The 54361-nt window shown below is 44.2% G+C and overlaps 2 protein-coding genes across 5 annotated transcripts; one reads left to right on the forward strand and one right to left on the reverse strand.

The window, feature by feature from the left end:
- The first annotated feature begins 10748 nt into the window (after window positions 1–10748).
- Window positions 10749–22370, forward strand: ATXN1L (ataxin 1 like). Of its 2 annotated transcripts, none has more exons than XM_081217747.1 (3): window positions 10749–10945; window positions 13038–13105; window positions 14311–22370. In XM_081217747.1, exon 3 carries the CDS (start codon window positions 14431–14433, stop codon window positions 16495–16497), a length of 2067 nt encoding a protein of 688 aa, XP_081073873.1. In that variant the 5' UTR covers window positions 10749–10945; window positions 13038–13105; window positions 14311–14430; the 3' UTR covers window positions 16498–22370. The 2 variants fall into 2 exon arrangements, with proteins under 2 accessions (XP_081073873.1, XP_081073872.1); XM_081217746.1 differs by having other exon boundaries at window positions 14314–22370.
- Window positions 22371–24128: 1758 nt separating this feature from the next.
- On the reverse strand, window positions 24129–41647 carry ZNF821 (zinc finger protein 821). 3 transcript variants are annotated; one of them, XM_081215216.1, is made up of 7 exons: window positions 40899–40961; window positions 38212–38326; window positions 31051–31176; window positions 27971–28116; window positions 27174–27278; window positions 25851–26017; window positions 24129–25078 (listed from the first exon to the last, which is right to left on the reverse strand). In XM_081215216.1, exons 2-7 carry the CDS (start codon window positions 38249–38251, stop codon window positions 24424–24426), a joined length of 1239 nt encoding a protein of 412 aa, XP_081071342.1. In that variant the 5' UTR covers window positions 38252–38326; window positions 40899–40961; the 3' UTR covers window positions 24129–24423. The 3 variants fall into 3 exon arrangements, with proteins under 3 accessions (XP_081071342.1, XP_081071343.1, XP_081071344.1); XM_081215217.1 differs by lacking the exon at window positions 40899–40961 and adding an exon at window positions 39549–39570; XM_081215218.1 differs by lacking the exon at window positions 25851–26017 and adding an exon at window positions 41632–41647 and having other exon boundaries at window positions 24993–25078.
- Between the last annotated feature and the right edge of the window lie 12714 nt (window positions 41648–54361).

Genomic DNA, 54361 nt, shown 5'->3' on the forward strand with positions numbered 1-54361 from the left:
ACCCTCAGATAAAGCTGAGATCTTAAGAACTAAAAACATTTTATACGCTTCTAGGTATAACACTAGGTAACTTCATCTTTGTTTTCCACTCTATTGCTAACAACTTAAAAGAGTCATCTGACCACAGAAGTCCAGCTCTGCTAGAAAAAGTATGTGGGTGGAGAAAAGGTGCAGATGTCACCTGTTTACAATCCTGCCAGAGCTACTGTGGAAGCCACATACCTAAGTTAAAAAAAAATCTTCTGGTGCACAGTAAGAATCTCTGCTTTAAGTCAATTCTCTCTTCTTGAAAGTACTGACCATAAAGGTTGCTTTGGATTTATATGGGCCATTATAGTTCTTAGCCATTTCTATTAGGTACTGTTCCACTGGAACCTGGGGTAGAGTGTTCGCATTCAATTTACACATTAGCTGCAAAATAAAGAGCATAAGAAACAAAAAGAGTTTAAGTGGTCTTTCACTTTTGAATCATAGTACTTCATTTTTCTAGTCTCTGTTATGTAAGATGTATAATTTTTGTTTTTATTTATTATTTATTATTTATTTGGGTGTGTCGGTCTTTTGTTGTGGCACCCGGGCTTCTCTCTAGTTGTGGCGCAGCCTCCAGAGCACGCGGGCTCAATAGTTGTGGTGTGCAGGCTTAGTTGCCCCGTGGCATGTGGGATCTTAGTTCCCTGACCAGGGATCAAACCCGTGTCCCCTGCGTTGGAAGGCGGATTCTTAACCACCAGGGAAGTCCCAAGATGTATAATTTTTAAAAGATGTATAATTTAGCAACAACAAGGAGGGACCCTGCTTGTATCATAAGACAGCCTATCCTAGGGCAAAGGAACCAAGTAGAATAAGAGGAAGAATATAAACACAAGAAAAGGGGTTTCCCTGGTGGCGCAGTGGTTGGGAGTCCGCCTGCCAATGCAGGGGACACGAGTTCATGCTCCGGTCTGGGAGGATCCCACAGGCCATGGAGCGGCTGGGCCCGTGAGCCATGGCCGCTGAGCCTGCGCATCCAGAACCTGTGTTCCTCAACAGGAGAGGCCACAACAGTGAGAGGTCCGCGTACCACACACAAAAAAAACCACACACACACGAGAAAAAATATTTTGAGGTCAGGATTCTGATTTCGTGATGAACATTTTGAATTATGTCAGAGGTAATAGTCCACATATTCAACAAGGCACTATCCAATCAGAATGGCCACCCTGAATGATGAGAGTGTCCACCAGCCTGAAACAAGTACTGTGGTCACATCCCCGTGTCCCAGCTGAATGTCTGTCTGAATTATGTATGTGATCATGATTAAGATGTTCAAAAGTTGAAACTTCTAAGTTGGATTAACTTCCTTCATATTACTAGGCCCGTTACATTTAGGAACATGTATGCTTCCTTAATAAAGAAATCAGCTCCGTTTTCTTGACTCTAGCTTTTTGATAAAGATCTGAGTTTTCTAGTCCAAAAGCTTTATTCAAAGTTGTGCTGCCTCTAATGCAAAACTTATTTCTAAACATCTTTCAGTCTGCACAAAATTATATGTTCTGAGTTTGCTCATATTTGCTTTTCCCAGATTTCTTGGTTTAAAAAATAATGTGTGTCTCTGGAAATGGTACAACCCAAGAGCTGGCAGTTCCAAGCGCATTGCTGACCACGATTCTCAGGTGTACTGTTCACACAGCCAATTAGATACCCGCAGAAAACCACCCCCAAGAGAGAAATAAAGGCAAAATTCATCAAGTTATGGCAAATTTGCTTTAGATGAAGAACCACCAAAATAGCAAAACTAATTTCATGTTACCTCATTGGAATTATGTTCTTTTCGCTTCAAAACAACAATAACAATAAAACAAGTGCTTTGCTTTTAAGTATCTGATAAATGTGAAACTGAAAACCTCTATTTCTTTTTTTTTTTTTTTTTTTTTTTGCGGTACGCGGGCCTCTCACTGCTGTGGCCTCTCCCGTTGCGGAGCACAGGCTCCGGACGCGCAGGCTCAGCAGCCATGGCTCACGGGCCCAGCCGCTCCGCGGCATGTGGGATCTTCCCGGACTGGGGCACGAACCGGTGTCCCCTGCATCGGCAGGCGGACTCTCAACCACTGCGCCACCAGGGAAGCCCAAAACCTCTATTTCTAAACACCTGATAAATTATAACACCCCAACCCTCACAAAAGAAACCCAGTCTCAAAATATTTTGGTTTTTTATAAATTTATTTATTTACCTATTTTTGGCTGCGTTGGGTCTTCGCTGCTGGGCGCGGGCTTCCTCTAGTTGTGGCGAGCGGGGGCTACTCTTCGTTGCGGTGAGTGGGCTTCTTATTGCGGTGGCTTCTCTTGTTGCAGAGCACAAGCTCTAGGCGCGTGGGCTTCAGTAGTTGTGGCACGCGGGCTCAGTAGTTGTGGTGCACGAGCTTAGTTGCTCCGTGCATGTGGGATCTTTCCAGACCAGGGCTTGAACCTGTGTCCCCTGCATTGGCAGGTGGATTCTTAACCAGTGCACCACCAGGGAAGCCCCCCAGTTTCAAGTTTTGTTTTATTTTGTTTTATTTGTTGCCATTGCCGTTTTTTAAAGTATTTTTCACTTAAAGACCAACAGAAGAAAATATTTCTTTGGTTAACCCTTAGGAGAAAAAAGGATCCTCCAATTAATCCTAAAACACCAAGCAAGTAACACTAGTGATACCCTCACCTACGTCGTGACACAGGGAGTTAAAAACAATTAAACAACTATTTTCAACTCAGGCACCTCTGACTGGAGGTGAGAAGCTACCCAGATTAGTGTAGATACAGATTCAGACAGACCAGGATCCAGTTCCCTAAAGGAAACATAAAAATCTCAGGGCTTTATGTTTCCCTCTTTCCCCACGGACAATACTCAAAATATAATGTTAAATAAAAAAATTTTTAAAACTTAAATTAGAATACAAACCTATATGTATATATACACACACATAGATACATACAGACATATAGACTGAAAGGAATATATTAAAATTCTTATCTCCAGATTTGGTGATTATGGACTCTTTTTTGTATTTCCCAACTTTTCTACATATTTATACTACATCTTTACAGCTCAGGGGGAAAAATACAACTATTTGGTTTTAAAAATGGCTCTGTGGACTGACATATCCTTTTTTTTTTTTTTTTCTTTTTTGTGATATGCGGGCCTCTCACTGTTGTGGCCTCTCCCGTTGCGGAGCACAGGCTCCGGACGTGCAGGCTCAGCGGCCATGGCTCACGGGCCCAGCCACTCTGCGGCATGTGGGATCTTCCCAGACCGGGGCACGAACCCGTGTCCCCTGCATCGGCAGGCAGACTCTCAGCCACTGCGCCACCGGGAAAGCCCTAGACTGACCTATTCTTGTCAAGCAGGACTAGTTCTCTATTAAGTAGAGACAGTGTTCTTTGACACAGTCCCAACAAGTTAGAGCCCACCCCCTCCCTCACTAGGTGGCAGGGATGTCTTGTCATTCCTTTGAGCCTGAAAATGATGCAAGTTCAATAGGTCTCACTTTGTGGCCTGGATCAAGCTAAACTGAGCCAGCAGCAGGTCACGGTACAGATCCAGGATCTCCATGGCCTCCACGAGGTAGTCTTCTCCAATAACGTGTTCCACTCAGATCCCAGCTCGTTCATCTTTCACAGCAGCCAGTTGGTCAGCCACTTCCTTCCTTGTTTTCTGGGCCTGCTCAGCTGCAGCACAAAGCATGCATATAGAAAAATGAATGGGCAAAGAGGAGTTTGTTGAATAAATTGGGCAGGTTACACGATAGTGTGAAATAATGTTTTTATTTTAAAAAGACAGGGAATTCCCTGGTGACCTAGTGGTTAGGATTCCGGGCTTTCACTGCCGTGGCCCAGGTTGAATCCCTGGTCGGGGAACTGAGATCCCACAAGTCGCACAATGCAGCCAAAAAAAAATTTTTTTAATAAATAAATAATTTTAAAAAATATACCATATGTGCATAAAGTTATCAGTGTTTTGAACTAGGTTTGTCATTATCTTTTTTTTTTTTTTTTGGCATGCAGTATCTTCTGCAACCAGGGATCAAACCCGTGCCCCCTGCATTGGGAGCGCAGAGTCTTAACCACTGGACTGCCAGGGAAGTTCTAGATTCGTCTTTATCAAAGCGTCAGCCCTAGATCAGCAACATCGGCATCACCTGGGAACTTGTCAGAAACAAAGAGTCTTGGGCCCACCCCAGAAATAAATACTAAATCAGAAACTGAAAGTGGAGCCCAGCGATCTATGTTTGAAGAAGCCCTCTGGATTCTGACACCTGTTACAGGTTGTGAACCACTGCTCTGGAGGGGGGGTGGGGTGGGGGGGATGGTCCTTCAACAGGTGATCTTTATTTTATCCTTTCAGGTTACTTTTTTTTTTTTTTTTTCCGGTATGCGGGCCTCTCACTGTTGTGGCCTCTCCCGTTGCGGAGCACAGGCTCTGGACACGCAGGCTCAGCGGCCATGGCTCACGGGCCTAGCTGCTCCGTGGCATGTGGGATCTTCCCGGAATGGGGCACGAACCCGTGTCCCCTGCATCGGCAGGCAGACTCTCAAGCACTGCGCCACCAGGGAAGCCCCAGGTTACTTTTATGTTCTAAAATGTTCCATACTGAACATTTATTATTTTTGTAATAAAAAGAGTAAGTATTTTCAAAATGAGAGTGCATGTCATGGTTTGCATTTAAAAAAATGTTTTCTTATATACAGTTCCATTTGATCTGAGTAACACCTATGTGAGGTTTGCATGTTATCTGCATTTTACACCTGAGAAAAATTGGGATTCTGAGAGATTAAATGGCTTGCCCATGTTCACATGACTAGGAGTAACTGGTCAAATTGGAACTCAAAACTAAACCTTCAGGCTGCAAATTCCTATGCTTTTCCACCACATTATGCCATAGAATGAACAAGTCGAGTCATGTTGGAGATGTAACAAATGTAACCTGTCCCAGATTAATCCACTGCGATAAGGGAAGTCTTACTACCTTGAGCTATCAACTGATGACTGAGCCTGGGGAAATAGGCTTTTCATGAGTCGGGGAAACCTGAGTCTGCAAATCATACACTCTGCCTGTCTGCCATACCCTAAAAGTGATGCTCACCTTCTAATCATGATTAGAAAGAGCTACTCTTTCCTTGCAAAAAATCTTGACGTGAGACTGTATTTGAATCTGAAATAAATGCAAAGCTCAGTACTTGGAAGGTTGCTTAGCTAAGTTCAAAGGACAAAAATGGCCTTTTCCCTGGACATCACAGAGAAGAGAAATCACAGTAAAACTGGACTGTTTCAGATAAATGCTGAACTGTTGTTACACAAGTGCTAATACTGGCAAACATTTATTGGGTGCCCAGGTTATAGTCTGTATTACAAATAGAACCCTGGAGTGATAGAAGGTCAAGATTATTATCTCCCTTTAAAAAAGAATATATTTAGGTAAGAGAGCACTCATTAAGTTTATTTATCTCAAATCACTCAGGCATTCCATGTTTAAATTTCTCTATTTCTAAGAAGAGGATAAAATGTATCTGAATAATAATATGTATCACTGATGGTCAAAATCGAATAAAAGAACACATGGGCATGCAGTTTAAAATTCACAAGTTCTATGTACACCATCAATGTCATCCTCTTTGTTCATGGTAACCATAATGGGTACCACTGGTTTTCCCTAAATTTCATTTGTTTTGGGTACTTTCCTTAGGCTCCTGTTATCTAAGTAATGCACAAACACCCTCTGCAAGGTTTGGCTAAAGAATGCCCAAAAATCAGTTTGGAAGTTTGGGTAACATCTGCCTCTCTACTACTATAATCTAATAGGCTATAGTAATTCAATAATAAATAGTGCTATTTACGGAGCACTAGGAAAACTGTGTTTACATTCAATACTTATTTCACCTGAACCCTCCTCATAATCAGAGATCATGTTTCTCAGTTTATTGAGGGGTCCATCACACATGTGATCCATTGGAATAAGGAAAGAGAAAAAGGCAACATAAAATAAGTTGGACTTACAGAAAGAAGACAACAGGCATCAGCTACTACTCCTGCTCATGGGTATAACACTATTTGAGCTGTCATGTGATCGAAGAAATAGCATGTTTTGTGTGTGTTTGAAAAAAGCTAAGGAAGCTCTTTCAGAAAAATTTGCCCAGGAGCTCAAACTTAATAGCTACTGCACATCTAAAAAGGCTTGGCTAGATAAAGTTCTATGCTTTGGTGGAGAGAAGTCCAGTAATTTGGACATAATACTACATTTTAAACCTTTGGAAACTTTTTCTTTCTTTCTTTCTTTTTTTTTTTTTGTCCACACCAGGCAGCACTTGGGATCTTAGTTCCCTGAACAGGGATAGAACCCGTGCTCCCTGCAGTGGAAGCATGGAGTCCTAACCATTGGACCACCAGGGAATTCCCTAGAAACCTCTTTTTAAATTAAACTTTTTATTTTGAGATAATTGTAGATTCACATGCAGTTTGTAAGAAGTAATACAGAACAACCCAGGGTACCCTTTACCCAGTTTTCCCTGGTGGTAATATCTTGCAAAACCAAGATATTGGTATTGACACAGAACTGTCAAGATACAGAATGTCAAGATACAGAACTGTGTTTGGAAACTTTTAAATGATTTGATCACTATAATAATCATTCCCACAATTCAGAAACACTCCTTTAAATTCCAGAGTTGCTAAGTAAGGTCTTAGGAGATATGTCATGGGGCTGGGAGGTGGTGGCACAGAGGACTGCACAGGAATCTGAGAGGCAGCTTGCTGTGCTGCCTGGAGAATTTACTCACTTATCTTTTTTTTCCAGGAATTTTAAGCGATTGACAGCCAGTTGCAAGTTGACGCAAAGGGGATCAGCTTTGAAGGAAGAGCTGAAATGATTTCACCACAAGGCACAGCAGCTCGCAAATCACCTTCCTGAGAAGTTCCCCAGCCAAAGAGAGAGTTATCAGAGGCTCTAATTTTTCCACATCCACGTTATTTATTCAACAAATCCCGTGTAAGGAATTCCTGGCTGCTTAGTACTGGCCTTAATGCACTTGTTTCTCTGTGGACCAGTTTCCCAGATACAACTCTTGTGATTCAAATAAGGGTTAGATCTCCTTCAGTTTATTCCAATTGTCAGTATTTTTACTGCCACTTTTGTGAGTTCTGCAGGAAGTTTCTGACAAAAATGAAAGTCTTTGGCAAGTGTCTGAGGAAGTAGACAACAGAGGGAGATTCCCCTCCCCAACGAACATAATAGTCACTTACGGAGAAATTACAAAACCTCCTTCTAAATAAAATATTTATGAATTTGAAAGGGAAATCCCCATTGGAATCTGGAGAGGTTGCATAACGTTAAAAGCATGTGCAAATGAGAACACAGAGAAGTAGATAAAACAGAAGCTTGAAAATTGCACATTCCTACATTTGGCCAGCTAGAAAACTTTTGAAAAACATTTTAATACCAGGAACCAACACGTTTCTAGGGAAAGCTAAATCTGCTAAGGATTTCTATAATTTCAATGTATGCTTGAGATTAGTTGTTGTTTCTGCCATTGGATCTAAAGATAAAAGTTCCAGGGGCTTCCCTGGTGGTGCAGTGGTTAAGAATCCGCCTGCCAGTGCAGGGGACACGGGTTTGAGCCCTGGTCCGGGAAGATCCCACATGCCGCGGAGCAACTAAGCCCGTACGCCACAACTCCTGAAGCCCTGGCGCCTAGAGCCCGTGCTCTGCAACAAGAGAAGCCACCGCAATGAGAAGCCCGCGCACCGCAACGAAGAGTAGCCCCCGTTCACTGCAATTAGAGAAAGCCCGCGCGCAGCAGCAAAGACCCAACACAGACAAAAATAAATAATAATAAAAAACTTAAAAAATATTAATATAAAGATAAAAGTTCCTTTCCTAAAATGACACCTTGGCATGCTAAAGCATACAAGCAGGAAGACATGACAGTATGAAAAAAGCCACCTACTCCTCTTATGACACACATGGTTTCCCAAGTTAACAGCACTTCTCTCTGGTTTGATCCCTTAATGTCAAAAGAAGTTGGGAGAGTTGTCTGAGCTTACCCTGCCTGTACTACATGTCTAGAAAAATCACCAACTAGGAACTAAGCAAACACAGAGCTGGTTTGAAACTCCTGCTTGCTTTTAGGCAGAGTAACTAGCATGGCAGGGTTTTGTCCTTGTTATTTTCTGTCCAGCAGAGTAGCTCAAGCTCTCTCATCATACAAATTCAACCTACACACATCAAAGAAATTTAATAGGAATCCAGGGAAATGGAAGAGGTGGACAAAGCAGACTAAAGTTTAATTTTTCAGTCCCCAAATGTCCCAAATACCTTTAAAAAAATCTCTTTTCACTTCATCAGTTCTTAAAATTCTGTGGAAATTTAAGAAAAAAAAGTTGTGAAAGAAAATGAAGGATTTTCAGATGAGACTGAAAACAGCCGATAGTCAAAATAGATGAGAATAGAAATGAGGAAATGAGAGCAAAAGAATTAGCAAGGGAAGTCTCCCATTTGGGGATATCTTTGTGAAATTTCATTCAACGACTATTTATTGAGCCAATTACAGTTCTTAAAACCCTAGGTTGACTTAATATAAAAAACTTTGATAGGGAATTGTCCAGATTCCAGAGAATAATACAGATTTTTAGAGAGGTGAGGTAACTTTGGGTTATTTAAGTATCTTAAATTTAAAACTGTATTAGTTTACTTATCACAAACATTCCTGTCAAACTGTCACTATGGGGCTTCCTACCATCAATATGTACAACCAAAGAAATGCGGATGGCTTGGAGTAAAGAGTTCTAGAAGAGGATACAGAAGATATGACCCTCCCTTTTGGGACTGCAGCGCCAAACCAGGAAATCACCAGTGCTTCACCAATCAGAACATCCTTTTTAAAAAAAAATTAGACACACCTTTGCACCAAGTGATTATGTTAATGTCTGGTAGCCAAAAAACTTTTTGTTTCCATCTACCAGCGTCTGCTCTTTCAACTTTGCCTGAAAACCAGCTCTCTGAGGGTGTATCTTGATCTGGGAGAAACTGGTTATCCTTGAATACACCTGGATGGTCTCTATCTTGGCAGTTTTAATGCCGGTTTAGTGAGCTAGGCAATGAACTAGAAACCATTCTGCCAGTTAGTACTAAAATGGGGCCACTGAGCGACCACAGGACTTCCTTCTTGGCCGAACTGAGAAGACAACTGTTATGAATAATATTAATATTCACAAAGCAAAGTTCTCTGTTGATTTAGATGGCTACAAATCAGTAGTGTCACTATATTTTACCCACTGGTGCAAGGTGTGTGTGTCTGTGTGTGTAGTGTTCAATAATTTTGATAATTCTCTGTTCCCACCCAAGAGAGAAAATATCAAAGTTGAGGTCTAAGGGTTCTCTAGAAAGAATCTTAGAGATCATATACTTTATTTGTATTTTAACTTACTCATTTTAGTATTTCTAAGGTAATATTCTCATTAAAAAATCCAAACAGTAACATAAGTCCCTTTTGTTCCTCTTGGCCACCACCCAATTCCACTTTCCTCTCCCGAGATAACAAATGTTAGCTAGCTGTTACACATCCTTCCACTCCTTTTCTGTACAAATACATAAATATATGCAACTGTAATATTACCTGTCTTTTAACAACAAATACGTGATCTCACACTGTATATATCTGCTTATTTTTTCACTTAAAATGTTTTGAGAGCTCCCCTATCTACATTTCACCCCCACCTCTTCATTCAGTTCAAGTTCCTCATTTCACAGAAGTGGAAACCCAAGTATAAAGTAGTAAAACAATTTTCCAAAGGCTGGATAGCTAGAGCCCAGCCAGTAGTACTTTCAAAATCAAACAAAAATCAATGATTATTTATTGAACAAAGTTTGCAGAAACTGAAAAGGGAAAAATCTGCTCAGAATCCAATCTCTCCAATAGTTAAAGTTACTTTTTTCTCAGTTCAGTTTTTGTCTGTATGCAGAACTACTTTTTTACATAGTTGTAATCAAAGCATAAATTCAATTGTTCTTTTTTTTTTTCACTTATTTTTTTTTTTTTCTTCTTCTATTTTGGCCGAGCTGTGGGGCTTGCAGGGATGTGGAATTTTAGTTCCCTGATCAGGGATTGAACCTGGCACCAGCAGTGAAAGCGCCGGGTCCTAACCACTGGACCACCAGGGAATTCCCTTTTTTCATTTAAGTTAATCAGATGTTCATATTACTATAAAGTCAACTAGTTTATTGGCAATGAATGGTGACCTCATAGTTCATCAAGCCCTCTTCCCTCTAAACTAAGCTGCTTCCCCACTGTACTAATCCCCATCCTCTCATTCCTCAAAGACTTTCAAGACACTAGCTTCACTTTCCCCTAGATCCTGGTTCCGGCCCATTCTCATCCCCCTCAGAGCCATTTCTCAACTCTTAAAGAGCTCCATCTCCATCCTGGGTCTCTAGGGGGATCTCATTACCCTCCTGGGCCGGGGTCGCCTCGGAGCTCTCCGAGGTTCCCAAAAGAAGTCTTCACAAAGTCAGGTCCCGAAGTCCAGGAAATGATGGCCACGCCTCAGGGATGCGTTTGGGAAGCCCCAGAATTTACTGGAGTAGACAGATATCAGGGTCTTTGTGGGGTCAGGGCGAGGGGGCCGGGCCCAGTCCTATTTACGTGACCCGGCCCCAGGGAGAGGAGTTCGTTTTCCCACCAGAGGGGGGCGCTGGGGGCGAGGGTCGGACAGCCTGCACAGTCCCCTCCCGGGTACTCCTGGGCGTCGCTCTCCGGCCCGGGGTCGTGACGCAATCTCCCCGCGCCGGGGGCGGTACGCGCTTGACGCCATCTTCGGGCGCCCGTCTGGGGGGGCGTTGGGTGTGGGGCGGCTCCGGGGCCGGGGATGGCGGCGGCCGCCGTTGCGGCGGCTCCGGGACCAGCGGGAGGAGCCCGGGGAGCGCCGTGAGATGGGCCGGTGAGTGTCGCCGGTAGTGGAGGACGCCGAGTCGGCCTCACTGGGGCCAAGCAGGCCTGGACTCAGAGCTCTGGAGGAAGTGGCCCCCCAGAGCCCGTTGCCCCGCGGACCGAGGGAGCGAAAGAGGCCGCGCCTAGACCCCCGATCGCTTCTCACCGGCCCGGCCCAGAGAGAGGCCTCAGGTTCCTGCTCCCCCGCGACTGTGTCCTGGCGGGCCGGGGTGTCCGAGTCCTCGGGGCGGGAAGGGGCCCCCAAACAAGGAAGCAGCGCCTGCGGGGCCTCGCCCTTACCCCTCTGCTTGAAAGGTCGACCCCCCACTCTCTAAATGCAGAGTTTCCAATTTCGGGCCCTACCCCTTTTGGGGCAAGAATTGCGGGATCAAGGGAAGCCACAACCCCTGTCTCTTCTAAGCTCCTGTCTTTCTGGCGGGCGCACCTCTCGCCCTCAGCGAATTCGAGTCTGAGGCTGGGTTCACCCTCTTGATTCCGGGCTGTGCTGCCAGCGCTGGCAGCTCTCCGGAATGGTCCTCCTTTCCCGTTAGCTCGGTTGGGGTCACAAGCTGCGTCTTCCCCTGGAGAAATCCTCATTGAGCCTCTTCAGAGGCCGAAGTTTCAGATTCCGAAATGTGTTTTGCGTTGTGGGAACTTAGTGCACAGGCTTGGCTCTTTGTTATTCCTGCAGACCTTTTGCCTCTTTCAGTCCTTTTATTAGCCTGTGTTTGGCTAACCCCTCTGTGACCTAGAGGCAGGTTTTCTTTAATGCTTTAGTTGTGAGAAGCAAGTATCATTCTGAAATTGAAGTTGTGACCCTATTTTCTGTTGGGAATGAGAGAAATCTAACTGCTTTTCAGTCAGTGGAACTGCTGGCAAAGAAGGGATGCAAGACTTGTGCCCACTGTGTAAACTTGTGTTTTTGGAGCCAAGAATTTGTCTTTCCACCTTGTTTTCCTATCTTGTCACTTTTTTCTTTTTGTACATCTGCACCTTGCTGATCTTAAGAGGGAAGTGTCGGGGCTTCCCTGGTGGTGCAGTGGTTGAGAGTCCACCTGCCGATGCAGGGGACACGGGTTCGTGCCCCGGTCCGGGAAGATCCCACATGCCGCGGAGCGGCTGGGCCCGTGAGCCATGGCCGCTGAGCCTGCGCCTCCAGAGCCTGTGCTCCGCAACGGGAGAGGCCACAACAGTGAGAGGCCCGCGTACCGCAAAAAAATAAAAATAAAAATAAAACAAGAGGGAAGTGTCTTCAGTTTGGTTTGAGGCGTGCAGTGTTCTTTAGGACTTGGACAGCACAATGGGTAGTAGTTTCTCTGAGTACTGGTCAGTAATACTTTCTCTGTTTTTAGAGATTAAGGCTCCGTTCTTCAGTGCTTAACGTTTCTGGCATGTGTAGATTCAGATATTGACAGTTTAGCATGAGTTTTGTTTCCCACTGGTAGGCTACATGAGGACGAAGGGAATGTTTTCAGTTTCTGTTACACCCGATTCAGCACGTGGTACAAAGTTGTCACTTAGAAAATTTTACACACACACACAAACACACACACACACAGGAGCCTGTTTTATTACCCTGGAAATCTGCTAATAAGGCTTCCCTTTGAGTGACTCCCCCTTGACCTCTTTTTCTGCCCCAGAAACATAAATAATTGTTCTTTTTCCTCTAGTGCCTCTTATCTCATTTAAATAACCTCCACATATGTGTTTTCATCAGCCCTGAATAAAAGTGAAATATGTGAGGCTGATTTTTCCTGCTTCCCTTTGTTCACATGGGGACAATGTTGAGTCTTCCACTTTTATTTGTACATTTACCTGAAATTGGGATTGGAAGTAAATTTAACCTTTGGGGAACAGGTACAGGTAGAGAACGAAGAATATGATGTTAAGGAAAACAATGAAGCTTGACACATGGAAATTTTTTTCCAGAGATGTCATCCTACAAATTAGAATTGAATGTGCTGTTACCTTGGGAGAAGAGTAGGAGGCAGGGGCTCCTGGACTTTAATGTCTTTGTGGTTTTGGAATTACCTTTCTTGATGATCCTGGGGAGGATCAGAGGCTAGGTTCCTGCTTACTCTATTCCTATTTCTGTCTCCTAGGCTCCCAAGCCAGTGGGGAGGACACTGCTTCTTATTACAGCTGCTCAGAAGCACCACTGGGAGCTCAGGTAATACAGGCGCTTTGGATACCTTGTTGTGGAAAAACATCTGGAATTCAGCAGTGGAAAAACAGAGTGTAATATCATAGAAATCTCATTTCAGATCCAAAGAACTGAAGCCTGATAGGAAGAAATAGGTGACAAATTTCGTATGTGTTGAAATGTTAGACCAAAAAGATACTTTATGAAAATGGACAAAAGCATGTGTGAAAGGTGATAGAGAAAGGGGAGAGAGAACTTTCTTATGAATCATATAGACCTGAGATAGCAATAAACAGGCATGTTTGGAGGAATAGAACCAGAATTTTAAGAAGTGGTGCCTAGAGCAGACCTACAATGGAAAAGGAGCCATTGGCAAAAGAAAAAAGAAAGGGAATGCATGAAGAAGGTAAATTGAAGGTGGTCAATGGGAAGAAAAGAAGTCTTGCCAAACTAGGGAACACAAAGTCTATGTGAGGTCAGAAGAGTTTTGTTGCCCTTTGGAGAGGAGAAATAAATAAACTGTAGAAAACACCAGTACAATCACCCTCCGCATAGGGCCCAAGTTTGAACGTAGTATTTCATGGGGTGAAGAAGATACTTTCATAACATGTTTAGGGAACAACGTTTTAAAAAAAAAAACAAGACGTGCAGACCTCAGGACCTATTGACTGACCCCTGGGTCCTTGGGGTAGTGGCGATATGAGGCAAAGGAGGATGAGAGTTTAGGCAGGCCCGGGGTGAGGGGATGGGGCTAGGTGAGATAATAACCCAAATTAGGCCGGGGAAAGGAGGCAAGGATGAGGTCATATGTTCAGGAAAGAAGATAGCACAGTAGTGTTTGGCAAAAGGAGAAAGTTAGGAAAAGGAGCCAGCAGCAAAGACCATGTGTTCAAATCCCCCTTGAGGGAAAAGGCTTAGAATAGTCAAGGTCCCCATCAGAGGAACAGCTAATCATGAAGCTGTTGGTTTCCCTGGGGTTGTGGAGCCCACAGGTTATGTATGCACTGTTGGATGCTTGTCCTTGTAGCTCTTTGTGGTTTCCGTGATTGTTTCTTTCGTGTCCTACGCTGGATGAGCGAGAAGGGTAGCATCTTCGTCTGCTCCTTTCTCATTCCTCTTTTTTTCCAGCAGTCCCCTTTGTCACATCTTCCTCCGTGGACACAGTTCCTGCTCTTTCCTTTGACTTGGTTTACCCCTAGGTTACTTTTCTTTGCCTCTGATTTGTTCCCTAGCAGATGTGGGCGCCCCAGCCAGCAGCAGAGAGGGGTGCAGGGGAGCCACAAAGAAGCCCCTTCTGATGCCCCAAGGAGCAAGCCGACCCCTTCCAGGCTCCAGGAACACCACAAAGCAATATGAAACCTGTTCATGAGAGGAGTCAGGAATGCCTTCCACCAAAGAAACGAGACCTCCCCGTGACCAGCGAGGATATGGGGAGAACTACCAGCTGCTCAACTAACCACACACCCTCCAGTGATGCCTCTGAATGGTCCCGAGGGGTGGTGGTGGCCGGGCAGAGCCAGGCAGGAGCTAGAGTCAGCCTGGGGGGTGATGGAGCTGAGGCCATCACCGGTCTGACGGTGGACCAGTATGGCATGCTGTATAAGGTGGCTGTGCCACCTGCCACCTTCTCCCCAACTGGCCTCCCGTCTGTGGTGAACATGAGCCCCTTGCCCCCCACATTTAATGTAGCGTCTTCACTGATTCAACATCCAGGAATCCACTATCCCCCAATCCACTATGCTCAGCTCCCGTCCACCTCTCTGCAGTTTATCGGGTCTCCTTATAGCCTTCCCTATGCTGTGCCACCTAATTTCCTACCGAGTCCCCTCCTTTCTCCTTCTGCCAACCTTGCCACCTCTCACCTTCCACACTTTGTGCCATATGCCTCACTCCTGGCAGAAGGAGCCACTCCTCCCCCCCAGGCTTCATCCCCGGCCCGTTCATTCAACAAAGCCCCCTCTGCCACCTCCCCACCTGGGCAGTTGCCACATCACTCGAGTACTCAGCCACTGGACCTCGCTCCAGGCCGGATGCCCATTTATTATCAGATGTCCAGGCTACCTGCTGGGTACACCATGCATGAAACCCCTCCAGCAGGTGCCAGCCCAGTTCTTACCCCTCAGGAGGGCCAGTCTGCTCTGGAAGCAGCCGCTGCCAATGGACAGAGACAACGAGAGCGAAATTTAGTGAGACGGGAAAGCGAAGCCCTCGACTCCCCCAACAGCAAGGGTGAGGGCCAGGGACTGGTGCCAGTGGTAGAATGTGTGGTGGATGGACAGTTGTTTTCAGGTTCTCAGACTGCGCGGGTAGAGGTGGCAGTGCCAGCACACCGAGGGACCCCAGACACCGACCTCGAGGTCCAGCGGGTGGTTGGTGCTTTAGCTTCTCAGGACTATCGTGTGGCGGCAGCTCAGAGGAAGGGTGAGCCCAGCCCCCTCAACCTGTCCCATCATAACCCCGACCATCAGGGTGAGGGGCGAGGGTCAGCCAGGAACGCAGCAGAGATGGCCGAGAAAAATCAGGCCCGAGGGTTCTACCCTCAATCCCATCAGGAGCCCCTGAAACATAGACCTTTACCCAAAGCAATGGTTGTAGCCAATGGCAACCTGGTACCCACTGGAACTGACCCAGGCCTGCTGCCCATGGGCTCGGAGATCCTGGTGGCGTCAAGTTTGGACATGCAGGCCAGAGCCGCCTTCCCAGACAAGGAGTCAACGCCACCCCCCTTTACCTCTTCCCACTTGCCCTCCCATTTCATGAAAGGCGCCATCATCCAGCTGGCTACAGGGGAGCTGAAGCGGGTGGAGGACCTCCAGACCCAGGATTTTGTGCGCAGTGCCGAAGTGAGCGGGGGGCTGAAGATTGACTCTAGCACAGTCGTGGACATTCAGGAGAGCCAGTGGCCTGGATTTGTCATGCTGCATTTCGTGGTGGGTGAGCAGCAGAGCAAAGTGAGCATCGAGGTGCCCCCCGAGCACCCCTTCTTTGTATATGGCCAGGGTTGGTCCTCCTGCAGCCCTGGGCGGACTGCACAGCTCTTCTCTCTGCCCTGCCATCGGCTACAGGTGGGAGATGTCTGCATCTCTATCAGTTTACAGAGCTTGAACAGTCACTCAGTTTCTCAGTCCAGCTGTGCTCCCCCAGGCCAGCTGGCTCCTCCCCGAGAAAGGCCTGAGAGGACAGTCTTGGGACCCCGAGAGCAATGTGACAGTGATGGGAAAAGCCAGCCGTTAGGCGAGGGCTCCCGAATGGTAGAGCCCTTGCAGCCAGAGCCTGGTGCTCAGGCCTGCTGGCCAGCCCCGAGCTTCCAAAGATACGGCATGCAAGGGGAGGAGGCACGGGCTGCGCTGCTCCGTCCCTCTTTCATTCCACAGGAGGTAAAGCTGTCCATTGAAGGGCGTTCCAACGCAGGAAAATGAACCTCTCCCAGACCCGGACTGGGATGCTACCCCAGAGCTGGGCCTCACCGTGAGCAAGCAGAGGATTTGCACATGCCGAGCAGGGGATGGCTCTCTTGGCAGTGAGGTTAGTGGGGAAGAGAAGGCGTGAAGGCAGCCTCCCAAGGCAGGGTCTGTTGCCCATTACCCCATGGCATCTTTTCAGAACAGCCCCAGAGGGTGCTGTGATGGGGAGCAGCGGGCCCGGGCCAAGGAAGGAAGGGGGTGCACGCAGGATAAGAAACATTCCAAATATCAGGGCCTCCCTGTTCTTTCCTCCTCATCCCTAGCTCCTGCAAGGAGAGAGTCAGGCTTTGGGAGCAGGTGCAGAGGGAGGGAGCAAAGAAAGAGCCAAAAATGATGATCCACAGCTTATAGTAGCAGTTCAGCTATCTGAAGTTTTTTTTTTTTTTTTTTTTTTTTCCTTCCTTTTTTGTGATGGGAGGGCAGGAGGCCCCATGCTTGGAAATAAGAGGGTTCCCACCCAGAACTCTTCTTTTGAGAGCTGTGCACTTTAAAGGGTAGTTTTGTTACAGATGTCTAAGGCTGGGTGTGCAGGGGACTCTGCTTCATCCTCTGCTTCAGCCCTTTCCCATCTCTCCCCATCATTCCTCCCACAAGGCTTCTAGCATTAGGAGAGAGAAGCCGCTCCAGGGTTCAGAGTGAAGTACTGCCTTGGCGGGGACCCAGTCACGGGACTTTGGGAGAAAGACCTGATGGCCAGACTGACCGGGCTCTAGGTAGGGCTTCTGGAAAGGTAGCTGACCTAACAAGGCTCCTCCTACTCAGCATGCCAGACCCACTTTGAAATTGTACTGAATCTCTAGTTGGTAATGGTGACTTTTGAAAGAACCAGTGGACCCTTTTCCCTAGGCCCCTACACCCGGTCCTCTGTCTGTCTATGTTGTGCCTAAGTGCCTGCACTGCCCTCACCCTTCCGCTGACCTAACCTGTCTGCATGGTGTCTTGACCTGGGCCTATTTGTAGCTGCACTGCCTTTCCCCTTCTGCAAAACTGGTTTTGCCCACTCTGACCAAGACCTCTAGTTTTTGGTGTGTAGGGGTCTCTCTGGTTTCCCTTTCAGTTCTATTCTCTATTTTTAAAAACTCAGAATCATGTCCTCTCCTCTTCTGCAGCTGAACCAGTTGGTGGAGAAACGAATGGAACTATGCCCCGGGGTGGGACCAGTACAGCTAGCTGGGCAGTGCCCATCCTTGCGTTTTTACAGAGTCCCTCCCATCTTACTCCACTCCTTCTCCCAGCATTCAGGCTTCTCCAGGCTGTCTCCTCCCATAGCCAGCTCTAAGGTTTTGGGATACTCTTTTTTTTTAAATTTTGGCCACACCATGTGGCATGTGGGATCTTAGTTCCCCGACCAGGGACTGAACCTGGGCCCTCAGCAGTGAAAGCGCAGAGTCCTAACCACTGGACCACCAGGGAATTCCCTGGAATAGTCTTGATAATGTTTCAATACCTGAAAAGTCTCCTAGATTCCATTTCATGGTGGAGTATTCCTCTGCAGAGGGTATTTTCAATCTTAGTTGGTTGCATTTGCCCCCTGTGTCTTAAGCTCACTTTTTCTTCACGACTTTGAGCATCACCTCGGACTGTGGGATTCCAGTGGGTGTTGAGAATTAGGCTTCCCCCATCAGCTTTCAGGTGGGTGGGTGGGTTTTTTGTTTGTTTTTTCGGGGTCTTTAGACTCTTGAACAACTCAGGGTATTGTCCACTCAGCTCTTTTATGAGGCTTCTCCTGGGGTATGACCCTGGCATTTCCTTTCAAGATGGACTGGCCAAGGCCTAGCCTGTTGTCAGGAGTCCCAAACCTCTGAGGTCTGATCTCTACTCTGTCAGAGACTTTAGGCAAGTCTTGTGACCTCTCGCTTTTTCACTTCCTCCCCAGCTGCCAAATGGGGATAAATAATCTTACCTACCTCCTGGGGGGAGGGGGAGTTCTGAGAATGGAGTCCTTCTTAGTGTTCAGGTGCTAAAGGTTGTTCTCCTGGGGGAACAAAGTGACTGAGACTGGCTTGTTCGCTGCAAGCCCTACACTCCACTGTTTCATTCCTTGAGAGCAGTTACCTGGTCAGTCAGCTTTTGGAGGCCCGTCCAGAGGAAGCTGCTGACCTGACCACAAGTATGTAAGTCTCCAGTTCACCTCAGAACCAAATACCAACCGTGTCTGGTGAACACTCAACCTTGTACACATTTGGGATCATGTCTTTTCCCTTCTCTGTCCCCTTTCTCTCTGAATGCTGCTTTCTCTGGCTTGTTTCCCACAGTTGGGGGCCTGTGGGGCTGAGTCTCGAGGAATCCTCTCAGAGGACGGCCCTCGGAGAAGGCCTTGTTTCTGGCTGTTCCATGAGCAACTCATTCCTAGTTTCTCATGCACGGGTTTCTCAGAAACATCCTTCCTCATTAGGAAGGCTCATCAACTGAATATAGCGACAGGCACACAGTGGACACTAAAGAAATATCCACCAAGGGTACCAACCGAGCTTCCTCCTTATGGGAACAAACCTATATCTAACCAGATAACAGGCCAAGTAGTTTAAATACAAGAAACCCTCACTGCCCAGCCTGGTAACTTCCCCTTAATCCTGGAAAGAGAAAATCTTGTGCACCTTGGCAAGTTGGGCCCTGAACTTTCTGCTGCTGTTCCTCTTCTGTCTCTTGCTGGTGAAGCAGCACCGGCACTTCCTCTAATACTGTGCCATGCATATGTAATATATTAATACATGATTTTGTTGAGCTGCAGAGGTGTCTTTTGTAAAGTATAGTCTCCCAGGGAAAAAGCTCTGTGCTCTAAATCTTGGTCAGAGCTGAGGCATTCCCCTTACCTTTTCCCTCTTTTTCAGTCTTTTCTTCCAGGCATGAGGAATGAGAGTAACCTGTGGTGTGTCCATTCTTCCTTTTAAAGATTTCATAAGTCTTATAAGAGACCTAAGAGCAGTTTTGAGACAGCATTTTGGTGGGAAGCTGTCAGCTTTTGGGGGAACGGGCAGTTAAAGAAGGCCAATGTCATTAGTAGGACAGTCCCAGATCTTAGGGGTAGAAAGGAAGACGGCTAACTCTGGCATTAAACAAGAGATGCTGGGGCTTCCCTGGTGGCGCAGTGGTTGAGAGTCCACCTGCCGATGCAGGGGACACGGGTTCGTGCCCCGGTCCGGGAAGATCCCACATGCCATAGAGCGGCTGGGCCCGTGAGCCATGGCCGCTGGGCCCGCGCGTCCGGAGCCTGTGCTCCACAACGGGAGAGGCCGCAGCAGTGAGAGGCCCGCGTACCGCAAAAAAAACAAAAACGAAAACAAAAAAACAATGCCTATACCAGCTGGGGAGGAGGGGAACCAGGTGAAGGATGGTAATACATCCAAGTCTTGGATCATCATTCCTATCAAGATTAGTGTACACAGAGGAGGGGGAGTGGCATGGGGGAAGGGGAGACTGGGAGGTCAGAGCTGAGCACTCGTGCCCAAGGGGGAGGGACCCCAGTAGACCCGGACTGACCCTTCCACACTCTCGGTCCCAGTCGGTCATAACGCCAAGGGCTTTGGTCTGTGCTGCTTTGCCACTGCTGCTGTCTACTGGCTGTCCTGCTTGCTGCCCTTTATAGCGCTCTGTCTTTCTGTGTCTTTGGCCATATAGGTGAAATCCAGGCATCCTGTCCATCCTTACATGTGCAAGGGTTACTTTATAGCAAAGTCATCTTGAGTAGGGATAGTATGAAATGCTGCTGGTGGGCTGGTGAATCCAAAGGGATATGGCTTCAGTGCTTGTTGGGAGCCCTTTGGCTCCAAATATCTGACTCTCTTGAGGGAGAGACGAGCAGGTCCTATAAGTGGGTGTTTTCTTTGTATTAACTTCTTTCCTTTATGATATCTTGTGTCCTGTTTTAAAAATTAAATGATGGGGAACCAGATTAGGGCCTGTGTCAGCATCCCAGGGAGGTTCATCTGGCTCCAGTTAAATGGATTCTGGGGTTGGGGGAGCGTTTGAAGTTTGAAATAGACCCTCGGGTGGGGTTTAGTTTTATTTTTACCACTGGGCGCCATGGAAGATGCACAGGGTGGTGGTATGATTTAAACCTGCAACAAGCAGGCATGTTGAAGAGTTGAGTGATCACACTGGAGATAAAGGGTGGACGTGGGTTCACTGGGCAAGGGCTTGGGTCCATTGGAGTAAAGATAACCAGATTGGTTGAATTGGCCATGGGAGATTAAGTCACAGTCTTAAAAGCAAAGCAAATAGGGCAGAGGCCAAGTTTTAGGGAGACTTCTTGGCCTCCTAGGGCTAAGTTTACTAAACCACACTGAAGCTACAATACTTTCCAGATGGGAAAAAGTGTACACTACAGTTGAAGAGCTGAATCGTGTTAGGTTGGATGTTGACCAGGAACCTGTTAGCCCTTTGCCGGGAAGCCTTCACCCTCCAGCATCCCTGGGAGAGGGAAGGCCTCCCACATTATGCAATAATAAAATAAGCATCTGGGTCCTTGCAGCTGTCAGTTGCTCTTTCAACTCTAGGATCCATCTTTGGGCCAGATTCCTGGTCTGGGCCTAGGATGACACTGGCCCTTGAGATGCTAGAGTTGACTGCACTCTCTCCTTACCTGCAGACTATGCACAGTGCCTGGGGCGGAAGGAGGAGAGGTGGTGCGGTTTACCCTGCTGAGCCTCCCCAGCAGGAACAGTAGTAATAAATGCACTTTTCACACTAAGGTTTCTTTATTCGTTCTCCTGTTAAGCCTAGATCCTCCCCTGGTAGACGGCAAATTCAAAGTCTGTGTGATCCCCCAAGCCATTCTGCTGCAAATGCCCAGCAGTGAAGATGGCCTCAAACTGGGTTCCTGTCTACAGTGTGTGTGGCGGCAGCCCATGTGCCTTTACCTATTGTCAAACTTTCAAGCATTTATTTCTGTCTTTATGACTGTCATGGGGACTGAGGTTCTTCAGAGAGAGAGAGCGCGCGAGTGTGAGCAAGCTGATGACACAGTGGTTTTACACCCACTCCCCAGACAGGGAGTATGCACATGGTTGTGAGCTGTGAGTGGTTAGTGCATTGCTGATGTTGCTGAAGGCAGGGTTCATCCCTCATTGCGTGACACTCGCATTCAAGAGAAGCTTGTGTCGGGGAAGAGACTCGTGGCAAACTTGAAGTATTAAAAATAAGGCTGTCCCCCTACAACCTTCCTAGTCACACACAGGATCCCTGTAGCCAAAACAGTATATGTTCCAGCTGCAGAGAGCAGACTGCTCTCAGCTTGCACAGCACCTTAGGGGAGGGAAGAATATATGGATAGGGAATGGGGTGGAGAAAGGATGGAAATGTTGTCATCCAGGTGGCTTTAGGGTCCTCAGGAGTAGTAGAGAAGGACAGCACTGGGGAGGTCTGATGGATGGATCTGATTTGTGTAGGAGTTCCCTGTAGATAAATTACTGATCCCCCAACTACTATCCCCAGTATGTAATGGCTAAATTAATATGTAATCAACTGCATTGTATCTAAAGCCTTAGAACTAGTCAGGTGCTCCCCCCACCCGATACCATTTCTTACCCTCTAATCCTACCTGATCTTTAACAAAGCATTAATAATTCTAAGGATAATCTCTATTTTGTTGTGCTTTTTTGTAACTGTTTTAAATAAATCAATTTGTACTGTATATTTGTACTTTTGTGAGATCCTTTTTGCTGTTTTACCATTTTAAGTCTCTGTACTTGGCTACACAGATTGTATTTTTATTGTTAATGCTCTTCTTATGGATACCTGCATTTAACTTGTGGACTATGTAAACACAATATATATCAATATCTATATATCTATATATCTATCTATATAAACTACTAGCTTTTCCTTTTGGTGTTTGCGCCTTCTTCGTATCCCAGCCTTAGATGGTGGCCATGGGGTGGGGGATAGAAGGCCTATGCGGCAGAGCTTGTCAGGGAGAGCAAATGGTGCCCATCTTCATGTGGTGGGCTGGGGGCAGATTGCACGAGCTAGTCCTGAAGCATGGTCTGTGTGTTCTGTTGTGTGTATTTCAGGGACCCAGAAATCTACCTGTAGACTCAGATACTGTTCTAGCACAATTAGTCACAAGGACCTGTAGATGCCCTCACTGCTGGCCTTTTCTCCAATTCTTTTCTCAGGAATACTGCCAGAAATTTCTGGAATAAGCCAGCTCCCGAACTTAGATTGCCACTAGTAAGAGGTGAAGCACTCAGATACATGATAGTTACTCATACATTTATTGAGCACTTGCTACATGCCACAGAATAGCCTAGGTGCATTATATATTAACAACCATTTGTTGCTAGTACTATTATTTTCATTTTGTGGGTGGGGAAACCAAGAGGTTTAAGTAACTTACCCAAAGTTACACAGCTATTAATTAGCAGTAAAGAATGTTAAATCCAGGCACCTAATTCCTGAGTTTGCGTTAACTCACAGTTCGTTGTAAAAATTAAATGAGATAATCCATGGAAGTGCTCAGAACAATCTTTGACACATAATGAGTGCTCAACCATTTTGAAACATCCCAAAGTAGGACTTCCATGTGGGGCTCTGTGAGAAAAAGCCATTTGGCTCAATTAAATAGTTTCTTTTAAATGTCCAGTATTTTGTAATAAGCTTAATATTTTTGTATTTTTCAAGACAAATATTTCGGCCTGCCTGGTGGGAATTAACCCTGGTTTGGTGGGGGGTCAATTAACACTCTTAAATAGCCTTGAACCTGTGGAGGTCAGAGAGGAGTCCAAGTTTCCTTGTTACGATATTGGAAGAGGTCCAGATTCCTGGCATAGTTATTTTTCTGGCTACAGCTTAACTAGGGCACTTCCTTCTGGACTTCAAGATCTGTAATTATCTAAACTGTATACAACCTTTGGTGCAGGCTAAGGAAAGTTCTGTGCTTGCTGTGTACCATCACAGAAGCTTTTTAGAAATGACCTCAGCTCTTGTCTCCTCCATGGTTTGGCAGCCATACAAACTGCCAGAGTAGTCATTTTGCTCTGGCCTTGACCGCTACTGACTTGAGCTCTCATGGCACCTTAATTCTGGATTTTCCTCAGTGGGTTTTATTATCCTACCTTGGCTCTGAGGAATAAATAAAAAGATGGGTTTTTTACCTCTTCTCTCAAACATGAGTTCCTTGGCACTGTGAACCTTAACATTGCAGCTATTTCTATGAACGTATTCCTGAATGCAACTGAGTGCTGTCTACGGTAGAATTTTTAAAAGTTTGGCAGACTGAATTCTGCTGGGAAAAGTAGTTGGTACCTGGTCTAAATACTTCATCCTCTTTAGCAAATGCCAGTTACGAGGAAAGGCGTCTACTTCCGAGTTTGGAAAAGGTAAGCTGGGTTGAAATAGCTCTTGGGACCACAGGTGATCTTCATTAGTGTTGTGGGCCTGCACCCTCACGAAGTCAGCATCGGTTCTTCCTTAATGTCATTAACTTGTGAAGGGCCAGATAAGGGATCTCTGCTGGGAGAGCCTTTGTTGAGGAGCACCCTCCCTCGGAAAAAGACAATGGCTAGACGTCCCTGCCTGAAAACTTCTATCCACGTCTCTCCTAGATTTGCTAGAATGAAATCGAGAGAAAAGCAGGAAAGGGCCAGTAAAGATAAAATTAATTTATTAGCCCTCACAACTCCGTGGGGTGGGCGTGGGCCACACTAGGGCCCCAGAGTCCTATGCGCATGCCCTGCAGCAGTGGGCTGGGGAGTCGAGGTGTCTGGAGTGCCTGCTCCCTCATCCAGAGCTGCCTTGAGCTGGGTCCCTCCTGACCCCATCATCCTGCTCCCATATGCAAGGGGTACACAGGTCCACCTGCAACAAACTCGGGCCTGCCTCCAGCAGCAAGGACAGGACCCTGGGGACGGCTGAGTGGGAAGGCAGGCAGGAGGGTGTGGTTCAGTGCAGAGAGCTGCTGTTCTGCTCTTCAAAGGCCATCTTGCCCAGGAGCTGGCTGTCCAACTCCACCCCACTCACAGGTAGCTGGAAGAAGTTCATTTCGGCTGCTAAGGCTGCCATGGCAGAAGGGTCCTGGCCAAACTGAGCTCGCAACATCATGTCCATTTTCTCCAGCCTCCTCTTGAGCCGCTTGGCCTCCCGCTCCCGGATGAGCCGGGCCTGCCGCTTCTCCGGGGTTTCATTGGCCCGCTTCAGCCTCATGGCCTCCCGATCTCGCTGCAGCCGGCGTGCCCGCTGCTCATCTGTCTCCTGCATGCGCTGCAGGCGCTTGGCTTCTCGGTCCCTCATGCGCCTTACCTCCCGCTCCTCGGGGGTCTCATTGTCCCGCCGGCTCTTCTTGGCTGTGCGCTCTCGTTCCAGCCGCTGCAGCCGGACTTCCAAAGGCTCGTTCTGTCGACGCAGGGCCCACTTGCGTACACTGGGGGTCTGGGCTTCTAGCAGTTTCCGGTAGGCAGCACAGTTGTTGCACACAAGCAGAATTCCAGCAGGGTACACTGGAGGACTAAAGGCAATGTCCTTCCCCTCAGCACTGGAGGGGCCCTCACTGTGGGCTGGCGGTAGGGATTCCATATTAAGGACTTCAGGAAGTTTCTCACTGGAAAGCAAAAATTTTAGATGGTTAATGCCACGGTCTAACAAGGCTCAGGTATCCAGCCCTGACTTACTCTGTCCTACCAGGCCAGTTGCTCCAAGTTCACCACTAGGGGTCAGTATGAGTGCTTGGGAGACCTCCTCTACCTTTCCACCCTTGCCCTTCTTTGGGCTAGGTTGTCTACCAAGTCTTAAAGCCCACCTGGAGTTTGGGGCTGAGCCAACCGCCATAGCAAGCCACCAGAAATCAGATGAGCCCTTACAATGTGCAGTTCCATTCAAGCCGGACTGATGGTGTTTGTAGGAACTGTGCAGGGCAGTCCTCCTTGAGGCGGAGGCTGCCTTCAGGGGAGGTCCAGTCCACTGGCTCCACCTCCCCCCAGCCGACCCTGTGTTGTACACTAGCAAATGGGACTCAGACACAATTTACACAGTTCCAGTCTTCCTGGGACACAGTGGAGACTCTGTCCTCACATTAGGGTCCTCTCAGCACCCTGTAACTTCTTTCTCCATGCTTTATCATGAATGGTCTTGGTCTTTCCCACATCTCTTTCTAGTTGAAGATATTCTGATCGAGGAAAGAAATGAGAGTTCATTTCCCTTTGAGGATGTCTAATGGAATGGACATATTTACTAGCCTCATTACTCATATTTCCAAAGAGTCAAGAGTCAGTTCCCTTTGCCTTGCCCGTCTCTAACCTTCACTTTGACTTGGGAAAGCAGAACCCACACCCAGTAATTTGTTCCCAGCACAGAGGGTCAGTTGCCCGGCTAACCTGTTAAACGTGGCATGGCTAGTAAAACGGGCTCCACACACAGCACAGTTAGACCGCTGGTCCTCCGAGTGGATTAAGAGGTGGCGACCCAATGACCCGGGGGAGCTAAGGGCCCGGCCACAGACAGGACACATGTAGCTCTTGGCGCTCACCACCGCTGCAGTGTGCTGTAAGAGAGAGCCTTAATCTGTCAACTCACACCAGCTCCAGGACAATCTGTACCCACTTAGGAACTACTTTCTGGGAAATGTCCCCTTTCCTTAGTCTTAGAACAAGGACTTGCAACTATTCTCCCTATCTAGCACCTGGAAAAGTAAGAGTCTCTCGTGTTAAAGGGCCTTCAGAAGGGCAAGGCCATCCAGACCATCACTCAGATTTCATTAGTTTGAGTTCTGACTACGTACTGGGACATGGCTGGCTTGGGGGACAATGGGACTCCAGAGCCTGAGAGGAATTCTTGCTCAGGATAATTTCTCACGGCCTGCTTGTCACATGCTGTGTAGGTACAACTGTATTTTTTTTTTTTTTTTGCGGTACGCGGGCCTCTCACTGTTGTGGCCTCTCCCATTGCGGAGCACAGGCTCTGGACGCGCAGGCTCAGCGGCCATGGCTCACAGGCCCAGCCGCTCCGCGGCATGTGGGATCTTCCCGGACCGGGGCACGAACCCGTGCCCCCTGCATCGGCAGGCGGACTCTCAACCACTGCGCCACCAGGGAAGCCCACAAGTGCATTTCAAAGGAGAACTGAAGGTCAAGTCTAGAAGCTGGATGGAAAGACTGATATCCAAAAGGTATTTAAATGCACTGCCTTTTCTTCAGTCTTTTAAAATCAGTCTTCTGAAGAAATGCTTCTCCTCATGAACCAATTATCTTTATGGTAAAACTCAGGCTGCCATGTGTACTAATGCCTGTTCAATACATAGCATAAGGCACATGTTCTGCGACTGGATCAGGAAAAAAAAAGGAAACAAAAGTTTGTCTAGTTCTGATCCCCTGGTTTACACTATCTTTCTCCAATACTTCAGAAACACCTATGTTAACTCATTTTTTCTTCTTTAAAACAAAGCCCAGTTTCTATTTCACTATTTAAAATATGCCTTAAGTAATTTAGAAAAAAAATGATACTTAATTTTCACAGTGTGTCTGCCTGGGAACCCAGAACATATTCACTCAACATATCCCACTTATTCTCTACAATTTTCTGAGGATTGGAGTGGAGTCTTGGTGGAAGCAACAACCCAAGGTTCTTTCCGGGGTTGGAGGCAAAGGCTACACAAGTTGTTGGCACCCGTGTTCTGGAGCATGCGGCTCCGCAGGCCATACCTGGTACACATGCGCAATCAGCTGCCCCCGACTCCCACAGTCCAGCTGGCAGAGGGGACACTGGCAGAGTCCAAGTAAGGGGTCAGAATTCAAATTCTCCGTGACCTGCAATTTAACAAGTAGGTGATTCATGAACACAGTTTACCAGTCTCTTCCCTGCCCCTACTTCTTTTAAAAGGGTATCCTGTTAAAAGGAACACAACCTCTTATCATATGTTATTACTAGGTTCCCAGTGTGGGTCGAAGGAAAAAGTGATAGGGGAAAGGGAATTAAATTTGCTCCCATCTTCATTTTCTCCAAGGCTTCCTGCCATGAAGACATAGTATTACTCCAGAGAGAGCTTATCTATTTCTTTTTCCCCTAAGGTAAACTCTGTAGAGAGAAGATCAGCTTTCCCTACTGCCATGCCTCTTGCAGGAATCCTTAGGAAACAGTTTAGTGAAAAGATGGCACCTCACTTAACACTTTGACTGAAATTTGCAAGCATATTCAAGAGTACACCTGAGGAAGTCAACTAATAGTTTTGCAAAGACCGATGTTCTGCTGGGAAGAAGTGGGGAGCTTTAGGAAGAAGAGCTGTGTGGGAGTGAAGTGATATGTGGGTGGAAAAGGAAAGCTGGGTGTGAAGAGAACTGAGTGTCTGAGGTTTGGGTAACTCATGGTGGGAAAGAAGAGAGGCTTCATATGAAGCCCAGGAGACCCTCAGAGGCAAGAGTGTTACATGTGGAAGACAGGCATCTTGGGCAGAGTAGAAGGGTAAGGAGGTTCCCGGACTCAGCAGCCATTTGTCACTTGCCTCATGCTCTACCACACTGTTCCCACCAACAGGCTGTTCTGCATTTTCTAACTCTTTTTCCACTTTGACCACCCCTCCGTCTTCCTCTGATGTATGGGAAGAGACTTCATCTTGTGTGGTCTCCTCTTCATCACCCTCACTGTCACCTGGAACACACAAACTGGTCACTTGTTCTGATTTTTGCGTGAATACATCTTACGCTGCTTTCCACCCAAAAGTTTGCAGCTAAAATGGAAAACATTCCCAGATCTTCCATAATATAGTTTGTATCAGTGCTTATTTGGGTACAAATCACGTTAAGTGGAAGCCAGCTATAATTGTTTATATTGCCATATACACACTAAAGAGAAAATCGGAGGCAAAACTGTATTGGAAAATGGTTATTAGGTCCTGTATATTATCATAAAAATGATAACTTCTTACACAGGGTTCCCAAATATCTCACACGTTCAAATCACACCTCCCATGCACCTCACACCATGCTCATTCCAACACACCACTTCTGACTTAACCAATGCTTATCACTGATTTTATTACTTACTTTTCTCCATAACCTCCCCGCACAATTTCTCCATGGTGTCGCATACACTATTCTATTCTGAGACCCACTAATCTGTTCTCTCCCAACAAACCCCAAGGCATGATTACAGAAACACCAACAAGTTTTTCTTTCCTCTTATCAATAAAGGAGGCAGTAGGAAGGAAATTAGGTGAAAATGTCACTTTATAGGGAAAAAGCTGTTCAGTACAGTGGAAACGTTAAGCAACCAACCTCGGGCATTCTGTAGTGGTATTTGACTCACGGTGTCCTTACCCTGCTAGTAACTCAGCATTCTACGTTAAATAAGTCCATTGTTTCTGGTGGTTCTATGGATTATCTGATGGATTATTGAATGCATCAAGTGGAGGGAACAGGATATTCTTTACTTTAGGATGAAATATAATTTCTTGTGGCTAAAGTAAGAATTGATGTGTTTTAGTTCAGGGTGCAAGATGTGGCCGTGCAGAGGTCTGCCTGTGGCTAGGGGATCTGCAAGGTTTGTGTGAGCTGATTTTTTTTCCTCTATTACTTATAAAATTGGAAAAGAAATGATTTTTAAAAAACACAATAACGTCCGCCTGCCGATGCAGGGGACGTGGGTTCGTGCCCCGATCTGGGAAGATCCCACATGCTGCGGAGCGGCTGGGCCCGTGAGCCATGGCCGCTGAGCCTGCGCGTCCGGAGCCTGTGCTCCGCAACGGGAGAGGCCACAACAGTGAGAGGCCCGCGTACCGCAAAAAAAAAAAAAAAAACACAATAACATAGGGAGTTCTTTCTGAAAGGAAAAAAAAGTGCTAGTACTTTGAAGATCACAAGAGGAAGCCAAACCTAGGGAAGCTGTCAGACTCCAGTCCCATCCTAACACCACCTAGATCCTAGACTCCTGGGCCTGACTGTCAGCAAGAGAAATACAGGATAGAGTTTCACCAGGCTCTCAGCATCAGCAGTGAGACTCAGCTTTCCTAGCTAACAGCGTGCTTCTTATCTTCTCTGTACTATCCCTTACATAATTTCTAAATCTACCAAGAACTGGGCAAAACTGGTTACATTCCCTTTCTTCAAAAGAAAATCTAACCAAATCATCTGCTAGTAGATACATGTGTCTCTGTTAGATACTTCAGTTGGTTGGTGGACTGGATTTGGGCCCTGGAAAGATCTACAGTATGCCTTATTCCTTGGTCCAAAGCTTTAGTGTGAATCCATCTCAGTAATAAGGGTTGGCACAGATTAAATCATACTATATTTTCTCATGAGCTTATTTGGAATACTTGTAGTCTAAGACAACACTGTATCAAACACTTTTTGTAATTCATCAAAAATCCAAATATATCTCTCTACTAGAAAGATTAAAAAAAGAATAAGTATGCCATGCAGAGGGATGATGCAACTTTTCCAGAATGGAAACCTATCAGACTTCTATAGATATTGCCATTCCTACCTATTACTCAAACTGGTGGCTCCCACAGATTTTCTAGAAATATTTGGTTCACTTTTCTGTACCTGACCAATTACTTGCTAAATTATTATTTTTATTGCTAGAGTATTAGTTTAAATAGAAAATGTAGTTCCTGGAAGGTACAGAACTCTCACCCCCTTCTTTCTTTTCCAACCCCGAATGTGGAGAAAAATCAGAAATGTCGTACGAATTGACACTAATAATAACCAATATCAGATGGATCAGATGTGGAAATCATCCTAGGAAATAACACATCTCAAAGTGTATTTGTTCAAGCAAGTCACAGAACAGACAATCCATGAGGCTCAACCAGTTACCAGCCACTGTCTTTTCAATCTCTTAACCAAAGGGATCTACTCAGGACTTGGTGTGGGAAGACCTCGACATTAGCATTTTACATGCTGCATAATCTCACTGGTAAGCAAGTCCTCTTATAAAACATTAAAACTGGGGCCTCCCTGGTGGCGCAGTGGTTGAGAGTCCGCCTGCCGATGCAGGGGATACGGGTTCGTGCCCCGGTCTGGGAGGATCCCATATGCCGCGGAGCGGCTGGGCCCGTGAGCCATGGCCGCTGGGCCTGCGCATCCGGAGCCTGTGCTCCGCAACGGGAGAGGCCACAACAGTGAGAGGCCCGCGTACCACAAAAAAAAAAAAAAAAAAAAAAAAAAAAAAAACATTAAAACTGGGTCCTCAAGCAAAACTTTCATTAATACCACTCTTACATTTCATTAATTATGAATAAACAGATCCTAGGAGACAGGGATTTTTTTCTTTTCATTTGACCTAGCCCAGGGGCTGCTTGAGCACTCATTATTCCTATGCCCCTGTCTGTCACAGTCATCACAAATCTATCTGTGTATGGCACTATGCCAAGTACTGCAGTCCTTGAGTTAAAAAAACCTGTTCTCTCTCTGGACAAGCATATGCCCATACACCTTAGAACACCTTTGGGAACACTGAGGATCCACAAATCTCCTTCTTCATGTCTTCCTCCCAACCCCCATGCATAATCCCCAGAGCACACACACTCTGATAATGCTTCTCCCATTGCCCTGAGTCATTACCAGAAGGTGCAGAACTCACTGCTACTGGAGTCCTGATCTCTTAGTTGTTGGATAGCTTGTCGCTGACTGCCAAGGTCTCCAGGAAAATCAGTTTTCATCATCGCCTGGCGGGCTTGCTCTTCTAGCCCAGCAAATACTTGATCCCCTGGTGGTCACAAGGAAAAATAGTCAGGCCACCAGCTGGGCAGTACATCCCCAGGCAAGCTGGTTGGAAAGTCAGACCATTCAAAGGTAGGAGACAGGCAGGTACCCTGTGGTGGGGTCATTCATCTCCAAGTCAGCTTGTTGCCTCCAGTGGTTTCCGGGCACAGCTACTCTTCTTGGGAAACAAGCCAGATGCTCTAGAAAGCATCATTTGCTTCTCTTAAATCCTCCTAATACTGACTCCTTTTAAAGGTGATCAATTGCTACTTTACCAATTTAACATCAAAATCTCAATTCTATTTATAACCTTCCATCAGGACTGGGGAGACAGAGGCAAGCGGCAAAGTGATGGAATGAAGATGGGGCAAAAAATCTGGGCACAATCTCTGAATCTCAGTGTATTAGCAATATGGTCCTGATTCTGTCTGCCTCTGACTATAAACAAGTGCTTCAAATAATCCATCTGAAACAGTATCTATGACCCCATCCTTCATCCATTCTCCTTACAAGACATACTCTAGAAGTTCTTCCTTTACTCTCTCACATCTATTAGAATTAGCCACGAGCAAATCAAAAATAATGGATTAAAAGGAAAACAGATAATATGTGAACTCATTTCTGCTGAGGAACAAACTTCCTGAAACATGCCAACCAATTTGCAACAGGTAATATTTCATCTAGTCTCCTTGGTTTAGTGTGGTCTTTTTTTTTTCTTCTTTGTATGCAGTATCCAAAAGCCCCAAACCCATCCTGATTATGCATTTACTGTGAGGAACTCTGCCTGGGATCTGTGTGGTTATTGAAGAGTTAACATTTAAGTGCTCTTTTATTTCCAAGAGGCCAGGCATAAGGAGAAAAGAGAATTGGGTTTCTCGAGGTTTCCATTTTCTCAGTCAGAGTGGAAACTACAGTCCCCATTCTCCAGCCACCAAGAGAGAATAATAAAAAGCCCTAGTGAAATGTCTGACAATAGACCAGGGAGATTTCCAGAGAGAGGAAATTAAACAGGCTCAGATTCCGAGGCTGATACAATGATGTAGGAGGAATGAACTGGTCAGTTGACCTGTACAACTAGTCCTTGGGCAATGAAAGAACTGATGTGAAGTAGGCTTCATGTGATTCATTTAGGTATTTGTTCAGCAAATATTCATTGAACATCTACTATATGCTAAGTGCCAAATGCTAATAATAGTGATATTTGGCACTTCTTGTTCCAGGCTCTACGTTAAGTGCATTATAGTTGCTACCTCACCTTGATTCTCTGCAAAACTCTTATGTGGTAGGTATTACTATCCATATTTTACTTAGGAGAAAACTAAGGTCTATGGTGGAACTAAGTATTCAGACCCCGGTCTGTCCAACCCTTAATTACCATATTTTTCAGTTGCTTTCTAGCAGAGTTGTAAACAGAATTTTAAGAGGTTCATTAGAGCAATTTTACTGAAAACAAATGCTTGTCTCTGTGTGACAAGAATAGCTCTGATCCTAGTGTTAGTGTTACCTTCCTACCATCAGAAACTGATATATACAACTCAAATACCAAAATAATGTTCTCAAGGCCAGGACTGACAGAAGGAACCATCATTTTTATGCTTCTGATTCCATGTGATGAGTTACCATGCCTGGGTTAGAATAATATTATGGCTGGGGGGGGCAAACATAATTTTAAGTATTAAACTTTACATCAGAAATTATTAAAAAGCCTGAAAAAAATACTATGGCTATTCTGACTGACACTATGAGTGGGAATAGAGGTGCTAAGATTCCAAGTGTACTTCTAGCCACACAGCCCTCAAGTAAACGAAAAATAACCTGCTTTAAGTCCAGTTTCATAATATTCAGGATGACACACGGGATATAAATTACCGCTAGGGAGAGCAAAAAATGAGTTCTGTGTTATAGCGCCTCCTCTTCCCTCTTTGCAGGAGTAAAATATTTAATTTCTCCACGTTGGTTCCTCTGTAACCACAGACCATGGCTAACTGGAATAGTTACTGAATTCTTCTGGGTAAATGCATGTTTTTGGACCTGGTGGCCGTGGGCAGATATGACACTAAGGAACAAGTTATGTACCAGCATATAATTATCAATGGCAGACCATTCTCATCAATGACATCTCTAAAGAAACCCATCCAGAAACCAGCTAGGTTTATAACATACTAAGAATCTACACTTCCCCCCCTTTCTTTTTTTTTTAAATTAATTTATTTTATTTTTGGCTGTGTTGGGTCGTCGTTGCTGTGCGCGGGCTTTCTCTAGTTGTGGCTAGCGGGGGCTACTCTTTGTTACGGTGCACATGCTTCTCATTGCGGTGGCTTCTCTTGTTGCGGAGCATGGGCTCTAGGTGCACGGGCTTCAGTAGTTGTGGCTCACGGGTTCTACAGCACAGGCTCAGTAGTTGTGACACTTGGGCTTCAGTAGTTGTGGTGCACGGGCTTAGTTTGCTCCGTGGCAGGTGGGATCTTCCCAGACCAGGGATCAAACCCGTGTCCCCTGCACTGGCAGGTGGATTCTTAACCACTGTGCCACCAGGTAAGTCCCCCACCCCTTTCTTAATGGGGAATCACCACTGTATTAGAAGGACATCTATAAGGATATTTAATTTTCAAGATCAGCTAGTAATTCAGTCTAGTCTCTATCAAACTTGAGCTAAAAATTTATTCCTATTGAAGTTGTCTAAATATTTCAACCTTCACAGAACAGAGAAGAGTCTGTTCAATACAGCTGCCCTATCTAGGACTTTTGGGAGCATTCTCACCTAGGATAGTTGGGCTATTCCTTTTTTGGCAGTTTGGAAAGAAAAGCTATGCTCCTCTATTTTATTCCATTCCTGACTTGGGAAAAAGGCTAAGGTAAACTTTACTCTTTAGGGCTATTCTTATTTAAATACCAACATAAAGCAAAATATATAAAAACCATAAAGAGGGATTCTGGCAGACCTCACAGAAAAAGATATGTGAATGATCTCCCAGTAGTCATTATTTACCTAATCCCTAAATCTGACTGTCCAGAATTATCCTTTCATAAGAAGGTAGTGATAATTGCTAAAAGTATGTCATATTAACTCAAGTATAATGTGATCCATACAGATACTAGTGATTAAGAAGTGTTATACAGTTGCCTGCTTTTACAATGTAGCATTATTATTTCCTTCTATCTTGAGACTGTTGGAGTAGGTTAAAAAAAATCCTCTGGCTTCTAGCTATTAATGTAGGGCAACCATCTTCTTTAACATGGGTATTTATTTGTCTATTAATAGTTGAGAAAAAGTCATCTAAGTTCAACAGTAAAAAGCAAGGTACTACCTCTCCTTTTTGTGGTATGAAATCAAGATACTGTTGGTCTGATTTGGCTAAGGTTTTTTAGACCAGATAAGAACAAAGCCATGCAAACAAGCCTGTAGAACAGATGAGAAGCCTGAGATGAAAGTTACTGGAAGACAAAGATTTTACAATTCTCTTTCTTGAGTCTTTGGTGCAGTTAAATAAATGCAATGTCTGGCTGACTTAAATTAAGTGAAGCAGCTGAGACATATTCTAAGAGAGCAGATGTCAAATTCAGAATAAAATGAGTTAGAACTGGGAGTGGGGCACTTAGGATTCCTTTTCTAGCTGACAGTCTCCGTAATCCAAGGTGCTATCACATATTGGGAACAGAACCATTTACCTCACAAGGATGCTGACAATGAATGAAGACAAAACAAACTGCACTTTTTAGAAGAGAAGGGGCTTTGAAGGCTTCTTTTTCCTACTTCTCTGTAAAAGCTGAAAACTTTAATTGAAGTTGAAAGTTTTTAGTCTCATATATAATCTGAAAACAAAAGTCTCTTAAGAAATGGAAGTTTTCCTTTACTTAGTGGTTTGCTTGGTACAAAAGCACCAAATGAAAGTGTGCAAATGATTGTATTTTCAACCTCTCTAGAAACAGTTTACAGAAATTTGTATTCAGAGGGGGTGAGATGAGGAAGGAGGGAGGGAAGAGGTCTACAGAGATTTCAACCCATATGCAGTTCCTCTGTGACTAACAACAATTCTGGACTTTTATTCCAAAAGCTCTGCATCAAGTCTATTAAGGAACTGGGCAAAACACAAGAGTCTGCCTGGACGTTTCTGGGTAAAGGAGAGATCATGATGGTAATTTAGATACAGAGACAATCCTGAGGAAAGCCAAGTATATGCCAGAGCAGCCTGCCCATTGACTTCTAAAGTGGATCAGACAGATGCTGCCAGGGAACAGCAATGGGATTCTTAATATATTCTTTTAGGAGGGCTTCTTAATATATTCTTTTAGGAGCTGCCTGCTACACAATCCTCTTGTTCCCAGAAGGCAGATCTAATGGAGCTCAGCCATTACTCTGCTCAAATGCCATTGGCTTTGACATTTAAGCAAAGCTTCTGCAGACCTTCCTGCCTCCCAGACCTTGAATTCATTCTGTTTACTTTAAATAGATGAGCAGCATTAAATTCAATACATTTGATTGGTTCTATTTCACTGCAAGGGGTTAGGAGACGCACCTGGTCAGAAGACTGAAATTACCTATTTCTACTTGGCATTATTGTGGGCAATGAGAAGATGACCTTCCAAAAAATGTAGGACCAGCTTCAGTCCCCAAATAGTAAATAAGTAGAAGGTCCTCAGAGACCAGCAAATCTCAGTGTCTTTCTTCTTTCTTAGTCCATCATGTGATATGCCTTCACAATTCCCTGCCCAAATGCATCACTGAAAACAGCCCCTCCCTGTGGGTCCACTTTTTAGTTGCACCTGAACATTTCCATTCACAGCCCTCTTAATGGTCATCACTGCAAAGTCCCACCCGCTCCACCACACTACTACAAGCTTCACTAGCTCAACTCTAGAAACTGCGTTTCTGCAGCTGTGGATATGATATTCCCTCCTTCTCTGTGGTCTGTTTGTCCATCTGTTTTCCAACTCCAGTACCAGCTCATCTTGGCTTTGACTGATTACGGTGGGAGGAGATGCAGCTATGGACTTATGCTATGTGGGCGCAGGCATTGGCCACACAAGCATTTACTGGCTTCCCTGTACTTGATCATACTATCATCCCCACCAGCTACTTTCCTCAAAGTCTCTTTGGACAGGTGGCTTTTAGAGGTAAATGCCCAACTCCAGTGATTGCCTTATTTGTAAACCCATCACTCTACTAAGAGTTCCTTTCCTGCCCTGCCTTCTTGGGGTCACATCTGTGTCTTTTCTCAATATCCACCTTCCACCAGAGAGGAGAAGACAAACCTTCTGAACCTCTGTGTTGTATTACCTATAGTAGAGATACTTCATTTTATCTCTCTTGAAAATCCTCACATTCAGGCCCACTAAATTTCACTGTTTTAGCAGCAGTTTCTAAATCCTGAACCACTCGCCTTTATATTAGGCAGCCTTCCATATCCACCTACTCCAGAATACACTCCTAGAAGTATCCAACTTGTGCTGTCTTATAAAACTTTTCTTGAAGAATTGTATATGAAAGTTTGCTACCCTAATCTCATTTAATCTATAAAATGCTGAAGTCCTCTTAATTCCTCTGAACCTACTGTTTTCTCTCCTACTTTTGAAATTTCCCAATAAAATAAAATAAGGTACATACTGTCTGGCATACAGTATGTTTTTAATAAATTTTAGTCCTCTTATCTTAACTCCATGACTGATCTATCCTCTCAAATGTAGGTTTTTTTCCTTAAAAAAAACAAAAAACTTTCATATGTTATACCACTGAATTCCCTTCAAATGTTGCTGTACTTTAGTCAGTCCTCCATAAGAACATGGAGCTATTTGTCTCTTTTTTACATTTGAATGAGGATGCTTATCTCCCCAGATCACAGGAAACTGGTTAATTGTCTCAAATCTACATAGATATATTAGTGTTAATTTAATAAGGCACTTTTGAAAACCCACTATGAGCAGTGCTAGAAGTAGAGAGGGATAGCAGGAATTATATATGGGACATAGTGTCTGCCCTCCAGAAGTTTACAATCCAATTACTAAAATAAAACATATATATGAACCTGCTGAGAAATAATGCAAGGCAATAGTGCATAGCTGGCTCTTGATACCAGTCTCTTCTTCATGTGATCCATCCCACACACTATTTTGTAGTCCCAAAACACTGTATTCTGAATGTCACTCCATTCTCCCTGCTTAAAAACCTTCAGTAGCTCCTTGCAGTCAGGATAAAGCGTGAACTTGGCCTGGTCTTCAGGCCTCTACAATGCAGAGTTAAACATTTCCAACGTCATGTTCTATGGCTTCTGGACAAATGCAACTTCTGCTTCATACAAAGTCTCCTTGTCCCCTGAACATACCACGTGCATTCCCTCTTTGTTTCTTTGCTTTCCCCTACCTGATTTTACCTCTCCTTTCCTCTTTCTTTAAAGAATCCACTTTCTACCTTCCAAGGTCCAGTTCAAGTTCATAGTCTAAGGCCTCTTCCATCAAGCATTCCCTGGCTATCTCAGTCCATGGAGCTCTCTCCCTCCTCTTTTTTTTTTTTTTTTGGCCTCAGGGCACATGGGATTTTAGTTCCCCACCTATGGATCAAACCCATGGCTCAAATCCGTGGCCCCTGCAGTGGAAATACAGTCTTACCCGCTGGACCGCAAGGGAAGTCCCTTTCCCTCCTCTTAATTTCTGTAGTACACACAGTCTGCAGCATCCCTATCTGGCACTTAGCATATATTATCTTGCTATATGCTCATCTATCTATATATCTGTGGCTACGTTATAGTCTTATACATTTTTATACTGTTTTATGGCCTTGGCATCTAGCACAAGGCTTTGCACAGAGTAGGAATCCTATAAATGTTTGTTAATGTGAATACTAAAGATGAATCAAGAGCACCTATTCCTAAGACAGGTTTCTAAGACCTCCTCCAGCATAGAAACACTTTAAATCCATCATGTTCGACATCTTTAACCCTTTTTTCTTCACAAATTAGTGTGAGTCGATCACCTAAATTCAGATTACTCTTCCTTTCCAACCCTCAGCGTTCTCAGGTTCCAGAATAAAAAGCCCAGTACTCACAGTGAACTTTATTTGGATTTGTCTGTTTCCGACGGGACATGTTTCCCTGATCCAAGAGCTCTGGCTTTTCCCAGTTTCACGACTGGATGTTACTACCTCCTTGCAAGGTGCTGACCTACAAAAAAAAGGATAATGTTAGCACATGTCATTTTGCTCATAAATTATACACAATTAAAAGATGACTTTTTAAAATAGTTTTTGAGCATATATAAAATTCACCAGTTATAAATCACTGAACTTCTTAAAGAAAGAAAGAAAGAAATCTCTAGTACAACTTTAAGGTCCCAAGAAGTTTCAGAGAGAATTCCAAAGGATTTAGAGAATTCCACTCTAAATCCAACTCTGGAATCCATAATACTGTTAAGTGATCATGATCAAGCTCAGAAGGTAGAAAAGGAAGCAAAAAAACTCAGGCAACCAGCGTTAGAAGCACCATGGGCTCAAAGAGATAACCCTCATGAATTGTAAAAGGAAGCAAAGGAAGCTAAAGAGGGTGGCAGCTCATATGTCACATGCCCTCTGGAAGTCAAGCCCTGAAATCTGCACCAATGAGAGCCTCCAGATGTTTTTTTCAAGAAGTTATCTCTCCTGGAGGTGACGAAGGCACCACATCCCTGTGAGACAGGAAATATCTCAAAACTCCTGGGCATCTGTAAATGAAACATGGGAAATAGAGCCTCTACCTAGGGATGCAGGCACAGTGCTAGGGACTGTGGATGACAGGGCACTAAAGCAAATCAGACTTCGTGTTGAAGATGGGCTTTTACCAGAAGAGCCAGGTGCCATACACATTGCTGGGTACTAATTCAATACCTCAATGTGGAACATCAACCTGGCCCTGCTCACATGCTCCCGAGTGGTGGTCAAAGTTAATAACTTTAGTGCCTCTTCTCAATCCAGCCTCTTGTAGCAAAGAGTGGGAAGAACAAAGAGAAAAGGTCCCCAAATGAGAAGTGCTGCAGAGACATGCACCTGCTTCCCTGAAATAGGAGAGAACAGATACTTAAGCCTAGAGCTTCCTGGTTAGTTATAAGAAAGGCTTTCCCAGCATTAAGTGTTGTTAGAGAGTCTGAAATGGATTAGTAGTGGAAGCTGTGAATTTTCTTTGAAAGATAGAGTGAATAAACAGACATAGATTAAAAGGAGATATTCTCTTTCCTACCAAAGATGAGAACGTGGATGTGGTCACCCTCTAACTTTTCTTTTCAGTCCCTGCCTTCTCAAATTATACTCACACTAATAAGCAAATATAAAATTGTAGTTTATTGCCTTAAGAGGCATTATGAGAGACTACTTACTACCATCTACACTTTGCACTCCAGTTAGTGAAGACTCACCTCCTGTTATGCCAACTAACTCCTCTATGTAGCTAGAAAGGACCTCAGACCTGTAATCAGATCCTGCCTCCCCTTACCAAAAGAAGAAAGAAACCGCAAATGGTAAAGACAGGCCTCCACAGGAAGTGGCAAAGGAAGCAGCTTTCAGGCAGTCTTCTATCATATCTGCATATCAAACACAGTTCTTTTTCAGACCTTTAATTAAAAAAAAAAAAAAACTCCAAATGTATACAGTAAAAATCAATTTTAAGGTAGTATGTTGAGTGCTAATGCTAATGAAACGTGTTCTCTAAGTTTTGTTTGTGTAGATCATTTCTTTCTAATCAAGTAGTTATTTTACAAATTGAAGCAGTGAATGAATATTACACTTTGGATCTTTTCCTATAAGTCTGTGGAATCACAAAGTAGAAAGTTGAATGAAATGCAGGTTGCCTATCATGTTTTTTTTCTAAAATTTGCAGAGCTATAGCTCTCTATTGTATAAGGAAGAAAATGAAACCTTAATCTTTAAATTTTCTTCTTATTAAGATCAGAAATTGAAACCGTGAGATAAAGGTAATAAAGATCCTTCTGAATGAAGGCCAAATAATATGACACAGGCTCTGTTCACATCATCTTGGTGAGGCAACAGCTCAATACTAAAGCTACAAGTCAGAAACAGAAATCAACATCTGGCATATTTAAATCACCAGTGTCCACTGCATCTCACAATCCTCCTAGTGGCCAAATGGGGAACCAACCAGATGGTACCCAATGGGACTTCACACCTGAGGGATTAAGGGGAAAACATAAGCAAATACTCTTCCTCCCTCAAAAAAAGAAAACTTGTGGGGTCGTGGACTCTTGAAAATAACTAAGTTAATTAATTATGTAATTAATTAACAATAAAAAACTAGCACTAGCAGATAACATTCTTGACTGCACAAGATCTCAGAGGTTAAACAATTGTTTTATAGCAGTAAAATCTAATAAAATCCATAGACACATGGCCGTAAAGTTCACTAACTCAGTTTAACTTTCAACGCTGCCTCAGTTCCCAAGCCTGAATCTGAAACCGATACAAAAATGTAAATGGATAGCCTGAACATCACCATCTGGAAGAAAAACAGGATGGGAAGAAAGGTAACCGGTGAGATTCAGGTCTACAAGGGATTCTATTTAAAAAGGCAGGCAGTTTTGTCCATCTTTAGAATGCGGTTAAGAATACTTGGGAGGGGGGCCAACGTCTCCCCTTAACACTGTCCCTGCTCTCCCACAGGTGTTAGGTTGCAGCTTCCAGGACACACCACAGACTTTAGCAAGAAAACACGGGTGAAATCCAAGCTTTAAGAAAAGAGGGTGCACTCCCACCTCCAGCTCTGGTGCAGTTCCCACGGAGCAAAGTAAACTCGCCTGAATCCCAGGTATCTGTATCTGCCAAAAAGGAGAGGACAAGAAAGCTGGTCACGTAGCCGCCTCACAGTCCACCCTGTTCCCGCTTCTGCTCGGTCTGGAGCGTGTGTATAACCAGCCGAGACGGTCCCTCTGGCTTCCTGAAGCATGAGCACAGGTAGATTCCCGGGAATTATCAGACAAGAGCCAGAGGTCTTCTGAGGCGGCTCAGACAAACCCTCACACAATACAGTCTTCTCAGAAATCTAAATTTAGAAGCCCTTCTGCGAGAAGGCGACTCGGGACTGACACCCGGGTCGGCGCCCCCACGCTCATCCTCCCCCTCCCCCAGCTCCAGCCCAGCCTGTCAGACGCCCGGGCCGTCCCGGCGCTGCCCGGCTGAGCCCGACCTGGGCCCACGCGGGGAGGGCGGCGACGCGGACGCCCCTCCCGCGCCCGAGACCTCCAGAGGGACGGAAAGTGGAACAGCCGCTGTGGGGAGCCAGCCCGGTCCGGCCTCGTCGCGGGAACCCGGGGCAGGGGGAGGGTCAGAGCCAAGGCGGCCCCCGCCCCCCAGGCCAGAGCGAGCCCCTGTTCCCCTCCCCAGACACAGACTGACAAAAGGACCGGCAGCCGGCGACCAAGGGAGGGGGCGAGGAGCCCCTGCATCCTCAGCCTGGTCCCGGAGGGAAAGAGTCGGGGGTCTTTTTACCCGGCGCCTCGGCGCTCCGCGGCGCTCCGGGTCCCTGGGCCCCGCCTCCGGACAGACGGACCGCCGGACAATGGGCCCTGGGCCGCAGCTCGGGCCGGCCGGGCCGGGGCTCTCTGGGACTGGGCCCCGGCGGGCAGAGGGCAGCTCCAGGCCGAGCTGGTGGCGGGGAGCCGAGGGGCGGCGCTGCAAACGGACAAAGCCAACGGCAGACAGACAGACGGAGGGGGAAAAGATGGCGACGCGGGCGGCGGGAGCGCGCTGCTCGCGCACCCGCAGCGAGTGGGGCGCGTGCACGAGTCTCTCCTATCCCCCCTCCCCCCTTCGCAAGCTTCGTCCCCCTCCCCGCTCCCCAGGCGCGCGCCCGGAGGCATGGGCGGGGCTTAAGGGCAGAGGGGTCCGGGGAGGCAGGACTTAAGGGAGCATCCAATCACAGACATTCGAGAGGGGCCTCGCCTCGGTTCTCGCGCCCTGGAGACCACCCAGCCTCGCACCCTCCTAGGTCTTTTTCTGGTCCTGTCAACTCGTCAGCTCCCCTATGCTCTCCTGAACCTTTAAACTCTACCCTGTCAGCTCTGATCCTGGTTTGCTTCCCCACCTTCGAGTTCAGCCACAAAAGCCCACGTCCCCCAACCACAGCTCCACCGCAGGCTCCCCCTCTCCTTAGCTCAACCTTAGTCTCCCCCTTTCCCCAGCCCAAACCCTCTTCCCTTCATTTCCCCACATCTCATGGTTTCTTCGGTCCCCACGGCGTTTAATGTGATCGAAATCTAGGGGCCACGGACCTTTGTGGGAGGGGCTAAGTTCGGCTGTCAGAACCTCAGAGGAGAGAAATCTTTAGCTTCGTTTTAGACATTTAAGTCTCCAACATGATTCTCAACTAATAAAACAACAGTAGCTGTAGACCCTGGGGCATAGAATTAATTTAGAGAGGGGTAACTTGTGGCACTGTTGCCACTCAAGGGGCGTTTGGGGCAATTGAAAGTGGTTAGACTCACTTCCTAATAAAACACCTCCTTCCCCTCTCATCGTCCCCTTCTATTTCCTCACCGCTTTCCTTCCTTTCCTCTAATTCTCTCGTCTTGTAGAATGCCTAAGCCTGCCTTTGACATAGCTCACTTGGAGCAGTAGGGCATGCGGTGGAAAGATGGGATCTGACATTAGAAGATCCAGCTTTGAGTCTGCTGCTGACCAGCCTGGTTACTTTGGGCAAGTCACTTCCCTATTCTGAATCCCTGCTTCCTAAAAATGTAAAATGGTTAATAATGTAATAATTCCTTGTCTCTACTCTCATAGGGTTGTTGTGCTGATTAAGTAAAATGAATATATGAAAGAGTTATGTAAATATCCCTTATGATCACTGGCCCCACAAAGGTGGAGCTAATGAGGATGCTGGTCATTGCTTATAAAGCAACAAGTCTTGGTATTTGCATAAAGCGCTCTTGCAAAATGTCCTTTCCAGAAATCTCTAACGAGATGATATCATTGTCTGCATCTTGTGTTTAATGTGAGAGGATCTTGGTCCTTCACAATTCTGTGGTAAATGGCTCATTCATTCATTCTTTGTGGCTGGGATATGAGGTAGGAATTATTCTTTTTTTAATAAATTTATTTATTTTATTTATTTAACTTTGGCTGCGTTGGGTCTTCATTGCTGTGCACGGGCTTTCTCTAGTTGCGGTGAGCAGGGGCTACTCTTTGTTGCAGTGCACAGGCTTCTCACTGCGGTGGCTTCTCTTGTTGTGAAGCACAGGCTATAGGTGCACGGGCTTCAGTAGTTGTGGCTCGCGGGCTCTAGAGCGCAGGCTCAGTAGTTGTGGCGCACTGGCCTAGCCACTCCGTGGCATGTGGGATCCTCCCGGACCAGGTCTCTAACCCGTGTCCCCTGCATTGGCAGGTGGACTCTCAACCACTGCGACACCAGGGAAGTCCAAGGTAGGAATTATTATTATTTAACTTCAGTTCAGTTAAGGAAACTTTTAAATTTCATTTAAAATTTTAATTCTTGGGTAGGTAGCCAGAAAATGGAATATTCTCAACCAATCAGAAGGTTTTTAGTCAGTGTAAGAATGCAAGCTGGAATAAGCACTGGCTTTTGTACTTAACAGTAATTCTTGATGAGTTTAGACTGAGGGATACAAAGATGGCATTATGTCACTTTAAAGTTGATGTAGTTGACATTTTCAACATGAAAATAGCTAGCAGGTAAAGTATTAGGAGAGAGCCTCCAGTGAAATTTCTTGGCTTCATCAAATAATAATGTGTAATACTGGGCGTCTTGTTTCATCTCCTTGAGCTGCAAATAAAATGGGATCATAATAATGCTATTCTTAAAACCTTCATGTGTCCTAGAAATGCCTCTGAGGTGTTGTGATTCAGGGTTATAGTCAAATAAGGCAAAAATTATTAAATAAGGAATTAGTTTATTTTTGCTCTCACCTAAACTTGTTCTGGAGCTGCAAGACTTTTTCTTTAATCATGGATTTTCTTCAGCTTCATTTTTTGTTTCTACTTTTCCAGTCTACTCATGGATTTATGCAATTATTTTGCCATTTTAAGTATATTAACTTTCCCTTGAAATATCCTCTGGTTTATATTTATTGGCTCCTACCAAGACCCTGTTAGGGCTTTACATTACAACAGTATTGGTAGGGTAATTTAAAGAACTCCACTTAAAAATTTATTATGATATAATTCACTTACCATGAAATTCACCGTTTTTTTGTGTTTTTTTTGCGGTACGCGGGCCTCTCACTGTTGTGGCCTCCCCCGTTGCCAAGCACAGGCTCCGCGGCCATGGCTCAGCGGCCTAGCTGCTCCGTGGCATGTGGGATCTTCCTGGACCAGGGCACGAACCCGTGTCCCCTGCATCGGCAGGCGGACTCTCAACCACTGCACCACCAGGGAAGCCCGAAATTCACCCTTTTAAAGGGTATAACACATTGGTTTTTAGTACAATATATTCACAAGGTTGTGCAACATCACAAGTATCTAATTCCAAAACATTTTTATCACCTTGAAAAGAAATCCCATACCCATTAGCAGTCACTTCCCATTCTTCCTCCTTCCAGCCCCTGGCAATCATTAATCTTTCTGTATCTATGCATTTACCTGTTCTGAACATTTCACATAAATAGAATCATACAATATGGGGCCTTTGTGTCTGGCTCCTTTCACTTAGCATGATGTTTTCAAGGTTCAAGAATGTTTCAGTGTGTGTCAGTACTTCATTCCTTTTTATGGCCAAATAATATTCCATTGTATGGATATACCACATTTTACTTCCATTCACCAGTTGATGGATATTTCTGTTGTTTCCACTTTTTGGCTCTTCTGAATAATGTTGCTGTGAACATTTGTGTACAATTTTTGTGTGATCATGTTTTCAGTTCTCTCAAGTATATACCTAGGAGTGGAATTGTTGGTTCATATGGTAACTCTGTGTTTAACATTTTGAAAGAACTGTCAAACTTTTGCCCAAAGAGCTTGCATCATTTTATATTCCTACCAGCAATGTATGAGAGTTCCAATTTCTCCACATCTTGTGCTACACTTGTTATTGTTTGTCTTTTTTATTATAGATATTGTAGTGGGTGTGAAGTGATATCTCACTGTGGATTTGATTTGCATTTCCCTGATGACTAAGGATGTTGAACATCTTCTCGTGTGCTTATTATTGACCATTTGGAGAATGTCTATACAAATCCTTTGTCCATTTTTGAATTGGGTTATTTGTCTTTTTATTGTTGTTTTATAAGTGTTGTTTTTTAAAAATATTCTGGGTACTAGACTGTTATAGCATGTATGATTTGCAAAAATTTTCTTCTGTTCTGTAGGCTGTGTTTTCACTTTCTTGATAGTGTCCTTTGAAGCACCATAGTTTTTATATATTTTTTCTTTGGTTGCTTGTGATTTAGGTGTCATATCTAAGAAACCATCTCCTAGTCCACAGTCATGAGGATTTACACCTATATTTTCTTCTAAGAGTTTTAGAGTTTTAGCTCTTATATTTTACTCCTTGATTAATTTTGAGTTAATTTTTGTATAGGTATTAGGCAGGGAAGTTCAAATTTATTCTTTTGCATGCAGATATCCAATTTTCTCCGTACTGTTTGTTGAAAGTCTATTCTTTCACCATTGAACTGTCTTGTTATCCCTGTTCAAAAGCAAGTGACCATAAATATATTGGTTTATTTCTAGATTCTGAGTTCTATTTTATTGACCTGTATGGGTATCCTTATGCCAGATTTGTATGGTCTTGATAGGAACCTCATATTTTAAGGAGATAGTTTAAACTTTTGAGTTTATATTTAGAATCTAGAGTTATATGTTTTCATTTCTTTGAATTCATTTAAGGAAAAATTACGTTTTCTAGGATGATTGCAATCATGATAAATGTCATGAAAAAAATCTGATTTGAGAACTCTCTTTTGATCTGATATGTGAACCCATATCAGATCAAATCAGTTTATAACTGTGATTTAATGCATTTTTATTTGTTGATAAATTCAATATACACAAATTGAAGGTAAAACCAGGATGCAAATTATTATGGAAATATGGACATATGAAAATTATATCAAGTCTCAAGATCTGGGTTCAAGATCTGATCCTGGCACTTATTGCTGTTGATCTTGGATTGCTCACTTTACAGCTCTAAGCTTCACTTTCTTCCTGTAAAAACGAATAGACATTTCTGACCTACAGCTGCTTCACAGGAATGTTGTGAGCCTGACTGAGGTCATGTGCTTGTAGGTGCCCTGTAAATTGCAAAATGCCATGGAGATATTTAATATTTGTGTATAGCCCTAATTATTGATGTTAATAAGTTCTCTGAGGAATCATTTCATAGGTGCTCTAAAAAATGCTCTTGATTTTTTTCTAGGCCTTAGGAAGATATCCAGAGCAGTTTCTATTTCGTTTTATAATTTCTAGCCTAACAGCTTTCTGAGACTTTCCCCTTTCTAAATGTTAGTACTTTAAAAAAAAAAAAGGCAAATTACTCAATGCCCATCATCTTTCCCTTCTCTCTCACACAATGTGTAGTACTTTCTTCTATTGCAGGAGTCAGCAAACTTTTCCTGTAAGGGGTCCAATAGCAAATATTTGGCCCTTTACAAATAGGCTTTGTGGGCAATATAAGGGTCCTGTCACATGTTCTTCCCTTTTTTGGTTTTGCTTCTTTACAACCTGTTAACAATGTAAAAAAAAACATTCTTATCTGGAAGGGCTGTACAAAAACAGGCCTGACTAATTATGTCCTACAGGCTTGTAAGACTCTTATATTATTGGGTTTAAGTGTTATATCAGGTTTTAGTTACAGCCACTAGTTATAATTGTGTACATAAAAAACAGTTACTGGTTAGTTAACCAAAGAATGTTTTGTGTTAATTTTTATCCTAAGAGCAAAACAGGATTTTCAAGTGAAACAGTGTGAGTCAGTTTGTTTCTTTGGATTATGTTTAGCTCTGATTGAAACTGGTCTGTTCAGCCAGGGATAGAGATACTGTTTTGAATAATTGGCTGGTTGTGTTACAATTCACATTGATATGTTATCGGATCTAAATAACTAGATGGACCAGGACACAGGTGATGATTGCTGAATCCAATAAACTACTGAGTTGGAAGCAATTTTTCTAAATGAATCATGTCATTTTTAGTAAGACATGGACTCAATGACACTTTTCACTCATCTTTACTTTCATGGTTTGTTCAAGGGTGCAATAATGTCAAGGATTCCAAAAGTTATCTAAACACACTGTGTTACTGAGCGCATGGGGAAATAGAAACTCTCATACATTGGTGGTGGTGGTGGTGTAAAACAATACTTCCTCGTTGTAGGGTGATTTGGAAATATCTATAAGCATTAAAGATATACCTACCCTTTCACCAGTTCTTCTGCTTCTGGGAATTTATACCCAATTCGTACAATCCGTATAGGCAAATATCTAGTCATTGCAGCATTGTTTATATAGGCAAAATACTGGAAATAACCTAAATGCCATCAATAGAGCAGTACTTTAAAACTATGGTACACATATACAATGGAATATTATGCAGCTCTTTAAGAGAATGAGAATTATTGATAACTACTGATATGGAACAGTCTCCGAGATATGTATCTTAAAGCAAGTTATAGTACTAGACAAGTTACAGTATATGTTCAGCCTCCCATGTCGGACAGTTCTACATCCATGGATTCAATCAACCTCGGATTGAAACCACTGGGAAGGAAAATTCCAGAAAGTTCCAAAAGGCAAAAATTGAATTTTCTGCTCACTGGCAACTATTTACATAGCATTTACGTTGTATTGGGATGATTTGAAGTATACTGGAGAATGTGCATAGGTTATACACAAATACTACAGCATTTTATGCAAGGGACTTGAGATTTTGGTATCCTTGGGGGATCCTGGAACCAATCCCTTGCTGATACTGAGAGACAACTGTAGTATGTATAGTATGCTACTATATGTGTAAAAAGATGCATATTTATACATATAGTTATACATGCAGATAATATCACTGGAAGGATTTTGATAGCATTAAACATTGTCAGACCCTGTTCTAAGAGTTTTTCATAATTAACACATTTAATTATCCTAACAACTTTATTAAGGTAGGTGATATTATTCCCATTTTACAAATGAAGAAACTGAAGCACAGAGAGATTAAGTAACTTGCTCAAAGGCACGAGAATCTGGTAGCAATGGTTATTTTACTTCTAGAGCAAGGGACTGAAGGACTAAGGGTCTGAGGAAGGAGACTTAATTTTCATTGTACATCTTTTTCAGTCGTGTGTGTATGTGTGTGTGTGTGTGTGTGTGTGTGTGTTTTACCATATTTATGCCTTACTTTAAAAATTATTTTTAAAAGTTTATCTGCACCATTAGGAAAATGGGCAAAAGACTATCATGAGCGCTATTTACAAGAGAGTCAATCTTACTAATTTTCAAAGATATGCAAATCTTACTAATTTTGAAAGATATACAAATTAAAATAACTGCTTAGTTTCAAAAGGATTAGAAAGGTTGATAATGCCTGCAGTTAGGGAGTATGAGGAGCTGGACACTAGGAGGATAAAGTCGTAGAACGTTCTGGGAGAGAAGTCTGGTGATGGGTTTTGCTAGTTTGCATGTGCTGCCATAACAAAGTCTCCAAATAAAGTCACATTCTGAGACACTGGGGGTTAGAACTTCAACGCATGTATCTGTGGGGTACAATTCAACCCATAAATAACATGGGTATCAAAATTTCATACATGGGGTCTTCCCTGGTGGCGCAGTGGTTGAGAATCTGCCGGCTAATGCAGGGGACACGGGTTCGAGCCCTGGTCTGGGAGGATCCCACATGCCGCGGAGCAGCTGGGCCCCTGAGCCACAACTACTGAGCCTGCGCGTCTGGAGCCTGTGCTCCACAACAAGAGAGGCCGCCATAGTGAGAGGCCCGCGCACCGCGATGAAGAGTGGCCCCCACTTGCCACAACTAGAGAAAGCCTTCGCACAGAAACGAAGATGCAACACAGCAAAAATAAACAAATTAATTAATAAATTCCTACCCCCAACATCTAAAAAAAAAAAAAATTTCATACATGCATACTCCCTAAACTTGCAATACCACTTGTGGGAATCTGTCCTTAAGAAATAATCTGAAAATATGCACAGACATTCTTAGAAGGATATTCACAATGGCATATTACAGAATATATTGGAATCTACTTAAATATCAATAAAAGATTGGCTAAATAATGATATAACTTCTTCCATTGTTAAAGATAATGTGGATCTATATGTATTGACATAAAAATATACACAGAATATATAAAGTATAAAAAGCAGGTTTACTGAACAGAGTGTATATTATCCTATTTGTGTTAAATTTTAAATAAATAAAATTTTGGAATAATATATTCTAAAAATTAATAATGGCATGGGGAGTGTTACATAGGCTTTTCTTTCATTATACTCTACATATATATATTCTCAAATTAGTAAAAACAATAAACATTTTTCTCTTCTCAAAAAACAAAAAGGTATTGAACTCAGTCCCTTTTATTTTGCTTTTAAACTCAATGCAGAACAGAATCAGAGTATACTTAACTGCTGGGATCTTGGCTTAGTCTGGTAGTTTCTGGGGGAAAACTACCACTTCCCATTGAGATATATAATAGCCTAGTATGCACACACACACTTTTTGTTTTCTGAACTATATGAAAGTAAGTTGCAGACACCATGATCCTTCAGTTCTACACAGTTCAGCATGCATCTTCTAAGAATAAGGGCATTCTCCTACTCAGCTATGTTATTACACCAATGAAAATTAACAATAATTCCATAGTATCTAATATCTAGTGCATATTCAAATTTCCCAAGTTGTTCCCCCAAATATCTATTTTTTCTAATCAGGATCCAATTGAATTTCATTTGGTTATTATATCTCTTAAGTCTCTTTTAATGTAGAGCCAGTTTTCTTGTAGAAGATTCCACATTTTGCATTTAATTATTAGTATATATACTGTTTATTTAATTCTCCCCCATGACATAGACTTAATTTGAAAATTTTTACTGTTAACATTTTTTTTTTTTTTTTTTTTTTTTGGTACGCGGGCCTCTCACTGTTGTGGCCTCTCCCGTTGTGGAGCACAGGCTACGGACGCGCAGTCTCAGTGGCCATGGCTCACGGGCCCAGCCGCTCCGCGGCATGTGGGATCTTCCCGGACCAGGGCACGAACCCGTGTCCGCTGCATCGGCAGGCGGACTCTCAACCACTGCGCCACCAGGGAAGCCCCAACATTTTTTATATTGTGGTAAAATACACGTAATATAGAAGCTACCTTTTTTTTTTTTTTTTTTTTTTTTTTTTTTGGTACGCGGGCCTCTCACTGTTGTGGCCTCTCCCGTTGCGGAGCACAGGCTCCAGACGTGCAGGCTCAGCGGCCATGGCTCACGGGCCCAGATGCTCCGTGGCATGTGGGATCTTCCCAGACTGGGGCACGAACCTGCGTCCCCTGCATCGGCAGGCGGACTCTCAACCACTGCGCCACCAGGGAAGCCCAAAAGCTACCATTTTAATAATTTTTAGTTGTACAGTTCAGTGGCATTAAGTACAGTCACATTGTTGTGTAGCCATCATCACCACCCAACACCAGAACATATTCCATCTTCCCAAACTGAAATTCTGTGCCCATTAAACAATAACTCCCCACTCTCCCTTCCCCCAGCCCCCTGGCAATCACCATTCTACTTTCTCTCTCTGAATTTGACCTCTAAGTATCTCATAGAACTGGAATCCTGCAGTACATGTGTTTTGGTGACTGGTTTATTTCACTTACCATAATGTCTTCAATGTTCATCCACATTGTAGCATGTGTCAGAATTTCCTTCATTTTATTACTACCTTTTTAAAATTTTATTTTATTTAGTTTTGGCTGCATTGGGTCTTTGTTGCTGCGCATGGGCTCTCTCTAGTTGTAACGAGTGGGGGCTACTCTTCATCGTGGTGCACGGGCTTCTCATTGTGGTGGCTTCTCTTTTTGCAGAGTGCAGGCTCTAGGCATGCAGGCTTCAGTAGTTGTGGCATGTGGGCTCAGCATTTGTGTCTCACAGGCTCTAGAGTGCAGGCTCAGTAGTTGTAGCACATGGGCTTAGTTGCTCTGTGACATATGGGATCTTCCCGGACCAGGGTTTGAACCCGTGTCCCCTGCATTGGCAGGCGGATTCTTAATCACTGCGCCACTGAGGAAGATCCCTGACTATGAACATTTTAAAACATACTTATGAAAACTATAAAACACTGATAAAGGAAATTAAAGGTGATTCAAAGAAATGGAAAGATATCCCATGCTCTTGGATTGGAAGAATCAATTCTATTAAAATGGCCATATTACCTAAAGCAATCTACAGATTTAATTTAATCCCTATCAAAATACCCAGGACATTTTCCACAGAAATAGAACAAATAATCCTAAAATTTATGTGGAACCACAAAAGACCCCGAATTGCCAAAGCAATCCTGAGAAAAAAGAACAAAGCTGGATAACCCTCCCAGACCTTAGATTATACTACAAAGCTACAATAATCAAAACAGCATGGTATTGGCACAGAAACAGACACATAGATCAAGGGAAGAGAATAGAGAGCCTAGAAACAAACCCACACACCTATGGTTAATTAATCTTCGACAAAGGAGGCAAGAATATACAATGGAGAAAAGACAGTTTCTCAACAAGTGGTACTGGGAAAACTGGACAGCTACATGTAAAAGAATGAAATTAGAAAATTCTCTAACACCATACACAAAAATATGAGGTACCCACCATATAATAAATGAGGTATCACCTCATACCTGTCAGATTAAAGAGGGACTTCTCTGGTGGTCCAGTGGTGGGGAGTCTGCCTTCCAATGCAGGGGATGCAGGTTCAAACCCTGGTTGGGGAACTAGGATTCCACATGCCATGAGGCAACTAAGCCCGCACTCCACAACTGCTGAGCTTTCGCACCTCAATGAGACAGCCCACGTGTCAGAAACTACAGAGCCCATGCGCTCTGGAGCCCGCGTGCCACAACTAGAGAGAGAAAACCCTCATTCCACAACTAGAGAGAAGCCCATGCACTGCAACAAAGAGCCCACATGCCACAACTAAGACCCGATGCAGCCAAGTAAATAAATAAATGAAAACAAAAACAAAATGGATTAAAGAGCTAAATATAAGACCAGATACTATAAAACTCCTAGAGGAAAACATAGGCAGAACATAAATCTTTGACATAAATCGCAGCAATATTTTCTTAGATCAGTCTCCCAAGGCAAAAGAAATAAAAGCCAAAAGAAATAAATGGGACCTAATTAAACTTAAAACCTTTTGCATAGCAAAGGAAACCATCAACAAAACAAAAAGACAACCTATGTAATAGGAGAAAATACTTGCAAATGATGCGACTGGCAAGATGTTAATATCCAAAACATACCAACAGCTCACATAACTCAAAAAACAAAACAAAACAAAATAAAAAACCCAAAAAACAACCCAATCAAAACATGGGCAGAAGACTTGAATAGTCATTTTTCTAAAGAAGACAAACGTATGGCTAACAGGCACATGAAAAAATGCTCAACACCGCTAATTATCAGAGAAGTGCAAATCAATGAGGTATCACCTCATACCTGTCAGAATGGTATCATCAAAAAGTCTACAAACAATAAATGTCAGACAGGATGTGGAGAAAAGGGAACCCTCCTGCACTGTTGGTGGGAAGGTAAATTGGTGCAGCCACTATGGAAAACACTATGAAGCTTCCTTAAAAAACTAAAAATAGAACTACCATATAATCCAGCAATTACACTTCTGGGTATATATCCAGAGAAAATGAAACACTAATTCGAAAAGATACATGCACCCCAATGTTCACAACAGTACTATTTACAATAGCCAAGACATGGAAGCAACCGAAGTGCCAATCAACAGACAACTGGATTAAGAAAATGTGAGAACTTCCCTGGTGGTCCAGTGGTTAGGAATCCGCCTTCCAATGCAGGGGATGTGGATTCGACCTCTGGTCAGTGAACTAGGATCCCACATGCCGCAACTACTGAGCACACGAGCCACAACTAGAGAGAGAAGCCTGTGTGCCTCAACGAAGATCCCGCATGGTGCAACTAAGACCTGACGCAGCCAAAAAAAAAAAAAAGACTCCGTGCTTCCAATGCAGGGAGTGGTGCAGGTTCAATCCCTGGTCAGGGAACTAAGATCCCACATGCCTCACGGCGCAACCAAAAAAAAAAAAAGAGAGATGTGACACACACACAGGAATATCATTCAGCTATAAAAAGGATGAAATATTGCAGCAATGTGGATGGACCTGGAGAGTATTATGCTTAGTGAAATAAGTCAGACAAAGAAAAACAAATACCATATGATATCACTTATAAGTGGAATATAAAAAATAATACAAATGAATGTATATACAAATCAGAACCAGACGCACAGATGTAGAAAACAAACTTACGGTTACCAAAGGGGAGAGGGACGGGGCGGGGCAGGGGGTGGGACAAATTAGGGATATGGGATTAACAGATACAAACTACTAGCACAGGGAATTATACCCAATATCTTGTAATAACCTATAATGGAATATTACCTGCAAAAAAACACCTGAATTGCTATGTTGTACACCGAAAACTAACACAATATTGTGAATTAACTATACTTCAATTTAAAAAAAACGAAAAATTTTCCTTTTTAACTAACTGGTTATGCTGAAATAAAGTCAGTAAAGGTAAAAAAAATATAGAGAAGATAGTAAAATAATAACTGTCATCCAATTAAATAATTATCAAAAATTTTGCCCCTACCTATAGTATGCATTTTTTTAAAAAAAATTATTTATTTTTGGCTGCGTTGGGTCTTTTTTGCTGTGTGTGGGCTTTCTCTAGTTGTGGTGAGCAGGGGCTACTGTTCGTTGTGGTGCGCGGGCTTCTCTTGTTGCAGAGCACGAGCTCTAGGTGCGCAGGCTTCAGGAGTTGTGGCACGCGGGCTCAGGAGTTGTGGCGCACAGGCTTAGTTGCTCTGTGGCATGCGGGCTCTTCCTGGACCAGGGCTCTAACCCGTGTTCCACTGCATTGGCAGGTGGACTCTCAACCACTGCACCACCAGGGAAGTCCCTCCCAGTATGCATTTCTTAAACAATTTAAAAAGGACCTCTTCTTGGGCTTCCCTGGTGGCGCAGTGGTTAA

This window comes from Mesoplodon bidens (genome assembly GCF_964165515.1).
Source record: "Mesoplodon bidens genome assembly, chromosome: 18".
In the NCBI taxonomy this organism is placed as follows: Eukaryota; Metazoa; Chordata; class Mammalia; order Artiodactyla; family Ziphiidae; genus Mesoplodon; species Mesoplodon bidens.

Excerpts from the sequence above, each read along its gene's own strand:
- ATXN1L (XM_081217747.1), top strand. The coding sequence starts at position 14,431 with ATGAAACCTGTTCATGAGAGGAGTCAGGAATGCCTTCCACCAAAGAAA.
- ZNF821 (XM_081215216.1), bottom strand. The coding sequence starts at position 38,251 with ATGTCCCGTCGGAAACAGACAAATCCAAATAAAGTTCACT. Across the intron at positions 31,177-38,211 it reads AAATCCAAATAAAGTTCACT|GGGATCAAGTATTTGCTGGG; the intron begins GTGAGTACTGGG and ends TGTGACCACCAG. Across the intron at positions 25,079-25,850 it reads AGCCATGCCACGTTTAACAG|TGAGAAACTTCCTGAAGTCC; the intron begins GTTAGCCGGGCA and ends TTTGCTTTCCAG.